Source organism: Melitaea cinxia, chromosome 15 (assembly GCF_905220565.1).
Source record: "Melitaea cinxia chromosome 15, ilMelCinx1.1, whole genome shotgun sequence".
Taxonomy (NCBI): Eukaryota; Metazoa; Arthropoda; class Insecta; order Lepidoptera; family Nymphalidae; genus Melitaea; species Melitaea cinxia.
In genome coordinates this window covers 5,404,034-5,476,122 of record NC_059408.1, presented here as the reverse complement: position 1 = coordinate 5,476,122, position 72,089 = coordinate 5,404,034, and the positions used below count along the sequence as shown (strand labels likewise).

The 72,089-nt window shown below is 32.1% G+C and overlaps 2 protein-coding genes across 3 annotated transcripts; both read left to right on the top strand.

Annotated features, from left to right (window-relative positions):
• Positions 1-35,870: 35,870 nt before the first annotated feature.
• LOC123660139 lies at positions 35,871-37,714 on the top strand. The gene is made up of 3 exons (XM_045595242.1): positions 35,871-35,998; positions 36,995-37,066; positions 37,470-37,714. The coding sequence occupies exons 1-3, from the start codon at positions 35,923-35,925 to the stop codon at positions 37,691-37,693; spliced, it is 372 nt and encodes a 123-aa protein (XP_045451198.1). The 5' UTR covers positions 35,871-35,922; the 3' UTR covers positions 37,694-37,714.
• A 13,512-nt stretch (positions 37,715-51,226) lies between these two features.
• LOC123660449 lies at positions 51,227-54,962 on the top strand. 2 transcript variants are annotated; one of them, XM_045595528.1, is made up of 4 exons: positions 51,227-51,346; positions 51,681-51,737; positions 53,932-54,089; positions 54,846-54,962. In XM_045595528.1, the coding sequence occupies exons 1-4, from the start codon at positions 51,283-51,285 to the stop codon at positions 54,891-54,893; spliced, it is 327 nt and encodes a 108-aa protein (XP_045451484.1). In that variant the 5' UTR covers positions 51,227-51,282; the 3' UTR covers positions 54,894-54,962. The 2 variants fall into 2 exon arrangements, with proteins under 2 accessions (XP_045451484.1, XP_045451485.1); XM_045595529.1 differs by lacking the exon at positions 51,681-51,737 and having other exon boundaries at positions 51,229-51,346.
• Positions 54,963-72,089: the final 17,127 nt, after the last annotated feature.

Sequence of the window (72,089 nt, the reverse complement as noted above, 5' to 3'; positions counted from 1 at the left end):
CGTGGATCTCCCTACCGTGCCTCGGAAGCACATTAAGCTGTCAATTCCGGTTGTTGCTATGGACACATGATAGCGATCGTTACTCGTAGGGAGTATATACACCGACACACATTGGAGCAGCTTGGTGGATTGAGCTCCGACCCTTCTCATATTATAAAATGAATGATATTACAGAGTGCATCAATCAATAACATTAATCAGCCATTTATAATACTATAAATATTACACAAAGTTCAGAGCAGGAATCGAAACATTGTAACAAAAACAGGTATCTGTCATTTACGCTGCCGGGTATTCAAATGATATAAATTTAGGTCGTAAAGACTTTGTAGTACAGATAGGTATTTGTATTTGTAACAATGTATTTCCGTTGGTATGTGTCTTGTGTGTCAGTCGCTATGTGTCTATTCTACTGCTTAGATTTAACACTCGTGGAAAATGTCCTGTTTGAGAGCTCAGATGATTAAATTTGCAGTTTCAAACCAACTGGGGTCTCTTAAAGCAGGCCACAGCAAAATATGTCGGTAACACTTAAACTTTAGTTACCTGAATTATTGTGTTTATATTGCATTGTTTGTTTGAATCGTTTTTACAAAAGATAGAACTTTAAATCCTGAGAGGAAATAACTTTCAGTCAGTGACATTTTTTTAAATTCATCTAATAAATGGTTGATAAATAGAGAATGAAACCTCTCGACCATCGCGAAATTAACCTAAGTACTCGTAGTAATAATACACAAAAGTAAATTAAATAACTTGATAAAATTGATTTTAATTTTTATAATTGAAACTTGAGTAATTGAACCTTTTGACAAGCTTTAATATCATATATATTATGTAATGACAATACATGTCGATATTAAAAGTTTCAATGGAAAAGTTTATTTTCTTCTTTCTAGCGCATTAAAGAAAAACTTGTTTTTCAAAAACATCATACTTTAATATATTGTTGTACCCACTTACGCATTAAATTCTATAAAAGTCATGTCAATAATATCAACAGTGCTCTCTTTTCATATTCTTATTTCAGCACAATGGTATCGAAATTTCCTTAAAAACCTTTCAAAGGTATCCAGTGACCGAAACTGACAGTTTATTTTTAGTTAAGATCGCTTATCAAAGGAAAAATATTGAGGTGTATCCGCATATGAGAATAAATATGGAAAATGTTGAATTGTATGTTCTGTATTTATTTTACTGTTAAATAAAAACCACCTATTGAGGTAGGCCAGAATAGCAGAATATATCCTGCTCAAAATCTGGAACAGCTGGACTGGGAAAGTAAATTGACCTTACGGAAGATCTTAGCTAAATAATTACTGCTTTCAAGCAGTGTTATGTTCCTGTGTTGAGCAAGGTGACCAGAGCTCCTAAGAGGGATTGGGGCTAGGGTCAGCAACGCGTTTACGAAGCTTCTAGTGTTGCAGGGGTCAATAGGTTGCGGTAATTGTTTACTATCAGATCAGCCGTGCGCTTATTTGCTAACCTAGTTATATCATAAATTATAGTTTAAAAGAAACTAAAAAACCACGCTTTTATTGCTAATCGAACTAAAAAAGAGGAAAATGTTTTTTAATTACAAAAAGTTTATATTACAATAGTAGAAGATCGAACAATGTATCATAATTAATTACTTCAAAATAAAATTATTATAAAATTATTAAAATTACTAGGTTTTTTTTTATCGTCCTACAAAACAGTTATAAATATAGATACGGCAACGTTTTATATGCATCCATTTCTCGTTCCAAATTTAAATGTAACTTCTTTAGAACAAAAACGTTTTATCTCCATTCACTCTTGGTTTGTGTACTGAAATATTCATTCACAGCTACTCCGCTTCACTGTTATGGATGAGATACAGTATCGAGTGCAGTCCTGTGCTTTCAACGTCAACACTATTGCAACTTATTTTAAATTTAACGAACTGTAATCTTTACAACTATAAGCGTAAGAACTAGAATTGTTTGATAACATTTATAAAGATCATATAGTGTTTTGAAACCATGCGCAATACTAGGTTAGACGGATTAATGTCCTCGTCGAGTGAAGATTAGATTTTAATGCCGCAAATGCTTCCGTTTACCTCTTTCGCAGGAAGATATCGATGACGAATAATTCGTATAAATATGTACATCAAAATAATAGTCGATTCGGTGAAATTATTAAACGTTTTTTTACCTAATACGGTATTATGAATTTATATAATATGCTTTCGTAGCGTTTGTACGTAACGAAAACATAATTATAATGACAGTTTTAATTAAAATGACATTATAGAAATAAAAATATGTCATAAGGATTTATCGATTTTAGGATTGAATTGGAAAATTTAAATAATTTTACAAACGAAATTTATTTCGAGTATTTTTAGAGAGTAATGGTTAAATTTTTAATTTTAATATTAAATGTATAAATATTTTAGAGTGAAAAAGTAATATTTTACTTAATTTACTTAAACACTAACACTACAAATGGATTTCAAAAATTAAAATTTTATTAATTCAATTTTTTATTTTTTATTTTGACAATGTACAATTTATATAGCAGCGTGTTAATGATTAAATTTCGTCACATTAGAGGTTTGGTAAAAATATAAGCTTTATTCTCTTTTATCGTTTTTATTGATATCCTGAAAAATATCCTTAAGAATATTATAATTCACGTTACTATGCTCCATATTTCACTTCTTTTTTAAACATTCATGTTTACTTTGCTCAATGTTTCATGAATGGTTTGTTTGTATAGTAAAAGAATATGTTTAAAACAAATTAATGTTACAGTTTTAAAAATCCAACAAATGCTCAAGATTTATAGTTTATATTATAAATGTAGGAAAAAAATGAGGAGCAATAGGTTAGCGTGGTATGGGCATGTAATGAGGAGGGGTGAGCGCTATATTGTTAAAAAAATGTTAGTGATGATTTGATGAATGTCGAAGGACGAAGAGCGATCGGCAGACCAAAAATGCGATAGATGGATTGTGTAAGTGAGTATCGGTATTTTAAAGATTTTATATTTATTGTTTTCCACTTGTGAATGTTAGTGCTATTTTATAGTTTAAAATTTTTCTTTATCTATAAACTTTCGCTTAAGGATTTTTTCAGATCGAACTTGAAGATTCTGCTATCGCGTTTAAAAATAAATATTTGGTAATGGCATTGAGCGTTTTTAATTCTTACTCAATATTCTAGTATAGGCTGACCACACATTAGTATCTTAAATTACTTTTAAAATAACTTTGAAACAGTTTGGAAGACAATCAGCTTATCATTTTGTTTAAGGCATAACAAATATTATATAGAGACTTCATGAGCTTATGATGTGAGACTTGATCTATGATAATAAACAGCAACGTACCATGGATTCTAGCATCACTCTCCATGCATTTTGTTTCATTGATGACGCGTTGACGCAGACGTCACAGCACTGCCTGTTAACCTTATGACTCATATAAAAAAAGAAAGACTGATAGTACGTGGCATGCCTTATTTTATTTTAAAACGGTACACGCTAACGTTATATGACTGTAATCTTAATAGTGCGAAAACGCACGGAAATTCGATGTATACGTTTAAAAATAGTTCAATATGTATTCTATCGTCGACGTAAGGTGATTGAAGAGTAATAACGAAATGAATATTTAAGAACGTACGTTTAACCGAGGTAAATTTAAAATTTATCGTTATTCGATATCTAACGCAACTATATCGTCCATTTATCATATTGTTCGTCTTTTTTAATCGATTTCCAAAAAAGGAGAACGTTCTCAATTCAACTTTTTCTTTTTTAATGTATGGTTACCTCATAACTTTTGACTGTTTTTTTTTTGTAATCGAAAGACTCCGTGTGTGTTCATCATCATCACCGTTATCAGCCTATTGCAGTCCACAGCTGGACGTAGGCCTCCACAAGCTCGCGCCAAAAATGGCGTGAACTCATATGTGTAGCCACCGGTGATGACCGGTGTGCGTGTTATGTAGGCCCATTTAAAAGTTTTTGAGTTATACTCGTATCTAATAATAATACGTATTTACTTGACTGTGTTTTCGTCGACCTACGTAGTATTTTACCGCATAACTGGGTAAACCGATTTCGGTGATTCTTGTTTTATTCGAAAGCTGACGCTTGTCCTATTTTAATTTTATTTTCACTACTTTTTGAGTAATCTTTGATTACTTGACTATTTTTTCGTCTATTTATGTTGTATTTATTACTGGTCGATGTAATTGAAGTGGTTCTATTGTTTACGAGTAAACATTATGGTACCAAAACCAGCCAGTTGCAAACAATACAGCCAAAAAGTTTATATTGCAACTTTTTACTAGAAAATACGAAGACCTTTTTCCCCGACCTATTGATTACTTTACTCGTATGCACCTACCTGACCTCATACCCTCCAACCCCCACTGGAGCAGCGTGGTGGATTAAGCTCTGATCCTTCTCCTACATGGGGAATGAGGCTTATGCCCAGCAGTGGGATGTTACAGGCTGAAGCAACACCTACCTACACAATACACAATAGTGATGTAATGGCTTTAACGTGCATCCTAAATAACGGTTCAATATTCAAACGGTTGTTTTTCGTGTTGCAGTATTGACGTATTGCCGTATTGGCGTGTTGGCGTGTTGGCGTGTTGGCATATTGGCGTATTGGCGTATTGGCGTATTGGCGTATTGGCGTATTGGCGTATTGGCGTATTGGCGTATTGGCGTATTGGCGTATTGGCGTATTGGCGTATTGGCGTATTGGCGTATTGACGTATTGGCGTATTGGCGTATTAGCGTGTTGGCGTGTTGGCGTGTTGGCGTGTTGGCGTGTTGGCGTTTTGGCGTGTTGGCGTGTTGGTATGTTGGCGTGTTGGCGCATTGGCGTGCTGAACTGTTGGCGTGTTGGCGTGTTGGCGTGTTGGCGTGTTGGCGTGTTGGCGTATTGGCGTGTTGGCGTGTTGGCGTATTGGCGTGTTGGCGTATTGGCGTATTGGCGTATTGGCGTATTGGCGTATTGGCTTATTGGCTTGTTGGCGTATTGGCGTGTTGGCGTATTGGCGTATTGGCGTGTTGGCGTATTGGCGTATTGGCGTATTGGCGTATTGGTGAGTTGGCGTATTGGCATATTGGCGTATTGGCGTGTTGGTGAGTTGGCGTATTGGCATATTGGCGTATCGGCGTGTTGGCGTGTTGGCGTGTTGGCGTATTGGCGTATTGGCGTATTGGCGTGTTGGCGTATTGGCTTATTGGCGTATTAGCTTGTTGGCGTATTGGCGTGTTGGCGTATTGGCATATTGGCGTGTTGGCGTGTTGGCGTATTGGCGTATTGGCATATTGGCGCATTGGCGTATTGGTGTGTTGGCGTATTGGCGTATTGGCTTGTTGGCGTATTGGCGTATTGGCGTATTGGCGTATTGGCGTATTGGCGTGTTTGCGTGTTGGCGTATTGGCTTGTTGGTGTATTGGCGTGTTGGCGTATTGGCGTATTGGCGTGTTTGCCTGTTGGCGTGTTGGCGTGTTGGCGTATTGACGTATTGGCGTATTAGCGTATTGGCGTATTGGCGTATTGGCGTGTTGGCGTATTGGCGTATTGGCGTATTGGCGTATTGGCGTATTGGCGTATTAGCGTGTTGGCGTGTTGGCGTGTTGGCGTGTTGGCGTATTGGCGTATTGGCGTATTGGCGTATTGGCGTATTGGCATATTGGCTTATTGCCGTATTGGCGTATTTGCGTATTGGCTTGTTGGCGTATTGGCGTATTTGCGTATTGGCTTGTTGGCGTATTGGCGTACTGGCCTGTTGGTGTGTTGGCGTGGTAGCGTGTTGGCGTGCTGGCCTGTTGGCGTGTTAGCGTGCTGGACTATTGTAGTGTTGGCGTATTGGCGTGTTGGCGTGCTGGACTGTTGGCATGTTGGCGTGTTGGCGTGTTGGCGTATTGGCGTGTTCAGATTATTAAGAGCCTTTTCACAAAAATTGGTAACAATCCGCGTAATTGAATCATTTTGACGTCGTTAATCTCAGTATTGGATGCAATAATATAATTTCTATTAATGAATTTAATAGAGCAGTCCGTGTTGTAGTAAAATAATGAGAAACAATTTTAATTTATATTATGCGTATAAAATTATTAAACTTTTCATCAGCCTTCCTCCTTCGCAACGTATACTGTGAAGTCCTACTTTTCAATTACCTCTACGTTAAAACCGTGTAAAAAATATATCGTAATATGTGAAATATATTTTTTTTGAATAATAGAATAGATTTTTATTCCATTTGTATCTCTATTAATCGAGAAAAAATTTTTTAAATTCTGTAAACAAATGTATAATTTAATTTTTTTTTCTCACATTATCAATACAAATAGGCATTTCAATCTGTTTGTCTTGCTATTAAAAAAATTAAAACCGGCAAAATTTGATGGTCTACTTTCATCCAAAACTATGCAACTCACATTCACACACAGATTTTCTGGGGCATAATAAAATACTATTTTATTCATATCGTAAATATTAGATTCATTCGTAAACTCAAAATACTAAATCAATTTAAAAAAAAAAAATGTTTCATAAAATTGATATTTTATTTTTATTTTAAATTTATTGACTGTTGTTATATAACATACTTGAAATTTATAATAAATTAAATATATAAAAAACATTTTATACCATAGTTGTTAATTTTTATTATACATTAGAAAATGATCAAGGTGGTTTTTTGGTTGTCACACTATACTAACTAGCACAAAGATCGCGCGGCTCGTACGACTCACGCGATGCGACCTTTACCTAAACTTGCAGAGCGAAAAATTGTGAAATGGTTCTTAATAATATCCGTTATGCCGATGACACCGTATCATTTGATCTACAATGGAAGAACTTCAGGCCCTTGTAGATAGCATTGAATCTGTCAGTTCAGCCTACGGCCTCAGTATCAACGTGAAGTAAACCAAGTATATGACAGTTTGTAAAATACCACCTGCTAACCCCACTCGATTTTGTAATGGAGAGCCACTAGAAAAAATTCGCAAATACAAATATTTATGATGCTGTGTCGACGATACGGGGGACCACAGTCTGGAAATATGGTGCCGCATAGAAAAAGGCCGTAATGCTTTCTTTCAGCTTAAACCACTTCTATGCAATAAGAAGCTGAACATCGAGCTACGAGTACGATTAGCACGCTGTTACGTTTTCTCCATTCTCTTGTATTGTGTTGAAGCATGGACACTCACTGAATCGACCTGTAAGAAGGTTGAAGCTTTTGAAATGTGGGTATACAGGAGAATTTTAAGAATATCTTGGAGAGATAAAGTAAAGAACGTAACTGTGCTAAGTCGTGTGAAGAAGAAAGTGGAAGTTATGTACGCGGTAAAAAAAAAAAAGTGTAATACTTTGGCCACATCACGAGAAGCTCTAAATACCAACTGCTTCGACTTATTATCCAGGGCAAGATCCAAGGCAAGCGCAGTGTGGGTCGTAGAAGAACATCTTGGCTAAAAAATCTACGCCAATGATTTGGGAAAAGCATCCGTTCGTTATTCAGGGCTGCGGTATCAAGGGTACAAGTTGCATGGTTGATGTTGAATATTCCGGTGCCGGGCAGAGGTCTGTAAACTGAACCAATACACATCTATCTTGCAATATTTGTAAAAAGTTATAAATCTGTCATTCTAGACAGATATTCAAATATCATACCATAAAATAAACATAGTACATGGACTGCATGCGAAAAGACAATTTGTGAAAGCAAAGCTATTCCAACTGCATAATTTTTATGCAAATTTATCGTAATTACAATACATTTGATAGAACCATAAAATTATAATTTTCAAAGCAGAGTTTGTTATTCGTATACCTACGTTATGAATTAAATATTATTAACAGCACTGATGAATGAAATACACAGGTCGAGGACGGGCGGCAGCGTCTTCGGTACGACAAAGTCATTCCTGCGGTCACCAACCCGCCTGCCCAGCGTGGTGACTATGGGCAACAACCATGAGTTTATGCCATTTTTGGCGCGAACTTGTGGAGGCCTATTTCCAGCAGTGAACTTGATAGGATGAAGTGATGAACAGCACTGATAAACTATATTTTAACCGAATATAAGATCATCGTGATTGTTTCTAAATTATAACTTTTAAAATTGTTGGGACTTAAATTCCAGCACGTTAATACTTAAAACAGTAAGTATTTAGTTTATATTTCAATTTTAATTTCAACTAAAAATACTTATTAACTTTTGTAACAACAATTTTCGTTCAATTAGTTTATATTTTTATTTACTTGCAATTTAAAATACATTAGATCTTTAAATTAAATACTTTACATTTTATACATTTGTCTTATCTACAATGGAGACAAGATTTATGTATTTGAAAAAACGTTAAAAAAGAGTATTTTCAGCATATTTTAACTAAAATAAATTGTATTTAGATGTAAATCACTCTTATCTCTTGATTTAAAGTACTTATAAGAAGAAACAGCTTGCAACATCCCACTGCTGGGCATTCTCCATGTAGGAGAAGGATCGGAGCTTAATCTATCACCACTTTTAAGCAGAATTTAATTGATTAGTTTTAAGAACTTTTTTTACTAATAAGTAAGGTCCACCTCATTTGGTGTACGAGCATATAACACATGTTACACAATTCTGATTGCCAACACTGTGACGCATTCCGCTATACGATAGCTATCAAGTCCCTTATGTCAACAATCATACAGAACAATCACAAATGCTCTACGTTCATAATGGGTACTATTACGAAATTGTCTCAAATAACCATGTTTCCGACACCGTATTCGATGATATCAAATCATATTGTATTCGTGAATTTTCCTTTATACATATAATGTTTGTTTATGTCTTCAATTGATGTACCAAATTGCTAAGAAACAGATTACAGTATCATTTATTCATTAGCCGTGCCTTTCAAGAGAGATCGATTAATTAAAATAGACAAAAGCCAACGTGTAGTCTAGTGCTAATCTTCTCTAAATATCGTAATCCCAAATATTGGTAGCAAACTTTGATACTATATGGTTGATTACCCAAAATTAATATGTGGCCAACCCAATTTTAAAAGGCTAAACGTCCTATACTGTTTCAGCTTGATTGCGAAATTCCTATATACTATTCTGCTAATATTAGTCGTCGTGGTCTCAGTAGCAAATGTAAATCAGTTTTTTTTTTTTGGAAATGTCACGCTTTTGCCTTCAATACTATTTGCATCATTAATTAAAGTAAGAGTAAAATTCTCTACAAATTGTATATTCAAGAATTTATTAGGCAAAACTAAGTACGTAAAAATTTCCTATTTTTATAGTATATAATGATTATACATTAATTTTACATAAAATTGTGATTGCAAGCCAAGATTACGATAGGCATCTCATAAAATAATTAATATAAAACTTAAGATTTGATAAGACTCTTACTTCGAAGCTGAGAGTACGTAACTGATAAGAGGCTGTTTGGAAAACACCCAAGTCGGTCAGGAATTACAAGACTTGAAACAAAATCGATAAACGCCAAGTGCAAAATATTTTTATATAGAGTAAGAAAAATTTCTTAAATATGTCTAAAAACAACTTTATATCTACTTTTATTTCATAATTAATCTTACTTAATTGCCTTTTATTATGATCCGTAGCATGCATTTCATATAGGCAGAAAGGCACTGCCTACCTTGGAATGTTACTAAAAATTATATATAAAACATGAACATTACAATTATTTTTGAATACATATTTTTGAAAAAGACATAAATCATAATGCAATTTAAAGCCACTTCAAAAAAACCCGCCCTCATATATGCGATATCAGCGCTTCGTGCGCATCGACGAAGGGCCTTTTATGAAACTTCTAACAACGAAATTAGGCACTGCCTAAGAATAACCAGTCAAATTAAATTGTCTTGAATTCGATACCATTTGTACTAATAATTATGATTTTTGACACGGTCGCGTAATCGCAACATTCCACAAAGTAATATTATGACAATTGAATTATTAATTTTTCGTTTGTGCGTTCTTGTTATTAGTGAAAATATTAATATATTAGTGATGAATAAGTTTATTTGTGAAATATGTAACGGAAACGTGTGTTTGATGAAAGTAAATAGTGCATCGAAATTCAACACGTTCGATTTTACACATAAATTAAAAATTGTTCAGGCGTATCGATTTAACACATAAATAACAATGACGTTATAATTTTTCATTTATTAATAAATAAACAAGCACTTTCATTAGGTATCAGTTGGCTGTACGTGTATTTGTATGACTGCGTTATGAAATAAATTAGGGAAAAATTACGAGAAAGTAAGTGCAGTGTGGCTGTTTATATTTATTTTTTTGACTGCCTATCTTGTCTAAACGCATGCATTTATGCACGCCACTGATTATGATGAAATAAAGGCGAATATGTAAAATTAACACAACATATTTACAAATTATACTAAATTATATAAATTAATACACAAGCATATTTAATAAAGAGGTATTAAACGTGACTGGAAAATCGAGAAAACCAATTTAAATTAAATATCATAAATTAGAAAAGTTTCGCTTTTCAAAATTTCTTTTTTCGCATCATAAAATATTGAATTAATAAAAACAAAATCCAATTACTTGTCTGAATAATAAAAGCCATTTGTCGTTTTTACAAACACAACAAATTTGTTGTGACATAGTCAACATAACCAATATCACAATATTTAAGTAGACTAGGTTTTTACTAAAAGCAAATCATATACCACCTGTTACATAATACCACCTATTTGGGATTGATATGACTAAAATAACTAGCAAGAAACTTAAACAAACTTAAGTAATAGTTAGTATATTGCCTGCATAATTCGTGTTTTAGTGGAAGTTATAAATAAAAAGTATCAAAGTTCAGTATATAATCAATTATGAAGTTATCGCTGCAGGGTTACCCAATCCATCCATCTATCCATATGTCAATCCATCCATTTTATATATTATATTAAGCTATATATATTATATATTTTTATGAAACTAGCCCGTTAAAATATTTATTTTTAATTTCGTGTAAAAACAATTTTGTAAATTACTTTATAACTTTTAGAAAGCCTTTTTAACCTCCAAACATTGGCTAATGTTAGTGCAAAATTCTAGACAACTCATCTATCTTTCTCACTCTGAATGTTACGAGTTTGCGATAAAATCTCTCTCACGAGACATTCGCAGATCATCTGCCAAAATAACCAAAATTGAAAACAAATATATGAAATTATTCGTGACTCTTGATATAATAAATAAATATCAACAAACATCCTTTTCCAAATAGAATTTATAAAAAGTATTTCCAATTTAAAACGATACATTTAACTGAGTAAATAAAACGAATTGGCTTTTATTTGACGTGAAATATAATTTTTGTGAGATCGAGAATTTGATCTAAATCCTTGTCAACTATAAATAGAATGATTTTTATTTTTAGCAGGCTCTGTCGTGAGATGATCTGGTGGTAGAGATTCGTTGAAGCAAAATTTACGAGTTCCTTTCAGAAATGAGATTATCTTTCGTTCCTTTTTTTATTTCTCGAATTTCTAAATTTGTTCTTTGATCAGAAAGTAATTGATCTGTCAAAGAAGCCTTTTCGAAAATTTTGATTTTGAACTTTAATGCCTTTTATCTAAACACGGCAATATTATGATTTGAGTAAGTGACCGGAACCAAACGACTAACTCAACTAGACAGTGTCGAAGGCAAACTTTGAGTCATGAAAATTATTATACAATTTTGCATTCAATCAAAGTTCTGATAAACAAGTTTAATCCATTTGCCTGCCAAAATATATTGTTATTCAATGTAAAGCATTTGATTAAGTTCGTGAACTTTTAAAAACAATCTATCCGAAGAGATTATAAACTAAGATTTTGTAATTTAAATTGTTAAATTATTCCAAGTTAAATATTTCAAACTATATCTAAGTCTAATCACATTGAAACATGAAAGGATATTTCAAGGTTTATTGTAACGGTATAAGTTTTCGAATTTTAAAGTTATCAAACAAATTGGTAAGATAAGATTTGACTTTTCGAAACTAATTCAAGTATCAGGCTAACTGTTGATTTATCCTAAAAAAAGTGCCAAATGTGAGTCGGACTTGCACACCGAGGGTTCCGTATAAACAAAGTTATTAAAAATAATTTCATTGTAATATGATGTAACTAAAAATGTGTGTTTCGCAATTTTACTTTTATCTGTGCTATAAGACGTTGCTTCGTACCAAATTTCAAGATTCTGTGTTTACGGGAAGTACCCTGTTTTTGATTACCTTGCGAGGGTCGAAAATTAATTTTGACACACGAACTTAACCATAAGGATCTCGGTACTGCGCAAACAATAGAAATAGGTATTTTGGAACTATTTCTATGATATACATTTGTGATTTATTTTTGAAATAATATTTATAAATAAATAAATAAATATTTTTTTTATGCACGTTTGACTTGGGGAGCAAGCCGGTGAATGCGTGTCGAGAGAGTTACGAAAATGTGATCGGGTGAGGCGAACGGAGCAAGAGAGAGAAGTGCGAGCACAAATTTTCTTTCTCTCTTTCTCTCATAGCCAGTTATGTTTCGTATATCTTACCACAATGCAGGTCTATTACGCTAAAGAAGTTTTACTTCAGTCATGTGGCACCCTCATATTTTTAGTTAGCATAACATTAAAACACCAAACCAAAATTAGTATAATCCACAGCCGTATATAATAAAGCAGGAATTAGAAAAAAATTACTTTCTTGTTACTTTCTAAATATTTATTCTAATTGGGGGTAGGATCGGCAACGCGCTTGCAATGCTTCTGGTATTGCAGGAGTCTAGAAACAAGGGTAATAGCTTACCATAAGGTGAACCGTACGTTTGTGTGTCAATTTAGTTGTACGAAAAAATTAAAATACCACGAAAAAATTAAAATGTACTTTTAAATTTATTATATGATAATTTTGAAGGCTATTATTTTTGACTCTAAGTTACTTTTTGTTTGATTAAAACTTGAAAAAGGAGTTGATAAAAGCCCACTAAAAAGTATTTGACGAGATAGGTGATAGATTGTAAAGTACGTTAAGATAAATGAATATTTATTTTTATTAAAGTGAAACAAAAAAAGTAATTTCCAAAAAATTTATTTGCTATAATTTATCACAAGAAAGTTTAAACTCGGGATGTATTCCAGTAGGACAATAATTTTAAATTGGACTCTACCCACCAAAATGGTTGTTATGTATAAAATTCTCGTGTCGCGGTGTTTGTAGTTAAACTCCTCCGAAACGGCTTGACCGATTCTCATGAAATTTTGTGTGCATATTGGGTAGGGCTGAGAATCGAACAACATCTATTTTTCATACCCCTAAATGTTAAGGGTAGTCCACCCCTAAATATATATTGTTTTAATTTTTAGATTATTTATTTTTATTTTATTATGATTTGGCGTTGAAAAATACATACAACCCTAAATTTTCACCCTTCTACCACCAACCCTATTTTTAAATAGCGTTTAACGGCAAGACAACGTTTGCCGAGTCAGGTAGTATACATATAAAAAGATTATAAACTTATAAAAAAGGTTATAAACGTATAAAAAGAGTAAATAACTTCATTCATATTTCGGTTAAAACTACATACACATTAAAAACATATTTAAGGCAAAGTGAATGTCATTAAATGATTCAATGCTACGTTATACTGACAATGATTGTAGCAGAACTTACTAGTGTCGAATTTATACCAATATTGGATAAAAATACCAAGTTCAAGAAAATTTACTACAAAAATAAAAGTATTAGCTACTATAATACCTACTACTTCTATTTCTTATCTGCTGAATCATTCATTGGATGAATGGTTTGAAATAGTCTCCCATATAGAACAAGTAATTTCAACAATACCGCATAGAATTCTAACTCTTTCTTATTTCCGTTGATCGGTGGGGTTGAGATAACAACGTTAATAGAATTTCGAAGACCTGATTAATAGTACTACAGTAATATACACAAAAATTTGAATTACTTTAAAAATACCTTAAGCACAATATCGAAAAAAAAATATATAATTGTATAATAGTTGTACAATATGTATATTTTTTTTCATATTTATATTATTTTAGCTTATTTTTAACAGATTTTTTGCCTTTTATTTATATAAAATATTCGTAGGAAATGATGCTAAAGAATGGGTAATTCTGGTGATATTCATGAGAATATTCATGAGATTGCTTCTACCCCGGATTTAAATCTAGTAGAAAACACTAGAAATGGGAGCATAAAATTTAAGTGCTGTATTTTTTAATTTTCTAGAAAAACGATTGCATAAATTCAAATCGTTAAGAGAAGATGCTCTTTCTCAGCTGTGTGACGTTTAACGACATTTACTTTTGAACGTTGTATGCGTATCTATCTTAATAGTGTCAGATTGTAGGGAGCAGTTAAATGTCTACAGACATCACGATGCCTTTGATTCGAGTTATAACGAGCTCCGTAAATAGTTTCAGTAAATTTTCGAAACTTAGCCTCAGTTTTAGTTCTTTGGTAACTTTTGTAAGTAATTTATACAAGGCAAGTTAATCACTTTTTGTACTCAACTCACGTACATTTCTTACAAAAACCTAATTCAATGCTTTAATTTTCTTGAATATCACGAATATAATGGCAGTTTCTTTACAGAATTTTTTTACTACCCTAGTGTTAAGTGGTAGACCATAATTTTTCACGCGAATTCTTTTTGAAGCTGAAAGAATAAACAGCTTTTTTTTTGTTCATTAACAAATGGTCATCTTTTATCAAATCAATTGCAAACAAGCCTTGATCGAACAACGTTTCTTTGTTTAGGAACACTAAAGTTAACTTAGGTCAAGTTAAGTCGGAAAAATGGATCTTTACTCTATCTTTGATCTATTACGATAACACGTCCTGCTCTGAGTAGTACGTAAGTACAGTAAGTGAGTGAGTACCTGCATCAAATAGCTAAATCTACTCCTGCTTGCTGTGTGTGGCACTCCGATGGATACGGTGATGGCACTCTAGAGGAATACGCTGCTGGAAGACCCCAGCGTCAGGCCCTGGTTGCCATCGTAGGCAGAGACCTCTCGTTATCGAGCGTCATCTATTCCACACTCGGCAGCAAGTTGACCAGGGAGAGCGAGACGCTGCTTTACCCTCCACAATAGCGTGATAAAAGGGCTTCGTCCCTTCTACTCGTCGCCGGGGTAATAGAGTGCTCACGTTGTCCGTGAGTACTCTTTAGGCAAAGGCGGTACGCACAGGCGGGCTCAACGTCGGAGCGCTACCGATCCCGTGGCGCCTCATATATATGAAGATGAAGGCGAGGGTACCGCTGAGTCTTAGCGGGTAGTCTGGCACATTCTGACTGTATCGGGAATTCCACACTCCTGTTTTCATTGAGGTGGGAGGGGGGGATCAGTGCATTTCCGAGTATCAAAAAAAAGGTCGAGTCAAGTCAATTATTTGAACAAATATCCTAAAAAGATTTATCGAAAGTAAATCTACAAAATAATATTATAGTAAAATTAATTACGGTAAAATAATCGCTTAAGATTTAGCGCGGCAAAGGTTGATGATTACTTTTATATAAAAAAATGTGTATCCTGCCTGAACCTGAAGGAGTTTAGCGTAAACATTTTGATTGATTTGCTAATATTTTGTCTGTTGTTGCAGGATCTTCCTTTATCTGTAGATGTTCTTGATGAAAACTTTTAAACATCCCGCTGCTTAGCAATTTCATTTGCTATGATACTCCACTCCATTCTTAAAATCTTCCGTAGTTTTCACCAGCATTTATGAAAAAACGCATTTAGATAGCGCTTAAAGCAATTAATAAAAATATTCTATCGATATTTAAGAATACAATATACAATACATAAACATAGTAACAGCTCATTTTTCTTTGTTATAGGTGACATGAGAAAAAATAAACAAAATATTTCTTCTATAATAAATTGTTACCTATATAAATAAAAACATTTGGCGAATATTTTAAGAAATTTAAGGACGTCTACATTCGCTTGAATTGTTTTTTGTATATGTTGTGCCAAGATTGGAAAATCCCCAAAACCAAAAAAAATTATAAAGTATTTTTTATTAAATCTAAATCTAAGACTATTAAACGAGCAATTCTTGTATAATATAATCTGAATCTCGGAAACGGCTCCAACAATTTCCACGAAATTTAGTATGCAGGGGATTTCGGGGGAGATAAATAAATCTAGCTAGGATTCATTTTTAGTATCCTAGTTTGTATACAACGATAAAATGGCTACAATATCGTTAGAATACGAAGGTAAACTTCGCAATCGTCAATAAAGTTGTAATAGCTCAGGTCGGCCGATCTGTCGACCTAAAAGACCACGGTTCAAATCCCCAAGTTATTATTTCTTTTTTTTTTTTTTCTAAATGCACTTGTTTTTTTTTTCTTTTTTTTTAATTTAAATAGAGTGTTCTTATTTATTATTATTATGTCGGTAAAATTAAAAAATATTATAATAATAATATTATATAGTAGATTTTCTGCAGAACAAATATCAAAATTAGCTGACTTTTTAAGCTACCCATTTTAGAAACGTAGCAGATAATATAAAAAACTGACACAGAGATGTGAAAGAACACACGGCGGTCTTATGTCGCTATTGTTACTTGTTTCTAAAAATAATTTCAGAACATCTATTCAGTCACTGTACCTAATATGCTTTTGTGATTTAAGTATAACCTTACAATTATTTCATTATCGTACTCTAACAGTTTGTGAATTTTCCACTATCAAGAACAACCATTTTCTACTGTTGAAATAAGTAACTGAAACATCGTCCGATATTTATAATGGAAGAATTGGTTTATTACAAAAATATACACAAATTACTTTTAACAAATAATATATAATTCATCAATGCCTTCTGACTTTATAAACTACATCTTTAAACTACTCGGCTACGGATTTTATAAATTTTAATAGTTTTCAGTGTTTAAATACGTTGACATTTTTCGATTTTTTAACAAAATATATAAAATTATGTGGTGTCATGGGACACCAGGTAGAAACGAAGTTCCTTCGGATAGTATAGAAGCAACAAAATTTGAAGAAAAAAAATGTTGAATTTTATATACTATATATTTTCTAGTTCTTGATTTTTTTTTTTTTTTTTTTTTTGTTGATTGGTTTTAATTAAGTACATAAAAGTATTTAGGAAATTTAGTTTTTTTTTTTTTTTTTTTTATGACAAATAGGCAGGCATTTGACCACAATCTCACCTGATGTTAAGTGACGATGCGGTCGAAGGTGGAGCATGCCTGCCTAATAACAGCCTATTCACTCTGGCCTTGAAGGCACCCAGATTGTATCGTTCGGGAAACACAGACGCGGGCAACGAGTTCCATTCCTTAGCTGTGCGCATCAGAAAAGTAGAGCCAAAGCGTTTTGTGCGCGTAGGTGGCATATCGACGACATAAGGATGGAACGATCGACCGCGCCTAGTGTCCCGATGGCGGAAGGTTGTTGGGGGAATTAGATCGTGTAATTCCTTCGCACACTCACCGAAATATATTTTGTAGAACACCGACAGACGAGCTACCCTACGCCGATGATCGAGACTCTGCAACTTGGTGTCTGTCAGAGTAGGGTCACCTATGAGTCTCTTAGCTCGTTTTTCCACCGAGTCCAAAGTTGCCAGTTGGTATTTGGCGGATCCATCCCAAAGATGTATTTTAAAAAATAACAAATACCGTAAAATAAATCAAACAAAATAATATTAATAATAATAATTCAAACTATTAAGTGAAATAAAAAAAATATATTATGTCTTTATTTATTTTGTTTTTGACAGTATAAAATTACATAAATAATTTTAAAAAAGTTTACTACTTATATTTTAGTTTTACTAACGTCATATTATACAGTCGTGTGACTGATATTAAGTCACTTCCGTTATATATTTTTCTTACGGTTTTAGCATCACATTTTTTTCAGTTCGGTCGCCCAGCCAAATGTCAAGCCTGCCGAAAGGAACTTCGTTCCAAAAACAATTTTGCAATATATTGTACGATGTTCATACCTTAGCTGAATATGTCTCTTTAAAGGATATTTTGATACCTTTAAAATGTATAAGTAAATTACATCCCAAATATAAAACATACTAATATACGTAATTGCATTTCTTCTAAAAGTTTTATATTTATATCCAAACTCAGTTCAGAAAATGTCATCACATAATCATGTACATTTTAATAGAATGTTAAGTGCTTAATACTAATTATATAACCATTATTAATAACGCGCTTCCTAAATGAATCCGGATAAAATAATATAAGGCGAAAAATATAAAATTTTAACTTTAATTTTATTTTAAATTTATGTTCACTATACTATATATTCACTATATTATATAAATTTTCGTAATATAAGAAGTCAAGTGCTGTGATATTAAAATATTCCATACAAAGGTGGCGTGTATACAAGGTTAAACATTTTGAAGAGCAATAAAAAACCGTCTGATTGACACACAATGGGTTAGGAGCGAAACAAACTGCTTATAATTGTATTTTCTCGCAAACGAAAAGAAACCTACTTCAATTACATCGACAAGTAATACAACGTAGATAGACGAAAAAATTGTCAAGTAAATACGCGTGATCAAAGATTACTCAAAAAGTTGTCATAAGACCTATAGAATTTAAATGGTACCACGAAACAAATATCAGCTTTTGATTAAAATAAAAACAGTCAAAATCGGTACAGTCAGTTAAAAGTTATAATGTATAATACAACATAGGTCAATAAAAAAATAGTCAATTAAATACGCGTGATCAGGTGTAACTCGAAAAGTATTCGTCAGATCTGGACTAAATTGTAAGGGGTCCACATAACACTCATAACCTTTCTACTAAAAAAATACTCCACGCAGTAAAAATTTCTGAAGTAACATAAATAAAAAATAATCGAAATGGTCGAATTGAGAACCATCTCCTTTTTTGAAGTGGGTTAAACATTACAATCAGTTACCATATGACGAGAATAGATATGCAGACCCAACCATTTCTCTAATAAGCTTAAGCGACACATTTGGGCAAATAGTTTTCACACTAAACCCAAAAGTAAGATTGATTACTGGGTTTATTGACGTTATATCAAATGAAACAATAAATTGTTATATTTACAAACCCATTTTTTTTCTACAAACGTCGTCTTTAACGGTTTCTTTATCAGTTTGTCGTTTTCCACTTGTTCTATTTTATTGGATTGTCGTCACCTGGAAATATTGTTTCCGATGTAATCTTTTCTCTTTTCGTTTATTTTGTCAATTTAATTAGGTTTCTACGTAATACGCATGTATCTTTAGCGTACTTTTATTGTATTAAATATATAAATGATTATTATATGACGAATGTTTTTCGTAATAAATAATAAATGTTCATATGATATATAATACATATAGGATAACTAATCTTGAATTTTGTTTATGTTTAAATAAACCTCACAACGAACTGCGAGACTAACTTGTTTATTATCGTAGCGTTTATTGCTCCAGTAGTTTCTCAAAATAGAATAAATTAAACCTAGCGTTTAAAACACTGAAATTTGAATATCTTATAATATTATAAGTCTTATACCATCGATAAAAGTGTAACTTTTAAGGATAAGCTGAATTTATTTTGTCTTAGGAGTGTTATTTATATTCAATAGGAAAGGACAACGTTTTTCATATCATCATGTTTCGAATAACAACTTTATTGATGTAGTCGACGAGTCAAAATATACGAAGTACTCTAGCATTAATTAGAAATATTATCTTGTATCTTCTATAGAAATTAATTTAATCATAATAAAACTATTTTTAACAGACTTCCAAAAAAGGAGGAGGTTCTCAATTCGACTGTATTTTTTTATGTATTAGACTTCAGAACTTTTGACTGGGTGGACCGATTTCGACATTTTTTTTTTTAATTGAAAGGTGGTGTGTTATTTGGACCCATTTAAATTTATTTGAGATCTAACAACTACTTTTTGAGTTATATCTTATAATGCGTTTTTACTTGACGCTTTTTTCGTCAACCTACGTAGTATTTATACCACATAACTTACTGGATGTACCGATTTTGATAATTCTTTTTTTGTTGGAAAGGAGATATCCCTAGTTTGATAACCAGGATTTGATAATGGGATCCCAGAGAAATCGAGGGAAACTCTTGAAAATCCGCATAACTTTTTACTGGGTGTACCGATTTTAATAATTTTCAATTTAATCGAAAGCTGATATTTATCATGTGGTCACATTTAAATTTTATCGAGATCTGATAACTACTTTTCGAGTAATCTTTGATAACGCGTAGTTACTTGACTATTTTTTCGTCGATCTACGTTGTATTACTTGTCGATGTAATTGAAGTCGGTTTTTTTTTTCGTTTGCGAGCAAATACAATTCATCATTACAGCCTATACAGTCCACTGCTGGACATAGGCCTCCACAAGTTTACGCCAAAAATAGCGCGAACTCATGTGTTTTGCCCATAGTCACCACGCTGGGTAAGCGGGTTGGTGACCGCAGTACTGGCTTTGTCGCACCGAAGACGCTGCTGCCCGTCCTTGGCCTGTGTATTTCAAAGCCAGCAGTTGGATGGTTATCCCGCCATCGGTCGGCTTCTTAAGTTCCAAGGTGGTTGTGGAACCTTGTTATCCCTTAGTCGCCTCTTACGACACCCACGGGAAGAGAGGGGGTGGCTAAATTATTTAGTGCCGTAGCCACACAGCACAATACAATACAATTACTTATAATTAATACGTGACTAGCGAAATTACTCGTACTAAAACATAGGATCATTAAATGTAGTTATACCAAAACTTGAAGATAAAGAAGATATAAACACAATTATTAGAAAATTACTTATAAAGCTATTTTGAAAGCTTTTTATCTATTGCGTTTTTTGTTACTTTTTTTTTAATATTTCTTTCCAGCAAGAGAGCCAATCTCAATCCCACCGTATGCTATAGTTAGTGTACGATGGCACTGATGGACGACAATCAACCGATCAACTATATACTCTAATCTTGTGCACTATTTTAATTTAAAATTATAAATCATCTCGGCTGGCTCAGTAATATGCTATTTGCCGAGTATCATTTTCGTAATATAATGAGTTTACCTAGAACATGTTTTAGATCGATGATTAATGTATATATTGTAAGAATATTCATTAAAAGTGTTTAAAGCACGATGAATTTTCATTCAAGAATTTTTAATTTAATTTTTATTAATTCCGGTTCTTGTAACTCAACGATTCCATTCATTTTAAACTGGGTACTATTCAATTTCATCACAGAAATTTATCCATTCATTCAATAAAGAGTGACAACGAAAACTGCCAAATAATTCATTTATTTTGATTTCTAGTATTTTTTTTTTTTAATACACGCTGTCAAATTGTTTACATTTTATTCATTAATAACAAATATTTTATTTTTAATTTATTTTACCATTTTCAGATATTTTATTTTCAGAGTAATCAATTAATAGTAAACCACGCTTACAAGATTTTTTTAAGATTGTATATATAGCGAAATACCAAATAAAAATTACCAGAAATTCTGTATATCTTAGAAGAAGTCCTAAAACATTTATATCCCCAACCACAATTAATTAGCTTAGCAAATAAAGCTCTAACACCTCATATTATATGACTTTTTTTTGTTATCGCAGGGGAACAAATTTACGGGTGATATCCAGGACGCCCGGGTAGGCAGTCCTAGACCGTATGTCGGTTTCAGCACTTGGGGGTGCAATACCGATCAAAACCCCTGCGGGAGACTTCAGCCACTTTAATTGGAGGGACCGGATCCCGGATCAGCAGGCAACAGGGTCCCTCCAGTGACAGGCTGGCCTCGGCAAAAAAGCCAGACTTCTCCTCCATGGGGACTGTCCGGCTCACCTCTGAACAATCCCGACGACGCCGTATTTAGCAGGACCGGGTTCCCATCCCGGCCCGACACGGGCACAGGGGCATTACTGAAGGCGCATTAAGAAGCGCCTCCTACGAACTCTGTTCGTTGCCTGCGGAGGGAGGTCTCGTCGGCAGGAGGACTCCGAGGACTGTCGTCAGATCGCGACGCAGCGCCGCCCATCTTGGACACACCTCGAGGGTGTGCAGGGCCGAGTCCACCGCCGCGCCACAATCGTTACATCCAGTCGTCGGCTCCCTTTGGGGCATCCGACACAAGTATTCACCAAAGCAGCCGTGCCTGGTGAGATACTATATTGCCTTATATTATTACTCGATAGCAATATTATTAATTTGTTTGCAAATATATCTTTATTTAAATAAAATGATGATTTTGGAAAAACGCCCTAGATTTTAGAGTTAATATTAATATACAGGACAAATGAATTTGTTATTTATTAATTAATTTCTGAAACTCATTAGTTCTAGACTATGTACACAGAGGTAAAATAAATTAAAAACTTTTTTCCTCTGGGGAAATGCTGTTCCTATAACTCATAGATTAAAAATCTAAAAAATGAGATATTATAATATAATTGTGTTGTTGAAGGTTGGATGTGAGAGGTTGCGGAAATTACCAGCTATATTTTGATATTTTTGGAAGCTGTTAATCCAAATGAATGAATAAATGAACAGATGAAATCATTTTATCGTTAAGTACATCGCTGGAATCACAAATTATTTCTAAGAGAATCTTGCACTAATTGGTTGCGATAATCCAAAATTTTATAGAAAACCAAAGCGTTTATTATTATAACAGAACGTGTTAAGAAATATAATAGTATCTTATACTATTAAACGAGCAATTCTTGTATATATATATATATAGAATCTGAATCTCGGAAACGGCTCCAACGATTTTCATAAAATTTAGTATTTAGGTGGTTTCGGGGGAGATAAATCTATCTAGCTAGGATTCATTTTCAGGAAATGTCGTTTTATCCCTGTTTTTAGGAATTGAAAAAAATATCGTTAGAATACGAAGGTAAATTTCGCATAAGTCAATGTAGTTGAAATAGCTCGGTGGGAAATCGGCCGCTCGGGATCGACCGAGAAGATCATGGTTCAAATCCACATGTCCCTGATCAATTATTTTTTCTTTTTCTTTTTCTAATTGCACTCGTTATTTTTTATTTAAATAGACTGTTCTTATTTTTTATTATTATGTCGGTAAAATCGAAAAATATTATTCATATTTTATCAATATGTAATTCGTATTTATACTTTATGATTTCCAAAAAACACGATTTACTAAAAATACCGAGCTTAGCTCGGTCACCCGGGTACTTATTTTATAAAGTGAGCATTAAAGCTCATTGTTGTCATATATTCTAATTGTGATTGAATTTCAGAAAATCTTGAAGATTAATTTAGGTATTCTGTGCTTTATCTTGTTAGCTGTTGAAATGCTTTCTGTGATCAAAGAAAGTTTAATAAAAATACTACATTTAAAGTGGTGTAAAAATATTTATGTTAATTATTTTGTCTTTTTATCTTATAAGCAAGAGTTGGTACAAATTATAATTTGTTTGTCTTTTTCGTAATCAGCCATTATAATTTAATCACTAACGATTTATACGACTGTTTATCAAGTTACTATTTATTTATAATTATTAATCTAAACTGCTGTGTGGCTACGGTAGTAAAGAATATAGCCACCCTCTCTCTTTCCGTGGGTGTCGTAAGAGGCGACTAAGGGATAACACAGTTCCACTACCATCTTGGAACTTAAAAAGCCGACCGATGGCGGGATAACCATCCAACTGCTTGCTTTGAAATACACAGGCCGAAGACGAGCAGCAGCATCTTCGGCGTGTCAAAGCCAGCCCTGCGGTCACCAACCCGCCTGCCCTGCGTGGTGACTATGGGCAAAACACATGAGTTTACGCCATTTTTTGGCACGAACTTGTGGAGGCCATGTCCAGCTGTAATAGGCTGAAATGATGATAATGATTAATCTAAACAGTGAATTATAATGAATTATAATAAAAAAATATGTTAAAGTGTATACAGAAAAAATCGTGCAATACAACAAAAATAATACGGAAATAATAATCTTTACAATGATCTAATTGTTTGTACTATAATTTTTAATATAATTTGTTATAAAATATATCTTTCAACGCTATATTATGGTAACGTGCTATTTATAATTTAGAGATGTATAATTACATCTATATATTACACTATGCCTAAGGATTTTATCAATAAAAAGGTACCAACTAAAGTAGCTCACTTACAACGAACTATATACTAATTAAAAATAGCCTAGAAGTCTAGAATGTTTTAATGATTTTCTTTGTACCCTTATTTATTTTTTTATTTTTTTGTATATAATTGAACACACTCTTGAATTACAGATGCTATTTTATTTCATTCACCATTAGAAAACCCAATAACTCATAATAAGTAGTAAAGAAGCGAAATATCATCCGATGACTCCTAACAGCAAACTGCATCAGGCGCTTAATTAATGATAAATCGACATTTTGTAAAAAAAATGACGATTGGACTCGCGTGAACTTTTATTATTTATATTCAAATTTATAAACAATTGTATACATTTCTTGGATAATAAAACGCATAATAACAATAGTCCTTCTCACATTAAACAAGAGGTTTATGCCCATCAATCGCACGTTGCAGACTGAATCAAAATAATATTATCAGCGTGATTCTCTTGAAGAAAATAAGTGAAGTGTAAAGCGGGATTACGTTTACTGTATGCGTTGGCGTAGAGTAACATCTAAAATATCTGTTACACTAAATAAACAAAATAAAAAACGGAATAGACAAAAGTCACTACTGTAATGGCTGAAAATTTAAATTTTAAATTTTTTGGATCGTGTCTTTTGTTAGGAAATTCAAACCAATGTTTAGGTAGGGACTTTAAAATTTATTTTTCTTTTGAATGATAACTCGAAATCACGCAATGGTTGATCTAAGATAACAGGTAAACGACGCGTACGTTGAATTAAGGAAAGAAAAACTGTTAATCATTTTTTCTGTCAACTTTTAAGTCGTAATACTAGAACAAAGTACACAAATTTATTTTAATCTGATATTTAATAACTGAAAAAACTAATATTATTAAAAAAATTAACAATAATAAAATAAATATTTTATCGACTTTTAAAAACACAGTGGTAATTTTTTGTTTTTATGTTGTTTTTATGTTGTACCTAATCTTTGTTTACTAAAGATACAAATCTGACATTTTTACATTGTAATATAAATGACGTTAATTTTATAAGTTTAAAAAGTATATATGATTTTAAATAATAATAGCTTCGATTAATAAAATTTAGAAAACAATAGTACTTTAGAAGTATCATCCACTTTTTGCAAACGGTTCACTGCGTGTATGAATATATTATTATTTTTTTCTTAAAGAGTAATAAATATTAACACATTACACAAAATCAATTAAATCGATATTTAAAAATCTAACATCAATAATTAGTTCACTCACCTAAAGGCGACAATGAGGTATTAAAATTTTCCACACCGTCGCGGCGACATCGTAAATCATTCAAACTTTAAGAACTTCATCTTTCGCACCTTCCCAAAATAATAATATTGCTTACAGATCAAAGCAATTAGCCCAAATATAAATACAGTTCATCAAACTTCACTCTATTGCACATTAACAAAACTTTATCAACTTTTAATATTCCGTGAATTATTACAATATTACCTTTATTTTGATAAATTTTAACTATATTTTGTGCTATTAATAATAGTATTTTTTATTTAATAATGTATGGAATTATTTCAATTATAGAACGGTTGAAATTCGTTCCGTATCGTTCAAAGTTGATCGCATTCCCGCGCGTGCCTTGAAGCGACTACTCTATAGAGACTCACAAAATAGACTGCAGGCGATCACTCCCGTGGCCACAGAAACTGTGCGCATGATAAGGAATCCAAGGGACTCTAAAATATCCACTTGAAAAGGCTGCAAATGCATTTTATTATTCGATTCATAGAGTAAACGTGCACTTTGCCATAAACTTTAATGGCTTCTTATTCTTGGAAATCGTACTTCATTCATTCCAGTTATGCTATAAATACGACCTCTTTATAGTAAAATGATCATATCAAGGCTTTATTATAAAAAAATATTTTGGTTCCTCTTGTCACATTGCATTGCTAGTCTCATTCAATAAACAAATCTTGACGAGCTTTTATAGTAGTTAGAACATGTACACTTTAGACTTTTAGTAAAAATAGAAGCCATGGGCACAAGTCCAGGCTAGCAACACTAAATTTGCAACGCCTAAATCTGTTTGAAATTTTAAGTTTAACTTGGTTGTAAACTAATGCAAATCCGCAAACTTTGTCATACTTAAGTGCCTTGTAGGTCGTCAACGTGATTGTGCTGCTTATAATGTTACAGGCGTCTGAAGGCTACGGGAACCGCTTACCCTCAGGTGAGTCTTGTTAAAATTGCTAAAATAATTTAAACAAAATAAGATGAACAAATAACAATTCTAAAATTTAATGTTTCAGAAGTACATTCCTACATTTCTGAACGAAGTACAATACTAACATAATAGATGGCGTTATATTACAAAATAATAAAAGCTCAGCCACTAATATTAATAGAAAACGTTACACATACGACGTTTAGTTTTCGAATTGCGATCTGCTATAATAATAACACACTAGATTCATTAAGGTGTACCAAATTTTGTTTGGAATAGAGTTTTACAGAGTATTAATATATTTTATCGTTCAAACTTTCAAAATTAAAATAAATTAAAATTACAATGAAGATACAGTGCAAGGGCCTCGTGACGATTTAATGTTATATCAATCCATTCTCTGACCGGAAAAAAGTAACCTTTTGTAGAAATTAGTACTAAGCTTGTAACTTATTTTATTGGATTAGAATAGTTTTTAAATAGACTCATACTATTTTGTGTTTCGTTCGCTTCAGCCTATAATATCCCACTAATGGGCCATAAGGCCTCTTTCCCCATGTAGGAAAAGGATCAGAGCTTAATCTACCACGCTACTCTAATGCGGGTTAGCGGACATATTCCCTACTATGAGTAACGATCGCTATCAGGTGTAAATTATAATGACATGTTGGGGAGACCCACAAGGACTGCAAAAACACCCAGACCACGGCAAACACCTGTATGGCCAATAGAAATGTTTGTCACGTGCGGGCATCGAACCCGCAACCGCCAGCGCAACAGGCACAATCCATGGCTGTGACCTTTGCGCCAACGCGGCGTCACTTGTCTATCGTTAATAATAAAGAATCTCGAAAAATTGTAATAAATAATACGTGCTCAATATAGGCCCGAATTTGCAATAATATAATAATAATGACACTCTAAGAGCGCTTGAATTGGTGATTACATTTTACAGTGTAGTCAATGACGTACACCAGAAATTATTCAACTTTAAGAAAACAGTAAGGTAAGGGCAGTAAAACTTTTGGCGCTTTACTACAATTAAATAAACCTTAAAATCCAAATTAAAGTTTGATTATTTTAATATTTCTTTTTTTTTATAATTGTGGAGAAGATGTGCAGAACCAGAAAATGATACATGAATTTAAAATTTATTGTAATATACGCAATAAAAAATAAAACAATGAAAAACCAAATTAAAAACCATAAAAGAAAAATAAACTTCTAAATTTACTTTAAAATTATTTTCAGTCGTTAATAAAGAAACAATGTGCAGTGGTTCTTTTAAATTACAAATTCTAACTTTAGTTATTTTATTACTCGGGTTAGCATAGCCTTTACAACAATCTTCAACATCAGGTTTATTGATGACAGTCATAACCCACTAAGACTAAAGTTTTAAGCAAGATACCTAAATATTAAATCTTTAAATAACAATTGTAAGTAATTTGAAGGCTCTTTAGACTGAATGATACTATGACGAACGTTTTGAAATCGATTATACAAATGGAAATTAGTGTTACTACACTTCCATTTATGCATCAAGTTAGAGTGATTAGATTAGATGCAGATTCTTGGAGTTGATATTTAGCGACGATGATTTCGAATTTGGCATCTATCGACATTTATTATTATTTGGTTCAAACATACTCACTCCCAATAAGATATCCAAATAATGATTTGACGGAATGAGTTGGCATAGTATTCGCATAGGCTTGTTCAACTTTAGGATAAAACTGAAAGGAATTCCTGAAAAATTATCAGAAAGAAGCTCTTTCCGTGGGTGTTGTAAGAGGCGACTAAGGGATAACACAATTCCACTACAACCTTGGAACTTATAAAACCGACCGATGGCCATCGTTAATCTTTGTAGAGAATATATCTGCCAACGAAGCGTCAGTTTAATAGTAGAGAGATAAAAAAAAACTCCAAACCAAAAAGTTTTTTTTTAACTAGCTCGTTGGCTCAGTTGGCAGTGGCTCTGCTTTCCGTTAGTAGTTTTAGATTGTATTTCCGCCCAGACTATATACACATAATATGTTAAATAGTTTATAAATCGTAGTTTTCTAAAACTCACATATAAAGTTACCTTCTTTACGATTTGGTTACCGTGTACGTATTTTAAACATATTTATCTCTATACTTATTTTAAATACTGCTCTTAAGGGTTAAATAAAAAATAACTGCTTCAAATGCCATTCGAAAAGTTTTACTGAATTGTTATACAGTATACAACAAGGAAATTCTAATGATGACCATTAATTATTTAATTACCGTTTAACTTTGAGGATCGGAAAACGGAAAACTTTTAATTAATTCGTAAGTGACAGATGACGGAACAAATTACATTAGCCTTTTATAAATTGCATCTTTTGATTACCATATAATTTTACTGTCTAAGATAAGTGAATATTTTTATTAAGATAAAACCAATGTAAACAAAACAAAATCGTCTCTACTCTATTTTATCACTAGCTATTTATTTATCTCGTATTCATAAACCTATATGTATTTAATTTTAATAAAAAGAGTACTTTGAAAACCATTTTTTAACAACATTAGGATAAAAAATAAGTTATTTTAACTCGTTAATATGATTCAAAAAAGTTTTTAATAAATATCAGGAATTTTGACTAGCCTATAGATATATACATATGTTCTAAAATAACCAACAATCAATACGAAAATACGCCTGTTAAATTTTATAATAAAGTCTCATCATTCCAGCCTATTGCAGTCCACTGCTGGACATAGGCCTCCACAAGTTCGCGCCAAAAATGCGTGAACTCATGTGTGTTGCCCATAGTCACCACGCTGGGCAGGCGGGTTGGTGACCGCAGGGCTGGCTTTTTCGCACCTAAGACGCTGCTGCCCGTCTTCGGCCTGTTGTTTCAAAGCCAGCGGTTAGATGGTTATCCCGCCATCGGTCGGCTTCTTAAGTTCCAAGGTGGTAGTGGAACTTTGTTATCCCTTAGTCGCCTCTTACGACACCCACGGGAAGAAAGGGGGTGGCTATATTCTTTTTTTTTCGTGCCGTAGCCACACAGCACAATAAAGTCTACTGAACCTTTTATTTACAAACGTAAAGAATTTTTTTTTTTATGCAAAAACGGTACATTAATTTTTTGTACAATTTGTTAATTACAAATAACGGTTTATTATTATATTATTTACTGTATATTCTGGCAGTATATCTTACTACAAAGATTATGCATTACGCTTCATGAAAAAATATATATATTTATTTTTATACATAAATGTATTGTTAATTGATCTATTGTATATCACGTAAGTGACGTGATATACAAAAGATCAATTAACAATACATTTATGTATAAACCTGTATATACCTGTATCACTTTCAGGGAGTACCTGTCAGTGAGTTTAAGTACAAGGTACGCTACCCGGGTCGACACACTGCTGACTTCCACAACGTTGCTAGTGAGAGTCTTGTGGACCAGAAAACCGACGCCACCTTGGAAAAGCCCATCACCTTCAAGGAAGTAGAACAAGTGCCCGGAGTCCAGAATCATCGTGTCCTCACCCTCTCTTCGAACTTCAGACAACCCCACCAGTATGCTCCACTTAATGTGACTAAGTTCTACCTCAAGTTCGGTAAGGTGATGGTCCAACCGTAGCGTGCGTCTATTATACGTAGCCAGGTATAGTTGTGTATGGCAGCCTCCCGTACCCCGGTGATTTTTAGCACCCTCTACCCCACCGTTACCGCGGCCGCTGCCGTAGCCGGGAATAGTGGGGCTGCCGGGAACTAAAGGCCGAAACTTTAGGCGTGAACTCAGGGGGTTTTGCCCATAGTCACGACGCTGGGCAGGCGGGTTGGTGACCGCAGTGCTGACTTTGTCGTACCAAAGATGCTGCTGCCCGTCCTCGGTCTGTACATTTAAAAAGCCAGCTGTAGGATGGCTATCCCGCCATCGGTCGGCTTCGCTAGTTCCATGGTGGTATTGGAACTTTGCTATCCCTTAGTCGCCTCTTACGACACCCACGGGATAAAAGGGGATGGCTAAATTCTATAGTGCCGTAGCCACAGCACAAAAAATAATAAATAATAGTAAATAATAACTTTAACCTGGCGTGAATGAGGTGCAAAATTGTTACACCAGCTATGATCGTGTAATCAGCGTTTTTACCTAAGATATATTAATAACAGTGAGTAAGTAAATAAAACGCCGTCTTAATTATGCTATTTAATTCACTCACTCTTAAAAAACTGTTATTTTTATTGAAATAACAAAGCATCTAAAACTTATTTTCGAATAAAAGTGTTACCAAATACCAACTTCTTTGGTAAATCAAGATGATAAAGTATATTTTAAAAACTATAACTAAAAAAGGAACAAAAACTACTTACAATCATGTAACCTAGTACTAAACTTACCCCTAAGAAATAGAACGATCTCTACATAAAAAAATCGCGTTTATATGTTGGAACTTCATTTTTCACATTTTGAACAACAGAACAAAGGTTCAGATGAAGCTTTTTTTATCTTTCTCTTTTTTTATTACAGTCTCCACACCTAAAATATACAGACTTTTTTATGGGAGATTGATAGAGAAGATTTCCTGGAGTGATCAGCAATTCTTTTTGGCATTTCTCTTGGAACGTTCATTGTACGTTGTACATTCTGTTGTAAACTATTATTTATTAGATTTAAACCTAATTACGAATAAAGTCTCAGCGTATTATGTGTGTTTTGAAATTCATGTTATTTCCTCCGTAAATTATCATCATACCGTCATATTGAGTATATTATAAAAATTGTCATCGCAAAGTTTTGTGTTGCGTGAATTATGATAAATGGTGGCTAGTTTACCTGTGACATCGACTCCCGCTTTAGTTATATTATTATTATGAATTATTTATATTATTAATTATTATTTTCGATTTTTCTATATTTTTATCGTAACAACAACCGCTCTGGTGTAGTGGCGCGAGTAGTCGCCTCAATCACCGAAGGTTTGCAGGATCGATTCTCGCTCGGAATGGATATTTGTAACTGTACAAATATTTCTTTCCGATTTGGGTGTTCTTGTGGAACTCCCCGCCGTACCTCGACGATCATGTTAAGCTGTCGGTCCTGGTTGTTATGATAAACACCTGATAGCGATCTTTACTCATTGTGGGTAACGTGCCCCCCAAGCCGCAGTGCAACAGCGTGGTGGGTTAAGCTCTAATCCTTGTTCTAGATGGGGAAACAGGTCTATACCATATATATATAGGAGTGGGATATTACAGGCTGAAGCGATAGCGAATAATATTGCCTTTGGATCTGTCTATATAATTATTGTAAGTAAAGTTGAGATAACCAGCACAACTTTTTTTGGCACGTACCAAAGTAATTTTGACTATCATTTGACATTAATTAAAACAATATTTACACCGGACTTGTAGTAATGATTGTTTGGAATTCTAATAGTTTCAAATTGGGGTATAAAGCCATTAGGGTAAATAAACCCATTAAAACAGGTGTTATCCCCTAAAATGAATAAATCCATTAGATCAATTACGATGGATTTATTCGTGTTTTTATTAGAACATCCTTTTGAATAGTAGCAACACCCAGAATAACTAGAGCAACTTACAAGTAGTCATTTGGTCCTTCGGCGTGGAATCTAATGCAATTATAATTATATAAATATTAACGTTGCTACATGAGTTATCATTATTCATATAATGACATACAAATTAGATTCCGAAACGAAAAAACACCAGAAACTACATATTATATGTAGCTTAAACACGAATTAATATTAAGACTAAGTTAATATTTTTATGGAGTATCAATTTAAAACTCTGATGTGTTTTAAGTAAAAACTCAATTTTATTACAATAACAATTTCCATATAAATAAACCAATTACTTCATTGACTACCAAGATCTCGAATATGCATTGCAAGTTCTGCACAAGAAGGTCATAAATTATGCTTTTGTAATAAAGTTTATAAGCAAAATTAGTGCACAGAGACGCTATTTCGTAGCAAAAAATTATTGTTTTAATCGTTTAGGTAGTAATCACACCGTATATGATAGTAAGAGATCCACTAAATGCCTTGTTTATGGTAAACGCCACCACTCTCTATTACATGCCTATGAGAGAAACACACTTTTAGGTTAACTAGCCGTCTATTACACTTCCAATGGTTATTTGCTTGTCAACTCTCAAAGAGACCAGATCCTGACAGATATTACTAGCCTCTCTAGTAAAAGTTACGACTTTATACACAACCACAACCTAGTAGTATTCAAGTAATCAGAGCTTTGTTAGATCAGAGTTCGTACGCGTGTTTTATCACAGAAGTAGTAGGCCACCCTCGACCATATGCCGTGTGGTGTCGGCTGAGTAGAATAGCACCACCCCTTTGGTTACCATGAGGGTCGTAAAAGGCGATCGAGGGATAAACCTGGCTCAAAATCATCAGGGTCCTGGAGCAGGAAAACTTCATTTGAAACCCGGAATGGGGTCTCCGTCAAGCATTCGTGGCATAGCTCTAAAATGCGAAAGACTCCTGCAGCCGAACTGGCTCCAAACGTATTGATTCGTCGTTCCTGTGGGCCTAGCCAGTGAGATCGAGAGGGTGGCGCAGAGCTTAGGCAACTCTGCGTTTTCCTGAAGAGTGTCCTAGGTGACCCAGTGTCTGTCTGACACTTTCTAAATCTCTCTAATAAATGATGAGTAGGTCACCTCTTTCTTTCTCGTCTGAAAAGAGGACCTTGACTGGATTAGGAAAGGACAAGCCATGAACTTCATTCAGATTCCAGTTCTACTTAGGTCACCTTAAAACTAAAAACTAAGTTCAAGCCAGTCACACCTATCATAATCAAGATTTAAATGAGAATATACTCGTATTCATATATAGAGATACATTTTTAATAAAATGCACTACAGTCAAGTGTTTCGTATAAATTGTGAAATAAAATTGTTCTGTCTTTTACCGGAATGTCTATTTCTGGATAAAATTACAGTTATGATCGTCTAGCTTCGCTTCTAAGTTTAGTGAAAATTGTTTTGCTCACGTCAAAGGCAAAGGGAAGTAAGTGCAGTGGAGTAAAATTTGAGCTCGTCTTTTACGTCACGTGCGAGCTAATATTTGAAACGATGCGTGAAATAACCTAAGTGTTATTGAAAAATTTTGTTATAAAATATTTTATGAAATGAAATTAGTAATTATATTTTGTTTTATTCTACGGAAAGGTAGATTATACAAAAGTTGGTTATACAAGTGTGTTAACACAAATTGCTAAATTTTGAAAATTAAAAAAAAATACTGAGTAACTTAAAATTAATTTACTTTAGAAGGTTCGCATTTTATATTTAGAACTGATATGACATTTGTAATTTTGCTCACTCTTAGTCTACAGTAAAGAGTTTTTGTTATTATTATTATCCTGGATGTCACTCCACCCGCTTAATATATAATAGATACATATATTATAATCACTACTTATATAAATAATATAGTAAATTTACTTACATATATAAATATAAGTGGGTAGAGGATTACATCCCGGGAGATCAAACGGCCGGGGGTTAGGGCTGTAGGCTGAGAAACCGGCGGACAATCCCAGCAGAGTCAAGTAACACCGCCTTTTGCATCCTGGCTGCGAGCGAACCGTCCCGGATCCCCAGTTTACTTATTATTATTATTAAAGTAGTAAGTTCCCTTCCCGTCCCAAATTTATGTGTAATTTTGTATGTATTTTTAATTAAAAATATACAAGTGTTACCTAAAACATAAACAATAAGATGCCTTAAGACCTGACAGGTCTGAAAGTAAAATATACATACAGCCGTTAAAAACACGTTAGTGTCACTACAATATAAAATGTCACTGCATTTCGCCGATGTTCTCGTGATGTTTGTTACGACTCGTTCTTACAAATATGTTATGTAAAGAAAGTGGAACTTTGTACCAGCGAATAAAACTAGTGGTCAGTGCATAAATTATAGTCAATATTTCCTAGTTTTATTATATTTAGCATGTATTACGTGTCAATATTGCAATTGCAATATTCCTATTGCTATTGCTTATTATTGACTATTGCAATGTGTTTTGTAAAAATTATAACTTCTATTCTGATTTTATACAATTTTTGAAAATTATAAATGTAATATATGTATACAAAATATATATATATAATAGAATAGATCCACAATCGTGTAAGTATTTGATTCTAATGTTACTAAAAGACTGTCTAAGAATCGTGTTCTGTAGTGCAAATGTTGTTGTAAGAAGTAATTCAAGAAGAGTAGAGAGAAGTACTCAGTGTTCGCCAACTATTTATACTGAACACAGTGCTCAAACAACATTCTATGACTCGCTATGATCCTTTTTTAAATAACAATAAACGATGCAAATATAAAGTCTGCAACTCAGATACCCGTTGGTCCACCGCTTTCTCAAGGAGGTTTTTTGGTTTTATGGGCTGTCATCTATATAACAAGATAAACAGGTTGATCAACATATATCCGCTTACTAAATATGAATATAAAAAAGCTACAGTCAAATGGCTTAAAGATCTCGACTACAATGGGACTGAGAAGTTGTTACTAGTCCTCAGTTAATACTAAGCACTCTAACACGTATATACACATATTATGTTCATTACCACACATACATGTACATACACTAAGACCTACATACACTAATACATACATACACTGACACATTCATGCATTAACAAATACATACACTAACCCATACATACACCATGACACTAAAGTGTGAGTATATTTAATAATTTTATAGATCAAATTGATGTATTTAAATTCCATTCGGTCCGGATGTGGAGGGACAGGCAATCTGTAATACAGGTCTCCTAGTTCAGTCGCCAGTTTCTCACACAGATTTTGCTTCGTTATTGTTGAAATTTGTATTTTGTGTCTATTTTGTGTGAGAGAAAACAAAATAAATATTTATTATATTATTATATTATTAATTAATAAAAGTACTCACCACTTGCTGGCTTACTGCTAATCTATAACGATCTATCCTCGAAAATCTCAGATCTGGACTTGATTAGTGATAACATGAGAGTTTATAAATAAAAAATAGTGCTATTATAAACATTGTTTTCTTTAAAATTTATGTTTTTGTAATTAATTTTTATCTGTCACTCAGATTTATATTTAAATTGTAATTTAATTCCTTTTTTGTATAATATTTTTTTGAAATTGTTGTGGTTTTTTAAATTTTAAATAATTATAATTTCACTAAGGTTAGCTTGTAGTTAAGAAGAAGAAGAAAGAAGAAATAAGAAGAGTTCCATTCTTTGACATACTTAACTAAAAATGTTACATCTATAAAAGATTGCAACAGTTGCTAATGCAATACGTAACAGGTATCAAAGTCTAAGTGCCTTTTGTATAAATTCTGCGGTCCGTATTTAAGAAAACTTGTTGATATTTTCAAGTGAAAGGTGCGTGTGGTAGAGAAAACTCAAAATATCCTTTATAATGAAAACATACATTAGTCTTTGCATACTTTACCTAAGTTTCACTTTGTCTGCTCGAGCATTTTTCTTCTTTGGAGGTAACTTTTACATTAATATAACGCTAATTACATTTTCGTAAAAGTTTCTTTAAGTTTCAAAGAACGTTGTTCATAAAATGGTATTTTATACGTAAACTGGACTACTTTGTTTTGTAAGTGTTATAATTAAAGTTTATTTATGAGTTAGGTCAAAGAGAACTTTTTTTTAACAAAAATAAATTACTACTTTTTAAATTTTATAGAGAATTATGAACTACTTACTGGGAATTCGACTAACGTACTAGGAAAATAGTTCTTGTTTTATGAGTAAGAGTTAAAAGTAATATTTAATAAGTAATTTCATGATATCATGTGTTTCATAATGTAGAGGTATCTGGGTAGATATAAATTATTTTATGAACACAGAAAAGAAATCAAAGGATCCTTAAATATATAAAATAATTTATAACGATTCTAACACTTCGTTTTTTGCTATGACTAGCTAAATTCAACAAGTAGGGTATAATAAAGTATGTTTGGTGATTATGACATTTTTACATTTTAAAGATATTTTATGGCTATAGTTATACACTGCAGTGCTTAAAGAAAAATATAATCTCTTATTTTAGTTCAATGCTTTGTTCCGTAATAAATAGTTATAAAAAAAATGGTTATCTGTAAAAGTGGTTTACGGACGATAGTTTAACCGTTTAACGTGACAACGTCATAATAAAACATCTCCTCGGACGCATAGGCCAATCGAGTGGAAGAGAGATAGATGCAGTGCAAGCGTACAATAAGCGTTCCGGGACAATGGGCGTAACGGGACAATGAGTCATCCTTTTTCGTGCATGCAGCCGGCGTTCATCGATTTATTAGGCGTTGTCACGTCAAAAAAAATACTCGAAAGCTTAAGAGAATTATAATTTTATTCATTTATACGAGTATTAATTAAAGTTGACCACTATTAAACTTATAATAATTTAATATATTGTGGACAGACTAAATGGCAATTGTTTTATGCAAATGCGGTAATGTATGAATAATTGTTTACAGAAAATCGGGAACCCTACCTATTTTGCATAAAGGTCTGTCCATTGTACTGCACGCCGAGGAGACATGATTTAGGTAACAAATTTTAAATTTATACTTATTCCTAATAATATGTATGCAAGAGTAACCTCCTTAATCTATCTGTGTCTATATAGCGCAAGGATGGATTATGCGTATGTGCAGTATGTGATCGATACCAGGCTTGAATCTGGACTGGCTTAGGTAAAATTTATAAGTGCTAAATTTATTTGTGTTATCTTCGTAGTTGGTGGATTATAATACCTTGAAAGAAAATCTGCAAATCTTTAAAGAAATTTCTTTGTTGTTTTGATTTATTAAGACAAATTACATTTTTAATGTTGATTCAAAAATTATTAATATTATATTTATTAATTTTAAACTAGGTATCATTTGATGACTTTAAAAAAAATTCTATTCAAGAAATAGACATGTTCATACTATTTTATTTATATTTCAGACGAATCATCTTTAATTTATGTTGATGAACCTCCGCCTTTCATTCCTGATGATTGGTATCACCACCATGAGGTACCATATCATTTCGACCCATATTACTTCTGTAAGCCACCGAAACCTACCACCACAACAACAACACCTGCCCCTACTACGACGACTACAGAAGAACCCTCGGGGATATGTATATTTTGTATGAAGAAATGCACAAAGTATCCTAAGTCATAAAATAAATATTACGAAAGCTAACTTTGTTTTTTTATTTCTATATTTAAAGGTTTCACTGCGTTTTCAGGTACTAAATAAAAAATGTCATTATTCGGAAATCAGATAATGTAAATAAAAACCAAAGTATTGATATTTACATAACAATAAATCAAAAAAAAATGAATGGATTCCGATTCGTAATACGTGTAACGCTTTACGATTCAAAATATATAACTTAAAAATATGTAGCTACGGTATAAAACGGTAACGACAACAGACCTCCTGTGACTATGGTTGTTGAACGTCGGGCATTTAAATAACCTAATAAACCGCGACAAAATCCGAAAAGGGTGTTTCATTATAATGATTTTTATGTTTATTAATTAAAACAAATACAATTTAAAAGAATTTAAAAGAATAGGTCTGAAATATAAAATTATTGTGAATCGTTAATGGAAGTAATTTAGAATTAAAATATTAGAAAACATTGCTGTATAAAGTTGTGTATCATTTAGGGTATCACACGTTATTGGTTGATTCCTCACAGTTGGCTTTATCAATGGTAATGACACCATTACTAATAACGTAGAGATTATTAGAAGCATACTAATGTGCTTTTTTATATCGTTATCATTAACTTAATGCGATCTTAATTCAACTTATACTTGGCTCTAACAAAAAAAAATCATCAGTTAATTCGTATGATTCAGAAGGCATTCTGAAACACGATTATCTCCGAAACTGCAGAACAGTAGCGTCACCAATTAAGCACCCATTCTTTTTTATAGGAAAATCAAGTTTGTTGTCCTTTTGTGAGATATTTAAAGACAGGAATAATTCAGTACTTTAAAAACAAAACCTGAAATAGTCTCATAAATTATACATTACAATTACATTTTGTGTATTTAACTTCGTAACCATCTGGTACAAATATTTATTTAATCTAGAGCCCAATAATAATTTATGGCTACCCTTTAAAGGGCAAACTTTAGCTCTGGGAAATAGCTACTTTTGAAGTGTCTACGAAACTTTGCAAAATTGCAGATAGCAAAGGAAAACGATCTGTAAACTTTATCTTGGCAAAATTTTTGAGTTACAAGTTTATATATATTTCTGGTAATTGTGTGGGACCTAATTCAATACTATTTTTAGCATTAAATATTGATTTAATAAAGAAAAGTATTGCCAATATATTTTATATGATATGACTAGCTTCTGCCGGCGACTTCGTCCGCGTGGAATAGGAACAATTCTGTTAAACGTGATTTTTACAAAACTTTTACTGTTTACGCAGGGCACGCAGCGGAAGCTCTTAAAAAGAAAAAATCCCGATTTTAAAACATTCTTCATTGGTGCACCGCTCCTCTAGTCTTAGCGTTATGATATATAGCCTATAACCTTACTCGATAAATGGGATATCTAACACAGAAAGAATTTTTCAAATCGGACCAGTAGTTGCTGAGATTAGCGCGCTCAAACAAACACTTCATCTTTATAATATTAGTAAAGGTTATCAATTATATTATTAGAACATAATTTTTTCACTCTCTCTAAGAGAGTCTCTCGTAAGGTCGTAATGCTTAAAATAATGTATTTTTGCACTTTAAATGTTAATCAGTAAATCTTTTAATTTTAATCAGTAGATATATCGAAAAACAATGTATCGTAAGCGTAAAACTAAATAAAACAAAGTAATCGGTACCACTAAGTTTAGTTGCTTAACTGTCTGACCTTTCAGTTTTAGTTAGGAATTGACCTCTACACAAAAATAACAAGTAAGTCACTTTCGAACTGAACGAAGAGCGACCTTTAAAGTACGATTTTCGATGAAATAATTAATTTAAACACAATTTAAAAAATATTTCATTATAAAAATTGTTAACGTATCATTAATGTATTAATTACATTAAATTAATGTTTACTTCGAAATATTATTTTAAAATTTTATATTTAGCATACGGCGGTATTACGCGTATATTTAAAACAGGATTATCAAGTTACATAATGCAAATGCAAGATAATCTTGAAACTAGTTTTTTGTTGCCTAAGTAAACTAGTGTCACCGGTCAATTAAATTTTACTTTTATGGAAAGCGAAAGTGTTCATGTAAATGTAGTCTAACTTAATACGTAACTGAAATTAAAATGTGTAAAAATCGCTATCAGGTGTAAATGATAACAAACGGGACCGACGGCTTAACGTGCTCTCCGAGGCACTACACAAATACCTAGACACTAAATGCTTGTCCGTGTTGTGTGCACTAATGTTAAACCTGCAACCGCCAACGCAAAAGCCACAAACTAGTGCTGTGACCGCTGCTCCAAAGCATCGTTAAACGATTACCAATAAAATATTAATTTAAATCAAATTATAATTATTTAAAGTAATAAAACTTAAATCAAAGCATAAATTGACGCATGCTATTCGTATCGGTACAATATTCCTATGTACTGTTATGTCTATATCTTATTATTAACCGTTTAGTAGCAACGTTTGTTCAGTTGACGAATTTTCCTAACCGCAAATGCTTAACTGAGTCTTTTCGTCAGGAATGACAAATGGAAAATGGACTGAAATGTCGAATCCAAATTTATCCCTAAGAAGACTGTAGCTTCCCTAAATAAAAGCCTCACATTATTTAAATCCAAGTTCAAAACCAATGTGTTTGTCTTAAAGCAAACATATATTTATTACGGCTAATAAAGCCTAAGTTCTTCTTTCCGATGTACCGTAAATGATTGTGGACTTTCTAGCAAAAAAAAGAGCAGCATGTACCCTGAAAATGTTTATCATTAACTACATAGTTACATTGTTTAAAAAAAAAAAACATTCAAATAAATTTGCTTCCTACTCAAACTAAATGTGGATACATATTTTTTTGGCTTCAGTTCTATCTACCAGAATAATGTTAACCATATTCTACTGACAATTATTTAATGTACACAATTTACCGATATAAGGTCCATGGTATGAAAAAAATATAAATCAACAATGTATGAAAAACACGGTATGAAACTAACACTGGCGCTCAGTGACACTGACTCTTCGTGACGTTGAGAAGGTCGTTTTACAAGGGTTTTAGTTGTTTATGTAAGATATAGGTATAATAGTATACCATCATCTACTAGTACTTGTACAGATAAGAATAAAAAACATCATTTATGTTTTGATTGTACAGGTTCATTATTTTTATTGATGGTGATTTTTATTCATTTAATATAATATTTTAATTTTGTAATATCACCGCAATCATTATTATGGACGTAATTGTAGTTACGTGAGCTTACACGTACACTTTTTTTTCATTTGAAAAATGTAAAAATTGAATTTTTTTATATGGTATATTGAAACAAATATTTTAAATTATGATTTTTTCTTTCTTAATATTCACTAAGTTTCTGGAATTATGTGTGAGCAACAGTAACATAAAGGCATACTAAAATAGTTGTGGTATATTCGTGTAGGCGTTTTATTTTCGGAGTCTAATCTAGTTAGAAATACGCTACGTTAACGCGAAATCAATAATATCGTTTACTTTATACATTTTATATATTTTTAGTATTATTAATTACCTTCTATGAAAGCGAATGGGTAATTGTTTTGATTTTCACTTCACCTTTAGATAGTTCCTTATAAAATGTTAATACTTCATAGGTTTGCTTGTTCGTTTGATACAATGAGGTGAATTATTAAAAAATTCCTGCTCCTGCTCCTGGGGGGATTGGGGATTGGGTCGGCAACGCGCTTGCGATGCTTCTGGTGTTGCAGGCGTCTATAAGCTACGGTAATCGCTTACCACCAGGTGAGCCGTACGCTTGTTTGCCGACCCAGTGACATAAAAAAAAAATATATATATATATAAACGTTTTAAACACACAATGTTGTCACACAAACACACAACGAGAATTGTAATTTTCGTCACAAAAATTTCTGCATTGAATGTTATTTTAGAAATAAAATAATAATGTGAAGAAATTCCGCATAAACAATTATTTTTATTTTCACGAAATTTAATTAATACCATAAATTTGACTAGTTCAAAACAATCAAAACGAACTAGATCAAAACACATTTCATTTAGCAGTAATTCGCTTTGAAAAAATGACAATAGAAATACGGCAACAAACCGAACTTAGTAAAGGACAGGTAAGATAAGATTCACTCTGTTATATTGCAATGTTTTCCGTAACACTGGTGTTATCATACAATTTAAAAAAAGGAAGACAGAATTTTAAAAAGAAAACAAATGTTATTTTTACCTCTTTCCTGTTTGGTAAAACACCAAAATTGTTTACATGATTATGGTATAACAATTTAAATTTAATTTGGCTTTATTATTTTATAGATAAAAAAAATTAAAGTCAAATTGGTATTTATTGTCCTATAAAGATTTTTAGCATCAGCAATGCGTTAAATGACTTATGGTATGAGTCGTGGTCGTATCGTAAATTGGCCAGATCATGAAATGACCAAGTATTTAATGAAATGGTTGCGCTTCATGAAATTGGCTACAACATGATGTGCATTTGGCCAGATCAAAGTTGCGAAACCATTTTCATTAGCCGTATATGAAAAGCAGTTGTTGATTATTACTAAGTTGTCCTGAGTTTATAACCAAATATTGAATAGCACAGATACTAAACTGTTTTGTAACTTTACTGCTTAGTAATATGCTACGTATATTGAAAAGGTTTTTACTTATCACGATTCAGCCTATGACATACCACTGCGGGATACCTCTTTTTTCATGTAGAAGAAGGATTGGAGCTTAATCCACCATGCTGCTCCACTGCGGGTTAGCGAATATGTTCCTACTATGAGTAACGATCGCTATATGGTTTTTATGATAACAACTGGAACCGACGGATTAGCGTGCTTTTTGAGGCACGGTACACAGATACGCATGGATACAAACGGTAAAGAAATATCCGAGGCACGGGGGGATGAGATTTCCTGATCGGGTCCAGATCAGAAAATCTCATCTCATCGGTCTCGTTCGGTCCGGTCCTTTTAAAAAACACGAATGAATATTCTTGAAAAAAAAAAAGCGAATTGATATTATAAATATGTTACTTAATATAATTATTATGATATTTATTTCCGTTTATTTTTTAAAATGTATTATTAATTTATTTATGTTTTTACTTTAAATATCAATTATTTTTATGTTATTAATTAATTATTATTATTAATTAAATTTTATTTATTAACTACTTTCCAACTACTTACGACTGCTCCACTGTGTAGAAATGGACTCCCTGCTAGACTGTCTTGATAACTGTATATGTAATAAGTACGCTTAAAAACATTGATAGCGCGATTCAAGCTCAGTTCGCGTAATTTCTTTCAGGCTATCCTGATCTGGACCGGAGCGGGTCCTGATCCTGTATGCCTTACCATACTTGATTATATTTTACATCAGGCTATCCTTGTCTGGACCAGACCTAGTCCTGATAGAGCTTGCCGGATCTGGCATGCCTCATTCTATCCTGATCCATTCCAGATACATTATCTGGTTGAGTCTGATCTTTTTTCTAGTCGGGTACACCTATAACCTACACCTATAGCTAAGCATATACTAGACCTATCTATGTTTTATGGCCAAAACTATATTATTATCGGCCTACCAATACTTCGTACAAATCTTGACTAAACTGTCACCAAGGAGGTGTATCACCATGGCTGTAAAAAGGTAAAATTTTGTTTGTAAATGAAAGAGATTCGACAAAGAGGTCGATTTGAATTTTATTTGCATGATAGATAGGTACAGGTACAAATGGATCGTTTAATTGTGTTTACTACCTTTAGTAACCCCTAAATGTTCAAAAACGTGAGGAATTTTTACCGTTACCTTAGAATTCTAAACATGTTGAGATAAATTTGATGTGCCTTTTTTAGTTTATTTAGGTTGCAACCATGCTGAGATTATGTTTACAGAAACGTATTTAAGGTGCTTAATGTAAATGCCAAGAGTAAATTTGTTGAGGATTATAGCATCAAAAATAAGTTTAAAAGAAAAATCATCATCGAAACTTAATATCCAAGCTTCCTGATTCGTTCACAAAAAATATAAATTTCCTATCAAGCAAAAAATCTTGATGGGATTTTAATTATTTTCGTTCATATTATTTACGTAGTGGAACCTTTTTTGGTTGTGAAAATGTAGAGTAGCAGTTAAATCATATACACACGGCAGTGCTGTGTTCTGGCATCATTATGCAATAGCGTAAAACAAGTAGCGCGAAGACTAACAAGAGCATTATAAATAGTTGATTTAGGAGCGACTAAATGTTCCTCAAGAAGGATTAAGGAACGCCGAATCTGAAAACTTCGCATACTTGTCTCTAAAAGGGCTGTTCCGAACTATTTTGTTTTCAAATTATCTAGTTGTTGTTTGGAGTCAGTTAGAACATTTTTCTTTACGTTTTTAGCAAGTCACGAAATTATGTATTTCGGAACTTTCCTTTCTAGACTTGTCAGGTACCTAATTTTATTGAATAATGTTAATTTATTAAGAAAATAGGTTACTAGCTGATATATAAAATAGAGATGTGCATTTATATACATACTGCAAAAGCAGCAAACAAGGAAACACTACACGACGCAATATACGAAGCGAACGCATCAAAATTTCTATCAACTGTATGCTGTCTACGTTGCTCTGTGTAAATTTATATTAAAATATATTTTACCTCGTTCACCTAGAATAGGATTTTAGCGGCATCGTTGTTCGACATGATCGCAACAACGCGAGGACAAAATATGCGCTCTGATTTATAACATCTACATGCACAAAAGTCTAGTAATTATTCTCTCTTTAAATATTATTTAAAATACACTTAATAATATTATAAATATGGCTACATGTTTCAATATTAATGATTCAGAAAATGGCCTATTTCAGAATAAATGTTGGATCAAAATAAATTTACCACTTTATTTGACTTGATACAGTACACGCGTTTAGGAACTTTTTATAAAGAAAACAGTATATAAATGTTCTATTGTCGTGACATTTTCAAGCGAGTGAATCCTTTGCCGCGAAAAAAAATTGGTTTGAGGATTATGACCCGACTCGTAATTTGGTGGATGCTTTTTCTCTCGCTAATGATGTTTTTCAACAAAAAAAATGTTTACAAAACTAAGTGAATTTCTCTTTATAAACTTTTTATAAAATTTATTTTCGTTATTTAATTGAAATATTTATAATTTGTTCTGGACATAATGCCAAATAATTGCCGATATGTTTTTTATTTTATAAATAAACCAGCTGATCCCGCAAACGTTGTTTTTTCATATATGTTATTAACCCCTTCAATCCCCTTAATAACTTAGAGTTATGAAAAATAGATGCTGGCCAATTCTCAAACCTACCCGATATGCACACAAAATTTCATAAAAATTGGAGCCGCCGTTTCGGAAGATTATGACAACTAACATCATGACACGAGAATTTTATATATAAGATGATGTTTTGCATTATATTACAATGACAATTGCTTACACAATTCTGTTACTGAAACACGAGTATGTTTACGTCGTTAGTTCAAGCCGTCAGCTGTGTCTGGAAGAGTTGAGCAAATAGCGACGAGTATTGACAGAGACATATGTACATACAATTTAGTTTTGTATCTTACGAAAATATTGATAATGTTATCATCTTTCGGCTCTTGTGTGTAATTGTGACCGTATTGTTTAAACTTTGTCATATGTAGACGTAGTCAGTCAGTCAGCTCAGCCTATTGCAGTCCACTGCTGGATATAGGCCTCCCCAAGTTCGCGCCAAACATCCCGGTTTTCCGCAATCCTCATCCAGCCTACACCGGCAATCTTACGTAGATCGTCGGTCCAACGGGCCGGAGGACGTCCCACACTGCGTTTGCCAAGACGCATTGTGGATGTAAAAGAAACCAAAAATATTCGGTATCCACCTCTCAACAGTGTTCTGTGTTATATTTTTAAATCCATACCAATATTTCATTAAAACTTTCTAAACTACAAAAATATATTACGTTGTTCTTCGGTTAAATATCAGGAGAAATGCTTCAGGATATACTGCTACGATCTTCGATTCACCGCAGAAATGTCAAACCCACTCACAATGACTCAAACATTTTACAGGTTTATGAGATTAGTCGTTTACTAAAATGCAGTTTAACTATTTGCAGTTTTTTCAAAATATTAATCATATTAACTATCACTGTGTAATGGTCTGAGTAGTAAATACGTTAGAAAAAATTATCGTGTAATGTTTTGTTATTTACATTTTACATGTATCTATCTAATACTATTAAAGGAGCAATTCTTGTATATATATATAAATATATATATATATATATATATATATATATAAATATATATATATATATATATATATAAATATATATATATATATATATATATAAATATATATATATATATATATATATATATGTGTATAGAATCTGAATCTCAGAAACAGCTCCGACGATTTTCATGAAATTTAGTATGCGGGGGATTTCGGCGGAGATAAATAAACCTAGCTAGGATTCATTTTTAGAAAATGTCGTTCTATCCCAGTTTTTAGACAGTGAAAAAATGGCTACAAATATCGTTAGAATACGAAATTAAATTTCGCACTTGTCAATAAAGTTATAATAGCTTAGGTGGGAAATCGGGCCGTAGCGATCGACCGAAAAAACCACGCTTCTAACCCTCAAATTCCTCAAACCAGATCGATTATTATTTTTTTTTTCTTTTTTCTAATTGGACTCATTATTTTTTATTTAAATAGCCAGTTCTTGTTCTTTATTATTATGTCGGTAAAATCGAAAAATATTATTCATATTTTATCATCATTATTTTTAATTATTTTTTTATTTTTGGGTTTTTATGTTTATGTATATTTTTTATTATTGTCGGTAAAAAAAATATTTTCATATTTTATAAATATTGTAATTCGTATTTAAATATGATTTCCAAAAAACACGATATACTAAAAATACCGAGCTAAGCTCGGTCACGGTCCACGGTTCTTTTTATTGCTAGAAATAATGTTTTCTATTGTGCCGAAAACTCTAATAAAACCCAGGTACAAGTATGCCAAAGGCAAACGGTTAATTAGATTCGAACAAATCTAATAGAAAACATCCTGAAAGCTTTCAGGTGAAAAGAAAATATCTACTATATCAGACTGAAATTGAGCGAAAGCCATTTCGTAATAGAATAAGGACATCAGTGAAAGTTCTGGTCACCACATAAAGAAACATCTTGATTTTTGTACACATTTGAGCAATCCTTGTTTTCGTGAATTCCAGTTTTTTTTTTTTTTTTTTTTTTTGAACGAAGGATTTTTTCAAAAACGCTTTTGTTATAATATGCTTTAAAATCAAAATGTTTAACTTAAATCCACCCAAGAAGCAGAAGGCTAAGTAACGAAGTTTTTTTTGATAGAATACGCTTCTAAAGAAAATTTCAATATTCGTAAAAGCCAGGACATTCGTAATCTAAACATATCATATCAATTAATAAATACGAACAGTTGCTTATTTTTTTAATTTTGGACTATAGATTTGTGTTTTAATTTTGGTGAAAACAAGCTTTAACCAACTGATTATAGCTCTCTTCAGGCATAGTCACACTTGGTACAATACAATACAATACAAATATACTTTATTGCACAACCGAAAACAATACAAGTAACATAAAAGAAAGAGAAATAATAATAATAATAATAATAATAATAATAACAAAAAAAAAGATACGGTATATTGGTACGGTCAGTAAAAAGTTCGGAAGACATAATATACGAGCATTTTCCATCCTCCTTTCTCACCTTCTTTAAATAATTACAGTCACGATAAAAATCAACCATAAGTCTGAATCAAAGTTCACTTTCAAAGAAACTTCATACATTTTTCATATTGTCTCTCATTGTCTATCTCAACTTAAATATATTAAGAAACATTGATACTAGAAAGACGTCTCTAGCATCTTTATTAAAACGTTTATTGAGAATATTATATTTTATAAATAACAACAATCACGTTATCCGTGGTCGTAGGGACGTAACAAACAACGATGTTAGTACTTAACGCGACAACTGTTAAACTCCTCACAAAATGTAGATTGCTAAAATAAACCTATTCTATGATTATTAAAATTAAACTTAATACGATAATTTTCAAATTTAATATTGTAACAAATCTTATTAACATATTTAAAGACTGACATTGTTAAGTAACGCACTCGTCACTAGATGGCACTGACTTCCGTTACATCGTGCTATGAAAGTTATACGAAGAATGAATATACCACGCCGGTTACCAATTCAGGCAATCACTTCTGGTGGTACACCAGTATATTTCGCTTAGTTCGCTAGTATATAGCGCTTAGTTCGTGCACGCTCTTATTTGAGTGTCCCTAACTATCCCTGTGCCTTTTAACCGGTTGCCTCACTCCGCTAAAATGAAAATTATCCTAAGCTAAATTCCTCTCTACTGCCTCCCTAACCTGTCGTCGTCCCTGTGTCTCCGTGTTGTCGTGTCGCAACTGCGTCGACTATCCAACACCTCCCCACAAAATGCCCAAACAACTGCCCAAATCCCCACACACTACAACTTTGTTAAATTATTTATTTTAGCTATACAGAAATATTTTATTCTATATTTTCCGTCACGACCCGATAGTTGAATTCTTTAAGGGAAACATCAGGAAAACGAAATTATTTATAAAATACGTGACATATTATATATTATTACGTTTTCCTCAATATAGTCAAAAATAATTATATTATGTATCTCGTATATTAGATATATTTTGATATAAATTATATGTCTGAATTAGTATAATGATGAAAATAAATGTATCTAGTGTTAATGTAAATAGAGCAAAACAGGAGTTTGAACTTAAATAGTTTGTTTATCTATATATTATATATATATTAATAAATTTGGTTTAAGAAAATAACAGTAGACCGTAAAACTTCCTTCTTTTAAAATCAATAGTAGTTAACCACTCAATTTATGTTTTAACATGATACCTAAAACCTTATTTGTTTCAATAACATCAGCTACGCGGATGCGGACATGGTGCTGCTGGCCCCCTCTGTCAGCGCAATTAGGAGGATGCTGGCTTTTTGCGAGTCATACGCTGAGACGCATAAATTGGTGTACAATAACAAGAAAAGTGAATACCTAGTCTTCAAGGCTGGCAACAGACTACCGCAAAATATACCCTTAATAAAGTTAAACGGGGCATGTCTTGTTAGAGTACACCAATTCAAGTACCTAGGTCACATTGTCACAGAAGACCTAAAGGATAATGTTGATATTTTTTTTTTATTTTTTTTTACATATAAATTTTGATCCACGGGCTCAAAATGCCCGTGCCTTTGTTTATCATGCATGCATTATAATACTACAGGCGATTTATCTACTTATTATACTACAGATCGACAGTCCTGTGACTGCCTAGTAAAACTAGGACGTGGTCCGACGCCGACGGTTTTTTTTTTTTTTTTTTTTTTCCTTACTAAATACTGTTTATGCAGAAGTATACACATAATTGCTGTCTAATTTCTAACATTATTATTTTTCTTATCTATGTCTATATTTACACTTATTTGCCTAGTTATCATATATGTACACTTATTTCCTAGTTACCATATATGTACACTTATGTTCTACTTTCAATGTACACTTAACCTATGTTACTGTTAGTAAGGTTTTTTTTCCTTATATATATATATATTGTTTTTTATATAGTTTTTAGTTGTTTATCTATGTATAAGTTATCTATTTCTGTTATTTACTTAAATTTCACTACATAATTATTTATTTATCTATTTATTTATTTTATTTTATAGGTACATCCACAAAATACATTTGGAACATTATATATAATTCACTATTACATTATTATCTAATATGTATCCCATCACGGGGTACACAACATTCCACAATATATTAATGCCGTGTAACGTGTAAAAGTAAAGATACTACTTGTTAATAATAAAATTCATTTAAAAAGGTCATCAATGAAATTTATATAAAGTGTAAAGTTGAGATAATATTAATAATCAAACTTAGCTTAACTAAAATTTAAATAAATATATTAACATGCAAAATAACTGCTATTTGTAACTATTTGATAAACCAAAAGGATATAAGAATTTATATATTTATATATCTACTTTCTTATTTCTATATCAAAAATATATATAATGTTGATATTGAGCGAAAACGAATCGAAAACGCAGGGCGTTGTCGATCAGGGCGGGTGTGTTGGCCCGCAGATTTGCTCGTTGCTCAACACCAGTTAAGATCACAAGCAAAAAGCATACTGCACTTCTTTTTATACGAGCAGTCTATGGGTCAGCTATACTCGGGGGTCTTACAACGCCTTGCGTATACAGTACAATAACGCCTTTTTTGGCATCGTTGGGGCTGCCGCGGTACTGCAGTGCCTCTAGTATGTTCGCGCACGGAGGGGTCGACAGTTTCCCGGCCATTCTGCGCAAAAAAGCTAGCTCACTTTTAAGGCGAGTGCGCGGCACCCGCAACAATGTCTTAAGGGTTATCGCCGATAGCGGGGACTGTTCGCTACTCAGACATTTGTGTGACATTACAAGGTCACTTTTACTTATTAAGCACTAAACTAGCTATTAAGCTTTCATCTTTTATTTTTACTAACAATTATGGACCCTTTGTTGCCTGAGCAATAAACATTTTTACATTTTTTATTTATTTTCAGTTTTTAACCAACTTCAAAAAAGGTGTAAGTTACTCAATTCGACCGTATCTATATATTTTTTTTATGTATGTTCGGGGATAACTTCGTCGTTTATAAACCGATTTTGATAATTCTTTTTTTTTTTTTGGAAAGGAGATATCCTATGTATAGTACTATGATTAGGAAACCAAGATCTGATGATGGGATCCTAAATAAATAGAGAGAAACTCGAAAATCCGCATAACTGGGTTTACCGATTTTGTTGATTTTTAATTTAATCGAAAGCCGATGTTTATTATGTGCTCACATTTAAATTTCATCGATATCTGATTACAACTTTTGGAGTAATTTTTGATAATAGGTATTTACTTGACTATTTTTTCGTCTACCGACGTTGTATTACTTGTCGATGTTATTGAAGTCGGTTTTTTTGCGTTTGCCAACAAACACAATTATGTCAATACTTTTAAGCTTGGACAGACTTACAAAAGTATCAAATTAAATAATAATTCAGATTATATTATGTGTTTTAATTTTTCAGTTTCATAGTTGAATGCGACATTATATTATGTCAAATGGATTAAATTTATTAAATTAAATTAAATTTATCGAAAATGTAAGCATTTTTTTAGAAACATTTATATAGAAAACTATGTTAAGGCTGCATAGGACTACTAAAACCATCAAACAGAATTTAATATTTACCTATAGAATAATTTCATATACTTCGTTGTTATTACTGTACATATGTTTAAAAATCTACAATTATCCTAAATACCTTCAAGTAACAGATAGTGTTATCTCTTAATATGGCTGTAATAGCTTGTAGAGGTTATATAAAAACGGAAAAAAGTAAAATGTTTTAGTATCTCGAGAAGATATTAAGAGTTCTAAGCATCATGAAGGTTTTGACGACTGTTTTCCTTTTGTTTGCCGTGTTGATGACATTCGCTGTTGAGGCTGGTGAGTAAAATTGCTACTAATTTTATATAAAAAGTAAATTTCTTTTTTTGTGTATGTTTTATCTATATTCTCCTTTTCTTTTGAGGTTTTATCAGCCCCAAAAAGTTAAATTATATATTTTTTAAATATTATAAGTTAATTAGTCATAGGTCAAGCTAGGTGTAGGAACCGAATAGTACGTTACGTACGTACATAGTGTTACAATTCGAATATGTTCGTAACAAAGGTTTTATTATTGTTACCCGAATAAAATTAACTCTAATTAATAAATTTTATCCTTGATTATATTAGTAAGACTAGCTAATAATTAAAAAACCATATTAAACACTTCCAGATGCTGGAAGTTTTAATTTATCCCTCTCTCTGGATCCGGGTTTTACGATCGGGCGCGGTAAGATGTTTTCTCAAAGTAAATTGAAAGATTTAGGTCTATATCATTTTAATATAAAGATATAATCTTATTTAACATTTATGATCTTGAAAAAATATATATTTATAGTGTTTGTTATGTTGAATCGATTAACTCAAAACAAAAATTTAAAGAAATACTTTCACGGCTTCTTAAGGCTACGCAGTTACTAAGTGAAATTGACTATATTTTTACGATCGAGTAATCCACGCGGGCGAAGCCGTGAAGGAAAGCTAATAACAATAAAGGCGACACGGTTTGCTGAACCAGAGTATTTTCGAGAAAGTCCCAGATACATATATCCGCGAATATGAAGCTAAGCAGTAGATAAAGCCCCAATCCTTTTTCTTAATGAAAGAAAAGTCCTGAAACGTGTCTTTCTGTCGTAAACGTACTTATGTGTTTTTTCGTCTGATACATTTATCTTAACGAAAAATTGGTTGTGTTTATTTAAAGTTTTGACAAAGCGTGTTAACAAAGATTTCAAACCAATTTTGTCTTCTTAGTTTGTCTCTTAGTTCGTTTAATAAAATTTATTTTTAGAAAGTAGCTTAAAAATTTTATTTTTCAGATAAGAATAAAACCTACTTAAATCCATAATTATTATTATTCAACGAATTATAACAATAATCACATATTTATTTTGTATTTAAATGTAAATTTTAAATTAATATAATTTTAATATACACATGTAGGCGTAAATATTACTGATCTAACTTTGTCTTGTTATTTTATTTTGTAAAATCAAAGCAAACATTATTTATAGTCCCGTTATATTTAGAAATCAAGTAATTTGATTTTTTTTATTTCGTGTTAAGATTTTAATAATACAGAGAAACAAACATTTTCTTTTTATAACCATAATAGTCATTTGATCATTTATAAACTGTAATAATTTTAATAGTAATTTGTTTTTTAAATATATTCCATCAAAAAAAAAAACACGTAATTTTCCAACGGATTTAAAATACTCGTATAAGAAACTCGTAAGTGCTTGGAAAATACAGCTCAAATAAATTATTATTTGCCTTTATGATGCCTACCTGTAAATTTAAATTGAAATTCCAAATGACGTTACAAATTCGATATAGGAGCACTCTCTAATATATCAAAGACCGATCGTCATCCAAAAAATAAAAGAATATGTTACATACAAGAATTCCTAGTCGTAAGCCAATAAACTAAAATAAAATGTGTAAAAGAATTCCCGTGTTGAATATGTGTAGAATACAAATGCTACGAAAGTTGTTGCCGGAAACGCTTGAGGCATATTTTGAAGTTGCTCACTGTCTAAGGTGTCGTTAATAAAGTTAAATTAATGTATATGAAATATTCTTCTTTATTTATAACTACATGTGCCCGCGACTTCGTCCGCGTGGAATATAACAAAAAAGTTATTGTAGTTGCTCTTATTACATCAGCTACCTGACAGTGGAAGTCCCATCAAAATCGGTCCAGCCGTTTCAGAGATAAGCTGAAAAAAAACAGAAAGACAGACAGCGAACAGACAGACAGACAAAAATTGTAAAAAATGTGATTTTGGGATATGTACCGTGAATACATCCATATGAATTTAGTAAAAAGCGGTTATTGTAATAGTACAAATAGACACTCCAATTTTATTTATTTGTACGTATAGATATAGATTAAATCTGATCATACAATCAAAAAATATATACGAAATAATGTAAATACATAAATTACGTAAAATTACGTAAGTATAGTATTAGAAAATTTTGAAGTGTTTCTATGTCAGCCGATTATTATTTTTTTGAACCATAGATTATTTAGGTTTTTATAAATGCGTTTAAAGAAAATATAGGCACCCAAACATTAAATTTGATTCGGCTAAGATTTCATATATTACACGCAATGAAGAATTCAAATAAAAATCCCGAATTAATTTGACATTGTTAATGTGAATTAGCCAGATGTTGCGAATTTTTGTTCTGTTTTATATACACTAAATAATCAGCATTGGCTTACTCGTATTTATAATCAACATTCTGATCTTATACATTTTATCGTGATAAATATAGCTACTGTTCTTCTTTTATAAAAAGATATAGTGACGCGAACATAGTACTTTTCTTCTTTTATAAAAAGGTATAGTGACGCGAACATAGTACTTGCAATGAAAATAAAAAAAAACTTTATAAAAGTAACACATTTTCAGGTCGAACCAACCGAAGACATAGGATGAATGTGCGTCATGAAGAAGCATCAGATGATGGCGAAGTAGCTACCGAATCGTCTAATCCAGAAGAAGTCCATAACTTCGAAGTACCTGAAGCGTTCACCAATGAAGCTGGAGAAGTTGAGGGAAATGATGACGTGAGTGATAGTTATTAATATAAGAGTATAGATAAATAAATTTGCCACCCCCCTCTCTTCCCGTGGGTGTCGTAAGAGGCGACTAAGGGATAACAAGGTTCCACAACCACCTCGGAACTTAAGAAGCCGACCGATGGCGGGATAACCATCAAACTGCTGGCTTTGAAATACACAGGCCGAAGACGGGCAGCAGCGTCTTCGGTGCGACAAAGCCAGTACTGCGGTCACCAACCTGCCTGCCCAGCGTGGTGACTGTGGGCAAAACACATGAGTTCACGTTATTTTTGGCATAAACTTGTGGAGGCCTATGTCCAGCAGTGGACTGTATAGGCTGTAATGATGAAGAACTATGCATATATGGTCTTAGAATCTCGCTTGAAATATGCTGTCCTTAATAATAAAAATAAATGTTGCTAAACGCATAACTTCAGAATGGTTCGATCAATTGGTCCAAGCTAATCTATTTTTTTGTATATTCCTTAAGGCCCACGAAAGGTTTTAATACTAAACCAAAGGACTAAAAAAAATGTTTACTATTAGCTTTTGACAGAACGAAGTCTGTCCGGGCAGCTTGTAATTATAATAAAATATTAAGAGGCTTCGAGTTAACTATGAAGGAATATATAATAATTAAAATACACTATTATAATACAGCGTGAGGCAAATTTCGACCAACTTTTTTATTGAAAAAAAAAGGTTGTAAAAATTTGTTAATGTAAAATTATTGTATATTCCTAATCCACATTCTTATTTCAGCGTCCCTCCCGCCATCAAAAGTCTCATCGTCGCTCCCAGAAACATTAAGTAAACGGTTGAAATGTTGAAAATCAATTATTTTAAATAAACAGTACCGATTTGTGTTTGAGTTTTAAATTTACATTTTATTTGTATAAAATAAAATACAAAATGTTCAACTAATTTAATATTTTAATCAAACGAAATTTACCACGATTATTATTCCGATAATTCCGATATTTCGGTGAAAGTTTTGAAAGTGAGTGTGAAATTTTGAAAATTTATATATATCATCATATCAGATAAGCGAAATGACTTTCTTGCATGTTTTATATAATGCATTAACAAACCTTTTAATAAAATGATGATATTGTGTATATACCTACATATTCTAAAGAATTAAATTAATTAAGTACACTGAATTTATGTTTGGTTGATAAAAGACGAGGTAACCTTCGCCAAGGTCTTTGCAAACGTAAAGCCATTAATTGAGTTATTATCAATTTGCCATCAAAGTCTATAGAAAGTTTAACACAAAATTATAAGAAATATGTTATTTATTAAAAAGTAAAATATATCTATATCTAAATAAGGTACGAATTTTGGGGTAGAACTTAATAACTCATTCAATGGTTTATCGCGCCTTATTTCCAATATATAATGTAAAAAGCTAACTGAAAAACGCGGTAAATAAAATATTATTAGCACCACTTAAGCGCAAGTTTGCTCCATTAATTGGAGCTTACATATAAAGTTGAGAACAATGGGTCACCATCACACGTAAGCGCACGCATCGCTGGAAACTCATCAACTTCGCCGTAATCTCCGTCCTATAACGTGTTACGAGATATTGCGTCACACATCTAGACCACACAATTTGTTGCACGAGCTGTTGACACGGTTAGTTTAATGTGTTCCAAACACGCTAAGTTAAATAGATCCTCTATACAGTTCTATATAAATCTTAACATGCTTTGTGTTTTGGGAAAGTTTGCTATAAGAAGAATATTTAATCTCCATAGCTCTCGGAATTGTAGTCTCCTTGTCGCTTAAATCTGTTCCAGTTGTACGGGTTAACGCACATTGAGCAATATGATTGTCTTGCAAATTAATAGCCTCTTTAATTTAGCTGATTTATTGCGAAATTGTTATTTGACTGATGCAGATTTCTAATGAAACTGTTATTTGTTTGCTACGAATGACGTTAAATGACGTCTGTACTTCTGCCTACATATACTCAAAATAATCTTAATAAATTTAGTATTAGATCGACTTTCTTTGGGTTTGGTTTCCCGCATAACATTCCCTCACATGTCGTCTCTCACTCACACAGACTGTATCATACACCAGTACATATATTACATCGTACGTATCGCAGTCCAGATGAATGCACAAATCTTCAAATGTTTGGTATATTTTGAACATAATATGTGGAATACACAAATATCTAGTGCAACTCTTTACTCGTCCCTATTTGCTTTTTTATAAATTTATACTTTTTTGTACATTACAATTATAAAACACATACAACACAGTTTTAATATAGTTACAGATTGTTGGGCGGACCTATGGGTACTTAGACATTTCTTTCAAAAACCCAAAAACATATGAATCAACTTTATTTACCGTTTTAACATTAACAGTCTTACAAAGAAAAGTTTGACCTAAAAAAACTGATCTATCTTAAACACATTGGTATGTATATATGTACCACTTATCTAAGATTTCAGCTAAATCAATTTTCATTCTTAATATATTAACGATTTCGAACTTACGTAAAGCAAAATGTATTTTTATTATTTAATGTTACACAGTTTTATATACGTTTCAGCCTGTAATATCCCACTACTGGGCATAGGCCTCTTTCCCCATGTAGGAGAAGGATCAGAGCTTAATCCACCACGCTGCTCCAATGCGGGTTGGCGGATATATTCCCTACTATGAGTAACGATCGCTATCAGGTGTACATGATAACAACCGGGACCGACGGCTTAACGTGCTCTCCGAGGCACGGTGGGGAGACCCACAAGGACTGCACAAACACCCAGACCACGGCAAACACCTGTATGGCCAATACAAATGTTTGTCATGTGCAGGGATCGAACCCGCAACCGCCAGCGCAACAGATATAATCCATGGCTGTAACCGTTGCGCCAACGCGGCGTCAGTTTTATATAAATATGAAAAATTATAATTATGTATAAATAGTAAACATATTATGTATTCAAACTTATTACAAGTTATTTTAGAAACGGTTCGAATCGAAGAAAACATTTTTCAATATAAAAAATAAATTAAATATTTAAATTATTTTATTTATTTATTTATTTATACTTCTGCACACCAACACAAAAGCAAAACAAGTTCAATGAGGCAAAAAAAAATAAATAATAAATTTGCATTAGTTGCAACAGGCGGCCTTATCGCTAAAGCAGCGATTTCTTCCAGGCAACCTTTGGGCAGAGGACTAGAATTGATTGTTATTGGGGATATGGGCGCAAAATAAGTGCTATCAGTCATAAACATAAGTATATATTATATATATTACTTAGATTCGATTAGATAATTACTTAGATTCTTATAATTAAAACACCATTAATTAGTTCCTTATTCAAAATAAATGGAGTACATTCACGGTGCTTGTTTACCTCTCTCTTATTCTCTCAAAGACTAATTAATTGTCTTCGGGGGCAACCCATACAGTCTGTGAATTTCGCAAATAACAATTAAAGCTGATTGTAAACGAGGAATTTCCTATCCATCGTTCAATTAACTTTGGGCAATGTAGCATTTAATGCTGGTTATAATATAAATAACATCATTTTATTTATTAAATATTTTACTTTGTACTTCTATTACGAGTAAACATCAAATTTTTATATCAATATCATTTCCCTCCCTAATATATTATCGTATTGTATTTGATACATAATGGAGCCTTAATGAATTAAAACTCAATAGTTGAAGTACTTTATCACAAGGTGACAAGTTGAAAAGAGAAGCAAGCGGCAAGAAAAAGTTATAGACAATATAATATACAAAAGACAATAAATTTACAAAGCAAACCATAGGTTTTGGCACAGGTAATAATTACATAACAGATACTACAGTAATTCATCCCAATGTCTAATAATACTATAAAAATATATAAAGTAAGACTAAACTGCCTTGCGCGGCAACACGTATCATTTTAATTCAGTATTGTAGGTGACCAAAATAATATTGGTGGTTGGTGATGATAGTAGGATTCCGCTTCCGCTTTAAATATGTCAAAGTCTAACAAAATATGGGTTTTCATATTTTATTTCGTTACTTTTATTAGTTTGGTTTTGTTCCGATCATATTTTTAAACTAAAATCAGCATTCAATAATCATAATTTTATTAATACATTCACCTAAATTATAGCTAAGTACATAACATTTATTTATTTATTTTCTATATATTATTTTAATTTTTTGCAAAAAACAAATTCAAGTTAAACTTAAATATTTTAAATCTGTCATGACATTATTAAGTCAATTTTTTATAACAAATAAAAAATTTGACGAATCATAACGAAGTTACTCATTTTCAGCTTTATCAGTAGTGGTAGTAGTAGGTGTTGTAGTACTGGATGTAGTAGATGAAGAAGTCGTGGTAGTTGGAGTTGAAGTACTAATTGTAGTACTAATTGTAGTACTAGTCGTAGTGCTGGTTGTAGTAGACGTCGAATGACCAAAGCAATATGGGTCCAATCCTTTGCATAAAAAGCATATTAACTGTGAAATGAAAATAAAATATACGTAGTAAAAATATTTTTGTTACATACAAACCTAATAAATGAAATAAAATTATTGGATCCGAAAATGATCTATACGAAGATATCAATCAACATTACAGGAAGATAATATATACAGCAACAAACACAACAACAAAAAACCCAACCGCGTAAGTGTATGTACTGTAAAAATTGTATCACAACAGAAATTGTAATAGAGTTTAAAAAAAAAAAAGATTATTAAATTGCGAATACCAGAATATTTTCTGTAAAATGATTAATACGTATATCGGAGACAGTCATTAATACAGTCGAAAACGAAAGCGCGGAATCCAGCGGCTAGCAGCATCGTCGGACAATTTGGTCAAGACATCAAGACGATGATACATATCAAATTTGTGAAAATTATTATAACAAAGATTACTACAGATAAAATTTGCTCGATGACCACATTATTGTCCCACATAATGTCTAGCGAATGTTGTTATAACGATGTCGCTCTGACATGTACGAGTATAATTAACACATATCAGTTTTTCTCTTAATATGTGTTGTACTATACAATCAATATACATTATTATTTTTTTCGAAAGCCTTTATATTATTATAATGGGAATTTAAGGAAAGGATAGGCTTTTAGAAGCCTTTTATACATTAGCATCTTTTAATGCCTTTTAGTGTAGTTGTACTTTTATATAGCCTAAACAAATAAAACGTGTGAAGTTAAACATTAACGATCTTTTCTAAAGGGCACGAAGGTTCACTAAAATGTCGTAAAAGGGGAGTTACAAATCCTCAGGGCCTGCGAATAATGGCATTGTGACTTGGAACTCCTGAACTAAATCAGTTTTTTTATTAGTACTATATGTACACACCCTTGAGAAACTATTTGTTACGCTCCACTAAATTTATCGGACTGTATTATTAATAGGCCATGGGCTAAAAGGAGTTAATTCTTTAAAAAACTGAAATGTATATTGTATACAAATCGTTTTGATTATTCGTGAAATTGTGTTTCGAGCAATTTGAGAGTTGGCTTTGCTATTATAATTCATTATGACATCATTATATAAATTTATAACATTGTCTATTCGATGAATAATACTTAGGTAGTAAATAAAAAAAAGCTATGCCTATTGTTCAGTTTGTGTTTTCATTATAAACATTAACCCATAAAATTGAGTTCATCCGTACATATATTAACAGTATAGAAATAACCAAATCATGGTGTGACTGATTTGACTTGCCGTCGGAGCACTTTGCACTTTCTTTCAACTGCGTGGGTTACGGGTTCGATTCCCGCCCCGAGTCTGGGAGTACTATGTATAATATTTATATGTGTATTTATCAAAAATATATGTATTTATAGTCAGCTGATATCTAAAACACTGGTATTAAGTTGCTTACCTTAGGAACAAACGACCGTGTGTAAATATTAAAGGTATTAAATTTTATTTTATTTTATTTTTTCTGGTGTATTGGAGAAGAAATATACAGAACAATCATTTTCTTTTTTACGTGTCTTTTCAGAACGTGGAAACGAATTTACCTTTCGTCGGCTAGAAAAATTAAAGTTGTCTGAACACAATCTGCTAATGTCGTAAATTGGGATGGCAATTTTGGTACCTGTAAAAAATAGAAAATTCTTTTATTCTAGTAGGCTTCAAAAACACTTTTAAAAGTCATTTTATCAAGGTTTATTCATCATATCTTATAAAATTCCAAAAGGCTCAATAAAAGTATAAACTTTGATAATGGCAATAGATCTTAATTGTTAATTACCATTTATTTATTAAAATATCAAACTTGTTATCCTCACTGTATAGTAAGATATAAAGAGTTCATTTATTTTATTTTATTATTGTGTTACATACTAATTACGTATTAATTATTATTGTGTTACATAGTTTATTTACTCAGAATAAAGGATAGCTATAGGATATATTTTTTTAACGTTTCTTTTTTCAAATTAATACGGTACAATAACAGGTACAGCTAATTAAATAATAAAGAAATAAATAAAGAATCATACGTATTTACAGCTACAGACTTTATACGTATTTTGCTTCTTTTTTAGTTAGTAATCTGAGATAAGTAAGAACAAAATAAAGTTGTTGATTCTATCATTTGTTTTGTTTTATTTGTTTTTTACGTCAACAAAATAATTGAAAAAGTGTTAAGGAAAAAGCGACGAGAGAATTTAACGACGCTTTTTATAAAACTTTTTCAATGTAACACAGATACGTGAAAAAGTAAAAACATGAATATATCTGAACATAATAAAAAACAAAAAATATTTATGTTAAGTTGAGCAAAAATACAGCGAACCTATGGTATTATTTTCTATTTATTAAAAATAAAATAGTGCGCCAAATAAGTAGCCAGTAGTAGTAAGGGTCATGATAACAAGTAAACTATTTAATGACACACCATTCTAATTATACTATTTTAACTACTAAAACGCCTACCTTGAAATAAAAAGAAATAAAAATAAAAATTGCATGCTTTTAGAATAAAAAAGGACATGGGTTAATATGCTCGTGGATGTATATCACTTATAAAAAAAAAAAACACTAAAAAAAGACACTGTAACAAGAACCAACAAAAAACAACTCTTATGATTTTTTATTACGAGTTAAGATTAAAAATATTTTAATAAATCATACTAACCTTCTTTACCAGAAACATAGCAAGAGGTCAAAGAAATTATTACTAAATAAAAAACTATAGAAATTTTGAGCAAACACGCCATATCGCTAGGTCCTGTCCTGTCCTGTTTCAGTAAATGTCTAGTAATGAAACAAAACGCTATTAACCGCCTTTCGTATATGTACTAAAACAAACAACGATAGACGCATATGGATGTGGCAGAAAAATTATGTTGCATTGAAAAAATAATTGGATTTTTTTAGCCTAACATATTTCCACATCAATTTTTGATAAATTTATTGAGTGTATTGTTTATAAAAATAGACTTTATATTTAGAAAATTGTTAGCACGTGTGAAAATTAAAATATCTTTTCATTTAGTATCTTAATTAATTGTTAACAAATATATAAAACTATTTAATAATATTGTGTGGATTAAGCGCCGAAGGGGCCTTTGCTCAGCCGCGAAGCAAAAAAAAATAATTATAATAAAAAAAATTAAAAAAAAAAAACGATTATGTATTAGGGAATGACGTTCACTTTGTATTTTAATCTTTTTTTTTTTAGTCAACGAAAGACCCATCCATAGTAACACTATCTAATATGAAAGAAACGCTAAATATTTTTATGTAAAATTCTATTAGCAATTTTTATGTCTAACGTTTTATGAGCATAGTAAAATATAAAAAATACCTCGCAAAAAAGCCTTTACAAAACTATACAGCTTTTATTTGTGTCGAAATAGTTTAGTTGATAGAATTTATCAAACGTAAGGTAACGTGATTAAGACTAAAGATTAAATTTCACCTTCATTCTAAGCATATGAAATGGGGTCGTTGATTAAAGACAAAAATTGGTCTTATACCCAATTTTTCACGTACACATGTAGTGAGAAATTCTGAAACATGTACACTAGTTGTCAATCCGTATATCTTTAATGTATTCGATAAAGATAACAATTTGAAGATGTGGCTTATAACACCAATAATTTTAGGTTCAAATTATGCTAAAAACAAATATTTGATTTCGCTAAAATAGATTGTTTCCGGAATTATTTCATTAATTGGCTTCCTAATGTGCTTCGATGAGCACGTATAACCAAAAACTTTAGGAAATTGTTATCACAAGCACTTGATAAAGGCCGTTAATTAGCAAAGGAAAATTAACCGCATACTTTTCGTGCAGTGGTGAGATTGGACCTATCTCCTATATAAAAGAAGATGTATTCTTCCCAACAGTGGGAAACTTGCAGGCTATATAAATTTAATTCATATTAAATTATTGTAATAATTGTATTTTTTTGCAGTGTATTAATATAAAATATCATATATTTTTTATCTATCATACAAAAAAATCTCATAAAAATTAAGTGTAAGAACAGTGTTTTTCTTCTAGTATCGTTTAACATTATAACGCATTTCTTTGTTAAGTATAATTTCTTCATTTATTATATTATAAATTTTCCTACTAAGGCCTTGTTATAAAAAACGAGCTGTAAGGTGTTAATTTCGCTTAAAAACATAATCTATAGATATAGAATACATATTCATGAAAAGGAATTGCTTAATGTGTTACTAAACGCTAAACTCGAGAACGGCCGGACCAATTAAGATTTTTTTTTTGGTTATTAATGTGGACACTATTACTTATAATTATTTCTTATTATTACTTTTAATATTTTATACATGATTTCTTCCGGAACGAAAAATTAAGAAAACTGTCCGTTTATCCAGTCAGCTAGTTTTTAATAATCACAAACAGTAAAGCTTGTTGCCCAATGAAGTGTCACGGTACTATTGTACTCGTATTTATGGCACTGTAAATGTTTTATGGAAAAACTTGACGTACAAAATGGGGTCGGTGTGACAACGGTTTTTATGAGTCATTAAGCAACAATCAGTGAATTCTTTGGTAAAACAAAAATTCTCGATTATATTTCAAAACGCATGTATTTTCCTCACTTTTGCACATACTTACAATTAATTATTTCCACACTACAATACTTACAACCGTGCAAACAACAATTATAAAAATCTAAGTACGTGAAGAAATGTTGATGACCTCTCAAGTTATTTATTAATTTAAAAAGAAAAAAAAATTACTTACAAAAAAAAATTAATATCGAGTTGAAGACCTTCTAGTTTACTATAACTTTTTCCCAAATTATTATTACAAGTACTCTCCTGAATGAGTCATTGCATCTCTGCTTAACTAATCTTATATACTATTAAACGAGCAATTCTTGTATATATATATATATATATATATATATATATATATATAATCTGGATCTCGGAAACGGCTCCAACGATTTTCATAAAATTTAGTATATAGGGGGTTTCGGGGGAGATAAATCTATCTAGCTAGGATTCATTTTCAGAAAATGTCGTTTTATCCCTGTTTTTAGGGAGTGAAAAAAATATCGTTAGAATACGAAGGTAAATTTCGCATCTATCAAGTTAGTTGCAATAGCTCGGTGGGAAATCGGCCGGTCGGGATCAACCGAGAAGATCATGGTTAAAATCCCCATGTCCCTGATCAATTATTTTTTCTTTTTTTTTCTAATTGCACTCGTTATTTTTTATTTAAATAGGCAGTTCTTATTTTTTATTATTATGACAGTAAAATCGAAAAATATTATTATTATTTTTTAATTATTTTTTATTTTTGATTTTTTATTTTTATTTATATTTTTTATTATTGTCGGTAAAAAAAATTATTCATATTTTATAAATATGTAATTCGTAAATATGATTTTCAAAAAAACACGATTTGTTGGAGCGCCTATCAGTTTTGAGAAGCAATTTATCTTGTAATTGTGTATTTTGTATCAATTTTTAATTTATCCTTATTTTTTATTTTTATTTTGCGTTAATTCATTATTAATAATTGCTGCTTGCAGGCAAACGAAAAAAAATCGACTTCAATTACATCGACAAGTAATACAATGTAGGTACATGAAAAAATAGTCAAGAAATACTACATCGACAAGTAATACAATGTAGGTACATGAAAAAATAGTCAAGAAATACGCATTATCAAAGATTACTCCATAAGTTGTAATCAGATCTCGATGAAATATGACCACATGATAAACATCGGCTTTCGATTAGGTTAAAAACATCAAAATCAGTACACCCAGTAGTATGTTAAGTATTATGTAGTTAATGTAAAGTTATGCGAATTTTCGAGAGTTTCCCTCGATTTCCCTAGGATCCCATCATCAGATCCTGGTTTCCTTATCATGCTACCACACCAGGGATATCTCCTTTCCACCAAAAAAAGAATTATCAAAATCTTTTCATAAACGACGAAGTTATCCCCGAATATACATTAAAATATATATATATATATATACTAGCGACCCACTCCGGCTTCGCACGGGTGTAAAATATAATTATAGCCTATGTTATTCACTGAAAAATGATTAAAATCGATCCAGTAGTTTTGATTTATTCATTACTGCCCGTAGCCCGCACGCATTAACTTTAGAGTAAAAGCCGGCCGGAACTGCCGCAAACGCTACGTATCGCAATTTTTAAATCTATAATATCTTCAAAAGATTCATTTAAATCATATGCTGTAAAGGGCCATATAGATCAAAATTAAATCAACAATGTATTTAAGGTATTTAATTAGATAAGGATTTTTTTTCACAAGTGATATACATCCACCGGGCTTATGAACCCATGTCCTTTTTTATTCTAAAAACATGCAATTTTTTTTTTTTTTTTTCTATTTCAAGGTAGGCGTTACCTTTTAGATAGATTAGATAAGGATTAATGCTGTATTGGTTAAAATCGATTTGAAAATTAGCCATTATTCGTCGTAAAAAGTAAATGACAAAAAAATGTTATTGTGGGATATCCATAAGAGACATATACCATAGCAGAGTTTTCTGTAGAACTTTTCAATGTGTATAATACTTAGTACATTATTTTGATAAATCTCGTAGGGTTCAGGCTGCGTTTGCAATGTAAGCGGAAAATGTAATTATCTACGACATCACATTAGAAACCTCAAAAATAACAGTATTTCTCCACTATTTAATGCATATTATTATACATATAAACCTTCCTCTTCAATCACTCTATCTATTAAAAAAACCGCAACAAAATCTGTTTCGTAGTTTTAAAGATTTAAGCATACATAGGGACATAGGGATATAGAGACAGAGAAAGCGACTTTGTTTTATACTATGTAGTGATATATATATATATATATATATATATATATATATATATATATATCTCGCACCTTCGGTGCAACAAAGTCACAACAGCTCATTTCTTAATTTTACAGGAGAGGACTTTTAATTTTTTTTTTTTCGCTTTTACTTCCTCATTTCTGGATTACTACTTATAGTAGGTTTGAAATGTTTATAAAATTAATAGTTTACTTTCTTTGCTATGGTTTAAAAATCTTATATTAAATTATCAAAAAGTCCTAATAAAAGACATAAAAAAAAAATGTCCTGAATTGTGACTTTGTTGCACCGAATGTGGGATATATATATATTGAGTTTCCTTCAGTTGAATTGAGTAACCTCCTCCTTTTTTAAAGTCGGTTAGAAAACACTTTATCCAAACCGGCAGCGAATCATTTTAACTCTCTCTTCTACTACTAATCCATCACGATTTACTAAGAATACCGAGCTGAGCTCGGTCACCCAGGTACTTTATTTAACATGACATTACATTGCGATCTCTTTGCAGGATTTTTGAATTGAAAAAAGAAACGAGTGTGCTTTACACGACTGAATTAAAACTTACGAAACGTAACTCTTTTTCTTTTATTTCTACAAACATTCAATTTCCTTTCGCCTGCCCGATCACACTTTTCGTAATGATCTCGTCATGTCCACCAGCTTACTTCCTGAGTCAAGCGTACGTAAAGAAATTTTACTACAATAATAGTCAAAGTAAATAGAAATTTATTGAAGATATGTATTTTCTTTTAAATCAACAGTAATACGTAGCGTTTGTGGAAGTAGAAAGCAATCACCATTCATATTCATATTGAATAGTTATCCGGAGAGTTTGATTCACATTCTCTCCTGAGTTGTGCAAGTTTCAACAAGTTAAAATTTTCATAGGGCATAAGTTAGATTTTAACCTAATGCACTTTATAACTGGCAAGTGTTATGCATATGAATCCTCCATTATAAAGAAGTATAAATTTCATAAATAAAATATATGATGATAAATGTAATAGAATTTGGAATCATTGATATAGTAAAAGGAGGTTTGGGTTGAGAGATTGTATAATAGGTACACGTAGATCTTAGAAGCACAAAGCAGGACTTACAAGATTAAATATTGTCGATCATTTGCAATGTGCGTGTATCTTATATTAGTATTACAAATTTCAATGTTAAATATACTTGGGTATTGAGATGAACTTTCAATTAAAATTAATGTTTATCATGAGAGTCATTGTAAAGAAAAAATAATATATTTTGAATAAGTCACACTTACCTGGTGTAACACATAGGTCAAAATACTGGTAAATGGTACCTTGTAGCTTAGGTTCATTTGCAATGCCAGGAGCATCATAAATGCATTTCCGGCTGTACCCTCGACCCTACCTAGGAACCCACGTTACGCATCACATGAACACAACTCTGCTCTCAAAGCAATACTATTTGGCTGCGAGGCTGAGATACTTCCCTAGTCGGGCTGCTTGAAATTTTACCCCACCTCGATGAAAAATGAACTGATGCAATTCTAATTTTTTTAACCGACTTCCAAAAAAGGAGGAGGTTCTCAATTCGACTGTATTTTTTTTAATGTATGTTAATGTACTTTTGACCCGGTGGACCGATTTCGTCAATTTTTTTTTAATCGAAAGGTGATGTGTGTCTATTGGTCCCATTTAAATTTATTTGAGATTTAACAACTACTTTTCGAGTTATATCTAATAATGCGTTTTTACTTGACGCTTTTTTCGTCGACCTACGTTGTATTATACCGCATAACTTTCTACCGGATGTACCGGTTTTGATAATTCTTTTTTTGTTAGAAAGGAGATTTCCCTAGTTTGGTACCATGATAAGGAAACTAGGATCTGATGGTGGGATCTCAGAGAAATTGAGGGAAACTCTCGAAAATCCGCAATAACTTTTTACTGGGTGTATCGATTTGATAATTTTTAATTTAATCGAAAGCTGACGTTTATCATGTGGTCACATATAAATTTTATTGAGATCTGATAACTAGTTTTTGAGTAATCTCTGATAACGCGTAGTTACTTGACTATTTTTTCGTCCATCTACGTTGTATTACTCTTCGATGTAATTGAAGTCAGTTTTTTTTTGCGAGCAAACACAATTATATTGTTTCATATCTATAAATCTTTAGCGTAAAACTTAATATTCCAATAAGGTACGTAAAATTTAAACTAGCAAATTCATCATTATCTCTCAAAAGCTTACTTAAATTTTTCTAGCAAGGAATTCTGTAAAAATTTCAGTGCAGATAACACGGTGGACATTTTAATACGTATAAATTTTATTTTATTAGACACTTAAGTCAGGACCTGCTGCCTGTAAGAAGTGCACGTAAATTTTAAAGACGGTATAAAATTTACATTTACATAATTTGTATGTGAAGGTGCATCATATTGGTAAGATTTTCTTCTTAGTCGGACACTATTATCAGAGTGGTCGTGGTTGCGCTAACGAAGTACACGATCGGATGTTCGGTGGGTGGATAACATTTCCGAATGTAGCTCTCCTGGCGAATTTATCCTTATTATTTGTAACGTTAAAGCAAACAATTTCATTGCAGATTAAGAGACATATGATAAAGTTGAAGGGAATTTTTGATTTTCTCTTAATACTTGCATGTCAATGAACATTAAAAAATGTTGACAACAAAGAGATCTAAAAAAAATCAATCAACTACACTTTAGTGAAATAAAAATACCACACAATTATCATCACTATTGAATAATTATTGTATCATTATTAATTCAGTTTCACAAATGAAATTAAATATTGTTTTTTTAAAATAATGAAACATCTTAGGCGCATGAGGGTATATTTTTTTACGGATGAAACGGCAACGTTTTTGTTGAACTTAAAATTAGTTTGAAAAAGAAGTTTCACATAATTTACTATGATAAACGAATCTAGTGTTGTATTTTAATAAACTAAAAACTCAGCAATAAAAACAAATTTTGGATCCAATAGGATTTAGTTTAATTGTACACATAATAACGCTATAAAGAAAGTAACACAAAAATTCGAATTTTTATTAAACGATATCCACATTTTACTATCGCAAAATCTGTATCAAATTCCTTTTAGATATTTTAGAGGTTATATTCGGGACATAGATGTTAGCTATAAACAATTTATTTCATTATTTTTTAAATTAAAAATGCCAATCATTCTCCTAAATTAAAAAAAAAGAGATTTAACAAAATTGGAAATTTGTTACTAAATAATATTATATTAGGAATTTATTCATTACTAGCGACCCGCTCCGGCTTCGCACGGGTATAAAATATAATTATAGCCTATGTCATTCACTGTAAAAATGAAAGAAAGAAAGAAAGAAAGAAAGACATTTATTTGAGACACATACACTGCTTACAGACATACAACAAACACAATGAGAGCACAAATACATTAAAAAAGTAAAAAGAAAAAAAAAAAAAAAGAAGTCAAAATTAAGTAAAAATGTAACTAAAAATTTAAATATTTGATTTAAAATAAGAAAAGTAAAATTTTATCAAATAAAAAAAGAATTAAAATAAAAAATAAAGCGAAAAGAGTAATAATAAAAAAAAAAGCAACAAATTCATCTACCAAAGTTATTTACACCTGTACAGCAGTGCACCGTCACAAAAAGGATGGCCACTCAGCACTTGTGGAAATACGGGGACCATAGTAAGATCCCTAAATTTCACACGCTGATTTTCAGTAGCCACCTCGGGTACCATGCGAACGACAGCGGCAGCAACCAATAAATAGCATCCAATAATTCAGCAAGACCATACGTAGTAACCAAACAATACCAAATATTATAAAGTACACATATAATAAATATACATCCATACACAGATACACATATAGATACATCATGTACACCCACATACACATCACACATCACACACTAAACATCCCTTTCAGTCATTCTTTTATTTTATTAAAAAATAAGTAGGTACCGGTGGTACAGTCGTTTATCATTAATCGGCTCTTACAAGTTCTGTACCTGTTCCTTAATTAGGTATTTTTTGTATATTGTTTTAAAATTGACAATCGATGCCAGCTCCCTTAGTGGCGGTGGGATATCATTCCAGATTTTGGCCGCAGAGTATTTAAAGCATCCCCGGTAAGCGGCGGAGTGATGTCGGGGTATCAGCATCAAATAGGAGGTCGCTCTAGTATTATACTTCTTATTACAATCTTTTGCCCAGTTTAGTTTCGAAAAAAGATATTTAGGAACTTTACTTTTAACTATACCAAACAGCAATGTAGCGAAATGCAGTTGCCTTCGACCTTCCATTCTCAATAGACCCTTTTCATTGAGATATGGTGTTACATGTGTGCGCGGGGGAATGTCAAAACAAAACCGAGCACATGCATTCTGGACACGTTGTACCATGTTTTTCGTGCGTTTTAATAATCTAGGGCCTATCACAATGTCAGCATAATTCAACTTTGACAAAACTAGCGCCTCGCATAGCCTTACTCGGATTTCAGCCGATACAAAAGGTCTGATCTGATATAAAACCTTCAATCTGTAAAAGCAGTTTCGTACAGTTTTAAGGATTTGCTCTTCGAATCTAAGATGTTGATCCATTATAACGCCCAAATTCCTAGCCTCACTAACCCGTTCTATGTCTACATTGTTTATTTTAATTATAGGTGCTTTACATGTTATCTCTTTAATCTGTTTGGAGGTTCCCAAAATTAAATACTTCGTTTTGTTTGGGTTAAGTACCAAACCGTTACTTTCTGACCATGCATATATATTTCCTAGATCATAATTAAGCTTGTCTACTGCACTTAAAGTGTCGTCTGCTTTAAAAGAAATGTAAACTTGTATGTCGTCGGCATAGGTATGGATACTTGCTGCACTCACATGCTTTTCCAGGTCGGCACAATAAAGTATAAATAATAAAGGACCCAAAATTGATCCTTGCGGAACACCCCTGTTTATAAATCTAGGTCTCGAGTGAACTACAGTTCCATCTTCATCCATTGTCTCCACTACTTGTGTTCTATTCTTTAAGTAACTAGAAAACCACTCGACAGCATCTGAAGAGAGACCATAGTAGTGCAATTTAGAAAGCAGAAGCGGTATATTTATGGTGTCAAATGCACGTGAGTAGTCTAGTAGCACTAGAATGGTTCCCTCCCCTTTATCTTGCGCATTCAATATGTCATCTACTACATCTATAAGCGTTGTTACGGTGCTATGATTTTTACGGAAACCTGATTGTTTTTCTGGGAGAATATTGTTGGCTTCAAGAAATTGTGAAAGCTGTTCATGTACAATTTTTTCCAGAATTTTCGACATACATGGTAGGATGCTTATAGGTCGCAGATCTTTTAACTTTAAGGGGTTATCGGTTTTAGGGATGGGACGAATAATCGCTTTTTTCCATATGGATGGAAATGAATTCGTTTCAATTGATTTATTTATTATATTCGTTATCACGTTTAACGTACAGGGGAGGGACATGATCAACATGTCTAAAGAAATTCCATCGCATCCGATAGCATTTGACTTCAGACTCTTTATCGTTCTCAAAACAGTGTCACTATCAACGACAGAAATGCTAAATATATTTGTAAAATTACAATGTGACTGAAAATACGTAATATCAAAAATAGAAGCCACTTGCCTGCCTGGTACATCCAAAAAGTAGCTGTTGAGTTTTTCGGCGTCTCTAAGACTTGATGGCAAAATATGGCTTTTTTTAGTCTTAAATGCTACGTAGCGCTTTAGATTTTTCCATAAATATGCGGAATTTTTCAAGTTATTGTTTATAAAAGTTTTGTAGTATACACATTTCTCTCTGTAAATCGCACTTTGAACCGTACGTTTGAGATTTTTATAAAAAACAATATGATTCTCAGATTTAGTCGCCCGCGCCCTCTTGTGAGCCTCGTCTCGTTTCTTCATCATTAACTTTATGTTGTATGTAATCCAAGGATAACCAACGTCTTTAAAATGGCGTAGTTTTAATGGTGATAATATATCAAATACCTTTAGTATCCTGTCATTAAGATCTGATGTCATGTAATCAACACCTTCTGTCGGTTGCGCCTCAGGCCACCCTATGATATTCATTAATTCAGAAAATTCATTATCGTTTATACCTTTTAGTTGCCTAAAGTAAATGCAATTGCTATGTTTTGTATCTTTACGGACACCAACTTCACAGGATAGTATAGCATGATCACTAAGTGAGCACACATAATCCACTCGTACTCCTATTGGCTGTGTATTAGAACATATGAGGTCGATCAGGGTCTCACTATGACTGGTAAAATGTGTAGGGGAATCTACATATTGTTGCATGTTAGTAACTTTCAAAAATTCATATAACATTCGAGTCAGCGAACTGCTTTTACACAAAATATTTATGTTAAAATCACCAAGCAGGAATATGTGGTCGTAACTTGTCAGCGAAGCAAAGGTATCTGTGAGTGCGTCCAAGAAGATACGTGCATTCAACCAAGGTGGCCGATAAGCGGTGCCGACGATGATACGTTTACCTTTAACTCTGGTACTTACCCACATCTGTTCGACGATCGGGTTTTCTGGATGCGATATTACCTCTACAGACATGCCTTTTTTAATATAGTATCCGACCCCACCCCCACGACTTCGGGATGCTG

Excerpts from the sequence above, each read along its gene's own strand:
- LOC123660139 (XM_045595242.1), top strand. The coding sequence starts at position 35,923 with ATGAAAACATACATTAGTCTTTGCATACTTTACCTAAGTTTCACTTTG. Across the intron at positions 35,999-36,994 it reads AGCATTTTTCTTCTTTGGAG|AAAATCGGGAACCCTACCTA; the intron begins GTAACTTTTACA and ends AATTGTTTACAG. Across the intron at positions 37,067-37,469 it reads GCCGAGGAGACATGATTTAG|ACGAATCATCTTTAATTTAT; the intron begins GTAACAAATTTT and ends TTTATATTTCAG.
- LOC123660449 (XM_045595528.1), top strand. The coding sequence starts at position 51,283 with ATGAAGGTTTTGACGACTGTTTTCCTTTTGTTTGCCGTGTTGATGACA. Across the intron at positions 51,347-51,680 it reads GACATTCGCTGTTGAGGCTG|ATGCTGGAAGTTTTAATTTA; the intron begins GTGAGTAAAATT and ends AAACACTTCCAG. Across the intron at positions 54,090-54,845 it reads AAGTTGAGGGAAATGATGAC|CGTCCCTCCCGCCATCAAAA; the intron begins GTGAGTGATAGT and ends TTCTTATTTCAG.